The 60,948-nt window shown below is 38.0% G+C and overlaps 1 protein-coding gene across 1 annotated transcript; it reads right to left on the bottom strand.

Annotated features, from left to right (window-relative positions):
* Positions 1 to 35,708: 35,708 nt before the first annotated feature.
* Positions 35,709 to 59,757, bottom strand: Rpt4 (Regulatory particle triple-A ATPase 4). The gene is made up of 9 exons (XM_083111997.1): positions 59,577 to 59,757; positions 58,188 to 58,267; positions 56,002 to 56,041; positions 53,545 to 53,780; positions 51,556 to 51,705; positions 46,304 to 46,427; positions 45,779 to 45,879; positions 38,212 to 38,374; positions 35,709 to 36,158 (listed from the first exon to the last, which is right to left on the bottom strand). Exons 1-9 carry the CDS (start codon positions 59,710 to 59,712, stop codon positions 35,968 to 35,970), a joined length of 1,221 nt encoding a protein of 406 aa, XP_082968123.1. The 5' UTR covers positions 59,713 to 59,757; the 3' UTR covers positions 35,709 to 35,967.
* Positions 59,758 to 60,948: the final 1,191 nt, after the last annotated feature.

Consider the following 60,948-nt stretch of genomic DNA (forward strand, 5'->3'; position numbering starts at 1 on the left):
ATAGGAAAAAAATGGTATTAGAATTGAGATATAATAAAAGATAAAACTCATTATATACCTTTGTCTAGTTAAGGTCACTACAATCTGTATAAAAACCGCTGTCCTATGAAAGAAATTAATGCCAATTTTTTTTTTTAATGTATTATTTATTGAATTCCAAAATGGTTGTTGGGTTTGTTTAGCTGATGACAAGAGAAGTTCTTGATCATTATTTTTACGCGTGTTATTATTAGCATAGCACACAAATTTTCGCAGACACTGCCAACGGAAAGCTGTGTAATCACAATCTAATCCTTGCTTGTATTTAAGTTCTGAAGAAATATATCAACTTCATATGCTACAGCAGTAAACAAGTATTTTGCTTATTTAACTTTTTTCTTGGTAATTCTTTCGGGGGAGATCCGGACCCGCCCCCTAAATACGTCCATGATCAATATCAACTTCTCAGACATTACGTTAGGCATAATGTTAGTACTTAGCCTATCTAATGTATAAACAAAGCAGAGATTATGAAAAATACAGGAACAGAATATAGAGAGCTTAATAATAAGTGATTCGTGACAAATTTTTATAGGCGACTCTATAAAACAGAAAATTGCTCGTGACTGCTTTAAACTATATTGTTTTTAATAACTTGAATTACTTGACTGAATTCCTGTTACTACCTTTGGAGCATAGGGCATCTGTGAAACTACTCCATCTGGTCCTGTTGACCGCCATTCCCAAGGTTTCTTCTTCAATCGACTTTTTCCAGGCCTTCCATAGGTCCACCACATCCTTGGTTTCCTTCAGAGTTCCAATCTAATGCCGACTTCTTGAGTTTCCGAAAGGTATATCCGGTCCATCGCCACTTCCTTTCTTTAATCTGCACACCAATTGGTCGTTGGTTGGTGGCCAACTTATATTCCTCCATTTATTTTGTGCTCAACTCAGTTTCTACTTTCCCTCAAGGTTCTAACATTTCAGAAGGCAATTCTTGTTTTTCTTTTTACGCCAAAAGTTGTCAACTTATGATCACTCCGGTTGTAGCATTTAATTATTCTACAACACATAAATTTAAGGTGTGCGGGGCAACAGCACTCGTTGTTTTTAATTACGCTTAAGAAAAAATATAGTTACGCGTAAATTACACTTTGGACATGTCTATAGCCACTGGAACAGATCACATTATTGCAGTATCTAATTAGTAAACTTGCTTTCACATGTAATCAATTCATTAATTTCGTTATCGTTACTGAGGTGACAAATGGAGGTGCTGACCTGAACACAAGTGGTGTGCAAATACCCCCTCGCACAATCCCTACCGTCGTCCGTGCCTGATAGAACAAAAATGTCTAAAATCAAATCATCACCTAACAAGGCAGGGTGACGATTTTAGCTTTGAAAATAAATTTTAGTTGTATTATATCTCTTGTTCAATACCTGACAGGTATTCTCAAAATCGACAACTGTCGAAGGACCTGGTCGATTTTTTGGTCTCGGTAGCATCTCTAAGTTCGTTCTAAGTTCGCTATAGATTGGCTTGGGTTATTCTCACTCTACAGTAGACAAATAAATCATTCAAAATGAAACATCAAGGATGTTGTACTTTGCTGTTATGCCGTTAGTGGTCCCAAAGAGTGTGTTTGTTAACAGCATGGAAAACAATCCAACAAAATACACGAAACCAACAGGCATTAGGTCAAAGGGTCCACAAAAATATTATTAATGATACGAACAAAGAAAGACATCCATAAATTTCGGCTCCTTTTCACTCCTGAAAAGAAATTCAAAAAGGTTCTTCATTAAAGTTCTTCAAAGACCGTGCGCATTGCCATCAAGAAAGATGTATATTTCTTATATACTCCTTGGTCGTTGGAGCTTAAATACCAGTCGAGCAGGTCTCAAATGATGCAAGAATCCTGCTTTAAATATATTAGAGTTGCTCCGTCATGTACTTCAGCCAACCAGCAGCGCCCTCTTCCTTTGTTGCAGAGTAACCTTGGCCGCATGGAACTTGTACTACTACCATCATTCCTACGACCTTGATGGTCCTGGCACACGAGGGGGAGTGGGAGAAGCGGAAAAAAAGAAAAGAAACATTTTTACTCTCCCAGCTCTTTGTACGTCATAGCATCTATCAGTTCCGGTTTTGTGCCTCTCGCACAATTACGGATTACGTAAGAGCCATTTTTCCCTGTTTCATCTTCAAAATAGGTAGGTCTGAATGGTGGAAACTTGGCGAAAAAAATAGAAGGAAGTCAGGAAAACACAGAGTTTCTTTCGCTTTTCCTGTTTTGTTGATCAGGTTGTCCAATTTCAGAGCCGTGCACAGGAATGTCATATTTGTCAAAGTTTGTTTTGAGTCCACTTGATGCACAGGTGGGTTAATCGGAACTGGTCCTGCAGTTTATAGTGCGATCCGAACCACTATGTGCCAACGGCGGGTGTCGAACCAGGGACCCCCTCATTACAAGGCGACAGCGTTCTCACTGCACCATCGGGGAGGCGCATTATGTCTGTCATGTAGCGACATGTAAGAAGTAGGCAAAACGTGTACAGAACTTATTATCATGATTTATTTTAAAGTACAGGTAGAGTCGAATTACTTTCGGAACATCCCCAGCTGACTACGCGAGTCTGTCTAGCAAGCCTAGTGGGCGTGTAGAGCCTGAGCAGGTGGCTTAGCGATAGGTTCTGTGTTGAGATGACGTCAGTGGTTCGCTTCGTTGATTGGCTGCTTCGAGAGTTGTGACTCGTTCCGAAGCTTCAAATGCATAACAGCCAAAGATGTTATGGAAATAATATCCCTCTACCTAGATAAGAAAATGTTGTATGAGATACAAAATCGAATGTATGAATCAACTGAGGCCAAAAAAACGTGCAGATCTGGTGTAATAGTGAGCACAATAGTTCAGGTGATACATGTACCCAAATTATCCATGTATTTTCTTTTGTGAAATGTGAAAATAATAGAAACATAAATAGATTTCGCGCCCGGGTCCCACCAAAATGCGGTTACCCTCCTCCAGCAGAGTCACAATATATTGAATTCAACGACTTTGCTTCTTCTTTGGATCTCGTACCTTTTACAACTACTTTGTAAAAAATCTTCATTGTATCCAATTTAATTGTACTCATTGTGTTTAGTACAAAAGTAAATAACATATTATTGATATTGAAAGATCACCAAGGAACAGGTTTCACAATATTATTGCGTTTTTCTTCCAATTCAAAACACAATTTCTACACATTCTTATTCTTGAAGTTATATATTGATAAACATACATGCTGTAATGGTATTTATGTAGCCACCGACAATAAAAATAGGACACCTAGATGCTGAAATAATCTTCCATGTAAGGCGCTATGTGTGTTGCCTACCTCTACGGCGGTGGTAGAAGTTGTTATTGTAAATTTGCTATTAAAATCAACTCATCGCCGTAGAGTTAGGCAACACACATAACGCCTTGCAAGGAAGTTAGTATTTCAGGATCTACGTGTCCCATTTTTCTTGCAAGCGACTGTACAACTGAGCTTGTTCAGTTCGTATGCAAAAGTGTCCTTAGATTCGATTCCAGTCCAAAGGCTCAGATACTGAAATCTTGCTCCGGCGAATAACATAAACAGGTAGAAAAGTGACGTTAAGTAATCCTAACTAGAAATACAAAATGGTAACTAACTAACTCTCTAGCCTTTCTAACGCCGAAGGTTTATGGCTGCAGCAACACAAGCATTCCACCTGTCTCTATCCTGGGCAAGATCAATCCAATCTTTTCCATCCTTACCGATTTTCTTTAGGTCCATCTCAACGTTTTCCCTCCATCTTCTTGGCCTTACCATCAGGTTTCCAAACAAGAATCCTGTAAACTCTTCTTTCTTCTACCATTCGTGCCACATGGCCTGCCCACCTAAGTCTTCTAAAAATACAAAATGCAATAATATTAATAATAATAAGAAGAAGAATAGATGTTATAACAATAACAACAACAATGTACAGGAATTCCTAACCTGAGATTTAAAACGTGGGCCACCTTTGTTAGAATTTTTCTTTCAATTTTTAATCTTAAATCGAAGTGGAATATGTTATCAGGAGCAAGTTAGATTTATGGTCAAATAAATACCTACTCCAGTAAATAATGTTATTCATTTGTTGAAAGATAATATAAGTAACAGACATCAGAATAGAATACAGTTTACTACAATGGAAATCACTCAAAAGAGTTGTGTTTTATTAATGCGAGACTTGCGAATGGTGCTTAGAGCACAAATGTTGGATATCAGGCCGTACAGTTGACAACGAACACGCACATGTTATGTAGTCTATTTCTTGCTTTGGATTTTATTGTCGCCATAGCAGAGAAGGCTTGCTCGCACGCATGTGAAGTTGAAAAGGGCAAAGTACGTCCATTGCTTTCTTCACTAGGTTAGGATACTCCTTCTGCCACTCCAAGCCAAGAACCAGCCAAGAATGCCTCACTTTGAAGAACTTCGTCATAATGGGTTTTTTTTTCGTGTATTCCTAGAATATCTCGCGGCACCCCGTTTGGGAATCATTGCTCTAGGATATGGTTTTATATTGCTTAACCGAGTCTGTTTTTCCCTTGACCCCCCCCCCCCCCCCGCTCTGGTACAGTAGTAGAGATGATGGTACAGTGTCAAAGAAAAAGTGAATGAAGATTGTGATGGATGATTTTGCGTCCAAGGATCTTTGAACCTGACTGTACTGCAAATACTTACACGATGTACGTCACAGAACAATACATCCACAGTACGTAGCCCATTCAAGAGCGACAAGTTGGAAGTCGTAAATTTCAAGCACAAGCATTTAATGGTTTCGTAATTTTTTATTATTTTTTCATTTGCAATTTGTTTCCTTTGACGCTCTCATTGTAATTTATTTAGCATGTCCATTCAGTTCATACAGCATGTTTGTGTGTGTCAACTTTCCTACTTTCGCGCGGGTACATAAATCGCAGGGTGCCATGACCTTTTCCAGTGATGTCTCGTCTTCGGACCTCAGACGGCAAACACAAGATTAACGTGCTAATGGATATGTCCTTGGCTTCAGCATCCTGTTACATGCTATTAGCAATGCATGTGTGTATGAATGCACTGCAGACGTTTGCTTTCTATTAAAGTGAATGGTGTTTTCACGACATCGACTCCGCAGTACAATGGGGCACTCCAATGCGTTGCGCTGTGGAAGGTGTGAAGAAGCATTTACATCTCTGAAGTTTATAAATATTCTCTCCACGTACGTGTAAAGGTAAGCACAAAGGTTTATATGCATTGTCAAAGGTGCATGGTGTACTTTCTATGAGGTTCTCTGGCATTTAGGAATGCATTTATTACCATTGAGACTGTTTCGGACAGGGTGCAAAATCATTGAAAGTTTGGTGAGGGAAGAAGATCTTAATTTACACACATACACACACACACACAATTGATTGAGTTGGTGTTTTAAGTCCACTTCATGCACAGTAAGGCTAATCGGAACTGGACCTACAGTTTGAAGTGGGATCCGAAACACTATGTGCCTCCACCAGGACCCCTTGATTAAAAGGAGACGACGCTACCACTGCGCCATCGGGGAAGAATATATCGTATATACCTATATATGTATATGAATTATTATATGATATACATATTTATTATAGCACATGAATGTAAATGACTTAGTATTACTATGTATACAGTGGACTCTCTTTAATTCGAACTTGGATAATTCGAAGTACTCGGTAATTCGAACAGAATTTTTAATGATGTGATGTTTTTCTTAATTCGAACATTTTTTGCGTCCCCTTGGATCGAATTTAAAACAGTGTGCATACACACACACACACACACACACACACCCCCACACACACACACACACACACACACACATATATATATAAAATACATTGTTATATATTTATGTGAAGGAATTGATTTCTTTTAAAAAGTAGCAAACTACATAATTCCTTTGTCTACTGGTTAAAAAAATGTCAATGAATTACAAAATAGTTGAAATGGTTTTATTATGTATAAGTTTTTGTTCAGTTTTGCTTTCTATTAATATAAATTAATTAGATTTCATAATTATATTTGTCTTGCATTCTTGTTTTAATTTTACTCTGCATATATTGTTGTCGGTGTAGATCTGTTAATGATCCCGAGATAGAGAGAGAGAGAGAGAGAGAGAGAGAGAGAGAGAGAGAGATATGTATTATCCTTCGTCCTTTGTGGTGTGTTTTCGATATTATCCTTAGTAAAGTATATTTAAAGTCAAAACTAAATGCTTATATTTGTTGTTCTGACAAAACCTCTCTCCTCCCGGAACTTGTTGTTAGGGGGGTTAGGACAAGATTATTGGTGGGGAAAGTCCCTTCCCGTCCCCAACCCCCAGGATTTTGTGCGGTGCCCTGGTTCCGACTATTCTAAAGGTTTTAGTATTTAACAGGGATGGACCGATATGAAATTCGGGTTTCATTCTGGCGAAAGTACATTTCAGGTCCCTGAAACCATAGTTCCTACTCTCAAATGCATGGTTTCTGTGATGGAGAATTCAATTTTCTTTATAATATAAATTAGGCAAATCAACTTTATTCTACTTTGACCGCGTAAATATGAGCTTGAGGGGTATTTCTGATATTTTTTTATGGTTTCTTGGTCGAGTTGTGATAATACTGTACCCACTATAATTGAGAGGGGAACATGGCCAGGTAACAGAGTTTGTGTCTTTTGTTCATGTAAAGTGTAAGTGAATAAATATACACACGCTAAAATTACTTGTTTATCAGAAGAGGGGGAGGAGAGAGAGAGAGAGAGAGAGAGAGAGAGAGAGAGAGAGAGAGATTTGAAGACCCTTTGATTGTAGGGAAATGATGGAGGGGGAGGGAAAGAAACAGATCCGTAGAAATGGGAAAAATTAAAGACAGCGTGTGTGTGTGTGTGTGTGTGTGTGTGTGTGTGGGTGTGTGTGGGTGTGTGTGTGTGTGTGTGTGTGTGTGTGGGGGTGTGTGTGTGTGTGTGTGTGTGTGTGTGTGTGTGAGAGAGAGAGAGAGAGAGAGAGAGAGAGAGGAGAGAGAACGAAAGACAGCGAAAAAGAGAGAGGGGAAAGATAAAATGAAAAGAGAAAATTAAAAATTGAGAGAGAGAGAAATGAAGAGAGGAAACGAAAAGCATACTCTCACACACAAAGTTGAGTTGGTGTTTTAAGTCCACTGTATGCACAGTAAGGCTAATCTGGATTGGACCTACATTTTAAAGTGGGATCCGAACCACTATGTGCCTACACCGGGTATCGAAACCGGGACTCCTTCATTAGATTACAAGCGACGACGCTACAACTACACCATCGGGGAGGCACTCACACACAAAGGGAGGGCGATACACACAAACACACACACAGAAAGAGCGTGAGAGAGAATAGGAGGAAGAGGATATACATATAAAGAAATGGGAAGATAAACGCACACACACACACACACAGAAAGAGAGTGGAAAAGATAATTAATTAAAAAGACAAGATATTTTGTCTTCGACTAAATTCAACTCTCAATTTTTCAAACCGACCACGCCACCTTGGATTTTTTTGGTGTTATTTCTCAGTCACCTTTAGAAACAGGATCGTGTCTGTCCCATGAAATTATTACTGGACTTTGGTACCTCAAGTTATATTCCGACACTGCAAAATTACCAAATGTCAAAATTGGTCTCTTAACATTTGTCAGTTATCAAAGTACTTTCTACATCAACCTACAGGATACTATGAATAAGGCTAGGGACTTTGCGAGACATGTGATCGTCATGGGAGACTGGAATACCAGAATTAGAAAATTCGCAACGCTATCAAATCCATGACTATGACACAGCTGAAACTAAACAGGAATTTTCCAGAGTGGAATCTATATTTGTTTTAGGCATGCAGGATATTTTTACTAGAAAATGAAATGAAAAAACCTTTACACTACTCCGAGGATGTGTCACATATTGTTTTCCTTTTCTTCGCCTTGCCTATAATCTGTTCGGTATCTGGGCCTATATCATCCATCTTCAGCTGACACAATCACACTTACGTGATGCGAGAGAAAGGTTGGCAACAGTGGTATCTAAATCAGCGGACGGCAGAAAACGCCGTGCTTGCATAAATGGACCCATTAGCCTCCATGCATACTTAGAAAATGTTTTGCGATGTTTCCCGTTTGTGCGATCTCCTCGTCTCGCATAACGCTTGAGAATATAATTGTTTTATACATATAACAGCGAATTTGATACAGGATTCAAAAGAGCACAGCGCGCTACGCCTCCAGGAGTCCCGGGTTCGAATCCCGGTCTGGGTATGAGTGTTCTTTGTGAGTGTTCCTTCATAAATTTGATCATATCATCGCCCACGTCGTGATTAGCCAAAAATGTGGCAGAAAAGCGACGCTAAATAAACAAAAAGAAATCAAAATAGTTGAGAATTATTAGCGAGTTCTTCATCCACTTCAGCTTCCGTTGCTCACCTCACTTGGTTAACTTGTTTGGCCATCTTATAAGCAGTTTCTGCATTCGCGTAGTTATTGCAAAGCGTGCAATGAGATCATCCCGAAGTAGGACCATTTGAAAGAAGAACGGATGTTGGCATCCACCTCGAAGTTGTTTACATAACAATGTACTCCGTGCGTGAATACAAGAGCAGAAGCGACGACGCTCCGGGAGTGTTTGAAGAACTTTGGCATTGTGAGCAAGGTCATGACGATGTGTTACAAAGACTTGCCTGTTTCTCCTCGCTAGATTTTTTTTAAAACCACACGGGGAATGCTGAAAGTGAGGACTGAGAGAAGTGGAGGAGCGGAAGTGCGTAACAAGAATTTTGAACAAGTCATTCATGGACCTTCGAAGGTGTGGCTCACTCACGTGGACTTTCAGCTGACTCCCACGTGACTCCTACGTACAAGGGAAAAAGAATAAGCCATCAAGAAAATGAATGGGCAGCGCATGACAACAAGGTTGTGCATGAACACGCCAAACCAGAAAAATGCTAGGAGGAAAAGATTGCACCCTCATCTGCGTGTTTTCCTTGGGCAATAATATTTCACCAATGTGACAGCCATGTTGCTATTCCAACTTTGTATGGTGTCGGGAAAAATGCGCCCGGGAAAATTGCGCTCTCGCAATAAAAGTGGGAAAAATGCGCCCTCTCAAGAGTAACCACAATGAAAAGTGGGAAAAATGCGCCCAGCACACACAACCTTCACCAATATAATAATATATTGATTAAAAGAACCTTTACGCAGCTTCTCCTCACACTTAACACAGGTTTTGGACTGTCAGGAAAGATAATTTTGTTTTTAAAGCACAGTAAAAATATTCATTTTTCTGGCGTGTTTAGAAGCTGGAGATGATGTCCGTTGTCATAATTTTTTTAATTTTACTTTTGTAATTTTGATTTAATATGTTGTAATTTTTATTTTATTTCATTAAAGTTTTTATTTACATTTGTATTTCCATTTCTTGTGACCTCCGTTGACGATCTTTTACTCCATTTTTTGGATGTACGCCAGACTTCTCAGGCACTTGGTAAGGTCCTTGGGTGTGCTTGTTTTGTAAGTATGTAAAATTTTGCTAATCTGTTCATCCAGTTTTATGTACGTTCATTTCCTCTTCGTTCCTTCCAAACCGATGCTAGCCCTGTCATATTTGTATCCGCTGTATTCCACAGTGCCACACATCAATTGGTAGATTTGGATTTTGCAGCCATTGTTGCACAAAGTAGTCAAGAAACGCTGTCCGTTTCTTCTGCTGACTGGTCATGTGTGCTGGGCGCATTTTTCCCACTTTCTAATGTGGTTACTCTTGGGAGGGCGCATTTTTCCCACTTTTATTGCGAGAGCGCATTTTTCCCGGGCGCATTTTTCCCTGATTCCTTTGTATGCAGCAAGGAATCCCCCTTGTGACATACGGATAGCAATCTCTGATGAGTACAGATTCTGATTGAATGCATGTGCTTGAGTTCAGGTTTTGGAGATGATGGTTGAAAGAGTTTGTAGTGAAAGCATGTTGTTTCTATCCTCGAATCTTAAAATCAGCATAATATTGTCCTTGCATATTTTTTTATTATATATTTATTTATTTATTATTAATCCTTATTAGGTCTTCCATCTTGACTGATCTGAGTTCTAATTTTACCTTTATGCCTCCTTTGCAATTGAGGTGCCCACCCCGGTGGCGGAGTGGTTAGCATAACGACGCCAGGGATCACAGGTGACCTGGGCATGGATGTTCTTTGTGAAATGTCACTCATCTTCATCGTCGCGATCATCCTAAAGTGGAACAAAAGTGACCCTTAATAACAAAAATTAAAATTTAAAAAATCAAACCTTTGCAATTGAAACAACTATTTTCTCCTGTAGTTTTCCCTTCTTTTTTCTTTTTCCAACACTTCTTCATTTGTAACGCTAACATACATGTTGTTCTTAGCATAGTTCTCTAACACCATATCTACAATGCTTTAGCTTTCATCTTCCAATTGGCATATCCATAAAGTTCTACACTCCACATAAAAATGTCCACAAAATTTTTCGTACACATAATGGTTGTTTATTAAAATATTCCTTTTGTTATTATTTGGTAATACTTATTATTGTTTCAATTCTCCTTGTTACATCTTCATAGCCGCGATGGTCCACTCAGTAGGACGTCTGATAGTCACGCGGGAGACCCGTGTTCGATTCCCGTGGTTGAGTGTTTTCAGGTGGGAATTTCTCCGACAATATCCCAGCGGCTGTGAGGTTCACCCAGACCCTAATAAATGGGTACCTGGGGGCAACCCAGGAGGCTAAAGGAGGCAAGGGCGTAGTGATGATCCCATCACATTCACCAAATGGTCGACGTTGTGAACATGCGGGGTGCTACCTCCTCATCCCCCATATCACTTCACGTCATGTTGCAATGTGCATGTTACTTGTACCTTCTTCTATCTTCTGCTTCCTAAGAGAAATAATATTATTGTGCTTGTATTTTCATCTTCTTGCCGTAGTTCACTTATTTTCATTTTACTCGTGCTTATTCTCATATTTCAGTATTATAATGTGACCAACGTCCCGTATTACCCGGGACAGTACCTTTTTTTCGAGTCTGGCCCGATTTTTTTTTTAACATATTGCAACAATGCACCTTCTCTACTATTACTTTGAACTGTGGCATTGTTGGATAAATTAAATCACATTTCAATATCAACAATGTGCCCCATTCCAATTTTCTTAAAATATTGGAGTTTCCTCTCTGTTTACCTGGAACTGAACGAGTATTTTCGTTCATGAATGATTTGTGAACACGTGACAAGAACCCTCTTTCAGTACAAACTTTGAAAGCTATGTTGATTAATAAGGTAAACTTTAATCACACGTGTGTAAACTTTTACAAAATGTTATTTGAAGAGAGGGATGTGCTGAAGAAGATCTATTCATCGGTAAAATATCAATGAATGACTTCTAAAGGATGCTTGGTTGGAGTGCAGTGCATGTCACATAATTTATTTATTTAGCTTTCACACATAAGCATTTATGACGAAACAGTTTTTGTATTAAAATGTGTACATTTTTTCGTCCTTTTTTTTTTGCTTCAGGAAAATGAAAAATGTCCCGTTTTGTTGATTTAAAATCTGGTCACCTTACAATATTAATTCACTTGAAACGTTTGATTTTCTTGATTAATTTAATTCGAAATATGAAGAGATGAATATGGAGTATTGTATGCTTCTTTCCACCAACCTACTTCTTAATTCCTTCTGGCACCTGATTTTCAGTTTTCATGCGTAAGGGCGTAGGTTTCGTATCCATTCAACAACTTCTTACGTAAAGAGCTTTCAGGTAGCATCCGCTGGCAAAAACCTGTAAGACCAGATTGCAAGTTGTTTAGACTGAGTTCTGCTGCTGCAGTAGAGAATGGCCCCTTCAATTGTACAGAGTTGTACTTTACAGCTTCTTATACCACCTGTATCTCGGATATCTGGACAGAAGCTACCTGCAGAGTAATTCATCTGTTGATGTTACATTATAAACTTGATCCCTCCAGCGCTGGGATCGGCTCATAAAAATTCCAAGCGACGGTTGACAAACAACTTACGCCTAAGCGTGAACCCGGATCCATAGCAGGTGGATCTATCTGCAAGCTGTGAAAATCTCAACCTTCCTCGAAATGCAGCATCGTTGTAGAGGGTAACGTACGACACACCTACGAAATTTAATGCTGCATCACCACGTGTCTCATGTGGAACGTAACTTGGTATAGATCCACCACCCCGTTTGAAACTCTGACATGAACGCAGTGGCGCTAGTGTCGCTTAGTTTAAGTACAGATAAACGTAGCATAATAAGTTTATCTGTGGTAAAGGACCAATTTCCTACAGAAGTATTCATATATATGAATGGGGATACATTGACAAAAAGTGGTAATAATCAAATAATTCAGACAAAAAGATGACTTTTTCAACTCTAATTTTGGACGCCATTGAGGATGAATGGTTTTTTTCCGATTTCCAAAAAAAATGCCAGAAATTTGAATAATGAACTAGTACCTCGAACTTTGAAAACACTGTGCTTAGGCCTTACGATATGTAAGGTGGGACCGACTCCTGCTGTTCACGGTGGAATAGTGGCCATGATGGAAAGCTAGAAATTGATGTGTGTGACAATAGCAGTGCATGTAAATTTCCATGTGAACCATAATAAATTATTCTAAATACCTAAGATATTAAATTTAATGCGTATCAGTAGTAACCACATCGTCGTTTCTTGTTCATTGTTAACTTCAATCTTTCGGCAGTAGCAGTGCTTCGGCGCTAAAACTGGGGAAAGGGGGAGGGGGCAAGGAAAGATTACTTTCTCTTGGTAGACAAGGCTTAGCATTAAGAGACCACACAGTGCATGGACAAAAGTGGCAAGAAGTGGGGGCGACAACTGCCCCCCTTGCCCCCACTGTCTTTCGAGATTACAAATTTTTAACAATCGTCCGTCCACAGCAAGCATGGCGTGGATATATGCACATGGACAAGAGAAATTCTAATCATTATTTCAGATGGCAGCTGTTTCAAAGTACATATAAGAATGCAGAGCGTTTGACAACAGCAGTGCCATTTCCCTAAGCTTCTATACTGAAGGAGGGTGGGTTATTTCACGTAATTATCCAAAAATGAGCCGTCGGCATTATGGAATCAGGTTCAAAACTCACAAATGTTTACATTTGCACTGGATGGAGAATGTCATACACTGTAGTAATTTAAATATTTCCAAGTCGGGAGGGGATGTTCCAGTAAATTCTTTGGAAGCATAAACGTAGCACCCCCCCCCCCCCCCAAGGAATGGACAGTTGCAACCAGAAGGAAAATGCATTCTTTATCCCCTCCTCAAACAAGTACAACTCATACATAGGTACTCATACAGATTTACGAATGTAATGTATGAAAAGCTACCCAACAAATAATGCCACCCTGCTTTCACTGGCACCTGAAACTATGACTATGAACTATGAGGGTGGTTATATTGTATTTATATTTGCAACAACTGTAGTTTCCTGTTACTGGATGTCCTTGACCCAACTAGGTCGATATATAGGTAAATCTTGACACAAAGAAGAAGAGAGAAAAACAAAAGCTGAAGATGCAAACTTGAAATAAATGATTATACTAAATTACTTCCAATATATGCAAAAAATATGCACATTCAGCTCAAATATGCACTAAAACTCAAGTATGCATTTATATGCGCTCTAAAACTTTGCCAGATTGTTTCCAAATCAAGCGAAATGAATGAATCCGTTGAAAGCATATGAATTTTCCCCAAGGAAAGAAAAACATGCAAATATGCAAAAATCCGCCCCTTATAAGGTCCCACAACTTCAATATATCAGCTAATTTGAGTGATGTGGCTTTATCACATGCGCCGTATTCCTACGCGCAAGATTCCTGCACAGCTGCCACTCGAACAGCCAATAGAGTTTCTCAAAAGCCACGTGAATATCTTTACACTGACTTTGTTCTTTTATAACAGAAATAGCCTTCATCATGTTAGGGACACTGTTAGAAAACTGACGTTCCGTCACTTTAATCGAATTAACATCTAGTATTTATTAATTTGTTTTTCGTCTTTAGAGTTAAATGTAAGATAAGGGTATATTTGTTGACCTCCTAGGACCCGAGGAAGAAAGAAATAAGGAGTCATTTTTATGATTTCTCAAACGTATTTGAAATAATGATCAAGTTTCTAGATTCACGTGATTTTTGTAACCGGTATCAATTAACTATCTTTTGCTGCCATCTATGAACCAAAAATTCAAGCTCGATATTTTTAGAACTCAATTTCATTGTCAACCAAGAACGGAATAATGAAGACAAGATGTGCCTGAAACTTACGTGTGTTAGTTGGTACAATAAATAGTAATAAGTAGGCTGTTCGTATGGCATGGGTGTATAAGTGCATGCCTTTTTTTCGGCGCGCAGGGAGGCCGGGTGGGCCAATTTGTTAAATAGGCTATAATAATAATAGATGTTATCACTCGTTCGTTTATTTTTAGCAAAGCTCAGCCTAACAGCAACCTCCCTCCTCTCGATTCACTCATTCACTGAAACCTTTGATCGTTTGTTTACTGATTGTAGGATTACAAGTACAACCAGCAGATACTTGGTGGATCACAAAAAAACATTGTTTGCTCATTGACTTCCCAGTTATTTTTGCTATCAATCATAAATGACCGATAACAAATCCTGAGATCAAATACACCCACAGGAAGTTAAGTGACAGGTAGTACACTATGTAAATAAGAAAATGTGGTGAATCTAATATATAAAAATGGATGTATGGGTGTGTGTGTGTGCGTGGGTGGATGTGTATGTATGTTTGTTCCGGCATAACTCTTGACCCCTGGAGCGATTTCAACCAAACTTGGACACGTATCACTTGCAACCGGGAAGGAAATACTGTGGGGGTAAGACACCCCTGGCACCACTAGGGGTGGGGGTGGGAAGGGGGGTGACATGTAAAAATAATCGAAAACGACCGATATTAGTGTGGAATCCATAGTTTTCGGAGTCGCTAAGATGAATAGTGACACTCCCAATGCTGTTCAACTCCAAGCTCATCACCTATCGGGATGGGTGGTGAGAGGGGTTGAAAAATAAAATGTAAAAAATGACCTACATTAGTGTGAATCCATAGTTTTCGGGGTCGCTAAGCTAATTGGTGACGTTCACGATGACCAAACTTGGTACACATTTGACTTAAAATCTGAAAAGAAATGCTGTGGGGTAAGACACCCATGGCACCTCTGGTGGTGGGGTGGGAAGGGGATGACATGTAAAAATAATCTAAATCGACCGATATTAGTGTGGAATCCATAGTTTTCGGGGTCGTTAAGATGAATAGTGATACTCCCAATGTCGTTCAACTCCACGTTCATCACCTATCGGGATGGGGGCTGAGAGGGGGTGAAAAATAATATGTCAAAAATGACCTACATTAGTGTCGAATCCATACTTTCGGAGTCGCTAAGGTAATTGGTGACATTCACGATGACATTTACCTGTAAATAAAATTAGTTACATTGGCACCCCTAGGGGTGAGAGTGGGACGAGGGTGACATGTAAAAATAATTGATAACGACCGATATTAGTGTGGAATCCATAGTTTTCTGGGTCGCTAAGATGAATAGTGACACTCCGAATGCGATTTAACTCCAATACACCGATGGCACCCCTAGGGGTGGGGGTGGGATGGGGGTGATATTTAAGACGACCTATAATTGTGTGGAATCCATAGTTTTCGGGGTCGATAAGATGAATAGTGACACTCCCAATGCCGTTCAACCCCAAGTTCATTTTACACTATAGTTAGAATTCATTATTTTCCTATCTAACAGAAGATTAGGATAAATAAATACCCGGGCAACGCCGGGCAATGAACTAGTATCAAATAAATCACCTTGAGTAATGGTAACAGATTCAGTACAACTTATTCTCCATCCACTGCAAGATCGAAGTTCACATAAACAAAACCATGTGACATGTGAGAAATAGTTCCTTATGCTTTCGTTCTGGTGATATTTTGCCCATGAATATTTTGCTCGTTTCTGTACAACTCATAATATGAGGTCTCACAACTTCAATATAGCAGCTACCTTGAGTGGTGTAGCTTTTTCACATGCACTATATTCCTAGGCGCAAGGTTCCTCCACAATTGTCATTCGCACAACCAATAGAGTTTCTCAAAAGCCACGTGAATTTGTCCACGTTGACTTCGTTCTTATGGGGGTCATGGTTAGAGTCACTGCTTATCAGTAACGCCCACCTATTTTCCCCTCTCACATGGTCAATGATTGCTGCAATATAAGGTACCTGAACCCAATATGGCCTACCTAAGGTTTGCGATTGTTTCTGATGGTGTACAGAGCCAGAAAGGTAAAACTAATCGCAAGAATAAAAACAGGGAACATTTCCTGACGTTAACTGAAAATTGAAGCCAGTTCCAAATAATAACATGGGTGCAGTGAAGATTTTGTTAAAAGTAACATTTAGGCCATATGAAGTACATATGTACCCAATATGGCCTAGTAATATATTTTGTTATTTTATATAAAAAATGCAACAACAATTGTAAAGAAAGTACCACAATGTTATTTTTGTAGGTAAATAAGTATATTGGTACAGTTAGGTTTTATTTACATAACGGCATAATGAGATTACACAAAGAAATAACATCGTTTACAAACCAATAAACAAGGATGCGACGTCACCAGAAGACCATCACAGTCTGGGCAAATGAAAGGTTCTTCATCATCCTTACTGACTCCCAGACACTCTACGTGAACATACATTTGCACACGTCTTTTACGATATATTCCTATGTAGGCCATATTGAGTCTACCTTACATAGTGTTAGTTTTTCCCTCGTTTTTAACAGGACTTTAGATTAAAGTCTAAACTAAATACAGTACAAATTATAAACTAACATAATATGGACTAGAGACATATACACCTATCACTTAGAAGATATACCTAGTAAGTAATAACTTACATATGCAATATTAGGTCACATAGAACACAATCGCGAGGTCCAGCTATTTCGCTTCCTTACTAGGTAAAGCCAACAGGTACAATCACGTTATTCGGACACTCTAAATGACATACTAACGCCATCTGTTGAATTAACCTTGGAAACAGCAAATAGGGGATGTTGGGTACTAGGCCATATTGAGTTCAGGTACCTTACTAATGAGAGTTTGTGATAGGCGCGCAGTTTATCTCACGAGGAAAAGAAGAGATACGGGGTTGTTCAACGTGAATTTGCCCAATGGTGATTGCATGATCATATTTTTAAAGATTCTGATATTTTGTATAGTCAGACTACATTTACCTAAATGATTTACTAATCCAAATACAAGTTTCAAAAAAAATGTTTCTCCTGCCAGCCATGGCAATTTTTCGAAAACTGAATATTGATTGCAATGTCCAACGGAGCGCGAGTATTTCGTTGTAGCGGAGGGTGTCAAGCCCAATAGCACTCTAAATAGGCTGGCTACAAGTTGTCATTGTTTTACTGTTAGCAAACGAACCTAACCTACTTTAGCATTAATAACGCCAGAATCAAATGAGTGGGAGAGCAGAGTGGAAATATTCTTGGGAATAGTTACATTTAAAATTCCTCTAACGTGTAAAATAAATGTGTACTTGGTCTAAAAATGTATTTTTCTAGTTTTACTTGTTTGTGGGGACGGGTTGACCGGGGGCCCCTCTGGCGTCATCACTGCGTGAAAAACAAAACATAACGTAACAGCAACTTTCATACGATTAAGGCAACAATTACAGCACGTTTCAAGTTTTCATGGCACGACAAGAAGCCCTGCAACCACATTTCGAGAAGTTGTGAAACGCAATGAGCGTCGAGGCGATGTAAAAAAAAGATCATAACTACTGTAGATTTTATGCTCAATGCGGGGCACCCTTCCTCTCCATTTCAAGGCCGGCTTCGCTTTCGGATTGGTCGAACAGGATTCTTCAAGGTCAAAACGACTACAAACCACGCGAATCAACACGATGCGTTTATTGGTCATGACTTGCACACCCCACATTCACGCCAGGAAAGCTTTCGTCTACCCGAACACGTGGTACGACATGTGAGAAGAGTTTTTATTTTTCCTGAATAAACATCGCGGAAGGAGTCTTCTCTCCTATACCTTCATCCCACTCCCCTGTGGAGAATTGGAGAGTGGGAGAGGTGCACTAACAAAGGAGACATGCAATGGCTTACAAAATACTTGAAGCTGATTGCCGTCTACGAAAAACAGCTGAGTAACGATGCATCATGTGACTTGGGGAGATTGCTGGAGGGCAAGGTCACAAGTAAAATAATAATGGCTGACGTCACTGTTCAGCCTGAGGCTCTACATAACAATACCATCTGATGAATTCAGATTCGCTTGAAGCATCAGACCATGCATTAACAAAGTGATGAAAATAGCTGTCTGCTAATGTTTACCTCTACTACCATATAGGTGACAAAAATAGAAGCATAAGAAATGTACTGTAATTAGAAACACGAGACGACGAGACTGGTCGAGACTAGACCGAGACAAACGTTTGTAAAAATTTAAACGAGACCGAGAGATTAGTTTAGTTCGATACTTAAATTAGACTGTAATGTTACTATGTATGAGACATATCTAGACATACCAAAGGTGTGATTGCCTGAGTGTGGTCAATTCATATGAAGTGGTCCTGCTTGCTGGCCTCCTTGTGGAAGTGGTCAGCGTAACGTCGCTGCGAAAGTCAGAGGTCCCAGGTTTGGAACCCTAGCTAAGTCATAGATTTATCATCGTTTGCCCCATCATCCATTTCATTAGTTCATTCATTCTCCTTGTTACGACTAACTTAAGAGTTTAGAAGAGCGACGTAAATAACCGAATAGCTCAGCACCTGTCGCTCGACTCTTTTGGGGGAGGGAAAGGGGGAATCTTGTACATGTATTCCCCAGCCACCTCGGTGACCGAGCGCGTTAGGGAAAATTCACACCGAAGAGACACGCGACACGAGTGTTTCACACCGAAGAGACAAGATGCACACGACACTTGTTTCTTTGCTCAGTTTGCATGATATTTGTATTAATCAGTTTATTAGTCACCCGAAAAAAACGTAACAAGAGACATTGTTACATCTAAATTGCATTGTAAAATTTGTGCAAGTTATTGAAACTCGGGAGAGGCATGTTGTACATGAGAAAACTCTGTGGCGGAGTGGTTAGCACATTGCGCTACGACACCTAGTGTTCCGGGTTCGAATCCCGGCTTCGGCATGGATGTTTGTGAGCGTCCATTTATCAATTTCATCATATCATCTCATCACTCAAGTAGACTTGATAACCCTTAAGACCAAACAATAGAGCCTTTAATTATGATTAATGGCTTTTTTTTCATTTTCGAGGGGTGACGCTATTGTTATTTAATCTAGCGCCACGTGTCGTGGGTGGAGGAGGAGATGAGTCATCGATGACTCATGCACACGTGTGAGTTTGAAATTAATGGTTTTCCATTAGTGAATAATAAATATAGTAAATAATATTACAAGACACAAAACAAATAGATTCAGTAAACAAATAAAAACAAATAAGGAAATAAACAAAACAGCAATCAACAATAAAGTTAAAAAAGAATAGTCCTGAAGTCAAACAACCTAACACAGATAACAAGGAGCAACAAGGATAAACAGAAACCAACATGGAATTCAGAAAGGGACATCAATAGCCACAGCCATAGCAAAAATAATAGATAGTCAAACAAGCTACCTCAGATATGAACCAGCAACATACGTCAGATATCTAGCAGCAACAAGGCATAGAATAGAGTAAAACAGGACATGCTTATGGAGAAACTCAACAACATAGGAATAAAAGGGACAGCCAACACAAATACGCTACATCATACATAGCCCCTGCGAATAGAAAATTAACAACATCAGCAGTAACTACTTATACCTGCTAGAACAACTAAGCGACTATAGTTAATCAGAAAAATACGTATTTTCACGAACTAATTTACCTCTACGATAATAATACTGTACTAGCAGAATGCCAAGGCTTCAAAAGATAGCTCCCAGAACAAAGTACAACGTGGAGTATAGGGTCACATGCAAATGATTATTCAAAGGAGCTTCGTAGATCAATAAGACAGTAGCGATTATTCTAAGTACTGCAACTTGACAGAAAATAGGAAACCTACACAAGAACATCAACACAAAAAGGAAAGATACTTACTACCATTACAGCACCCACTCAATATCACAAAAGACCATGCAAAATATTCTACAACAATCTGCTTCATAACATAAAAACTGCTAAGTTCCCTACTGCAACTTGACCGAAAATAGGAAACCTACACGAGAACATCAACACAAGAAGGAAAGATACTTACTTCCGTTACAGCAGGCACTCAATATCACAAAAGACCATGCAAAATATTCTACAACAATCTGCTTCATAACATAAAAAACTGCTAAGTTCCCAAAAAGTATCCAATCAATGAAAGAAAACTGGTTGAAAAGGGAGAACTCTCTACAGTCTCACAGAATTATAGGAAAATAACAGCAAAACTTGGAAGCCTACACACTCAATAATGGTCAATATGCATACACTTCACATGCAATTCCCTGCAAAAGGCACATAGCAGCCTCTCATCTGAACTTGGACACCAAAAACACCACTTTGGGATTACTAATACTCATAAATACTACATTGCCTGCCCTTGTTTGAATAGCGTGGATGCAAACTTCATAGCAAAATATTGAAAAACGTCAGATGTATGTTCGTATAAGTGTGTAAATATGTGTGTGTGTGTGTGTGTGTGTGTGTGTGTGTGTGTGTGTGCGTGTGTGTGTGTGAGTGTGTGTGTGACGTGCGTGTGTATAAAAGAGAATATATGTGCATTTACCAGAGTGTGGTCTTACATAATTGATAAAAACAGCAATATAGAACCTGATAGAATAGGAAATAGTAAAAAATAAGGTTTTTAACATGCCAAAGTAATTAGTTTAGTTTGTTAATTATAAGAAACATAAGTTAATTACAAGAAATATAAATGAAATGCGCTAAATAAGTACAATTGTTTGGTTTGAAGGTAGTGAATATATCGAATTTGTGCAAAAGTTTGCATTATAACCAGTGAATTAAACAACGTTTGCGTTAGAATAGCACAAAATAGGATACTTATTAGATTAATAACAAACTTTCTGATGCAGTAAAATATTGACTAGGGCTGAATGATTCAATTACTGTAAAATATTAGTCTCAGATTGAAGTAAATAAAGTGTAAACAATACCCTTTGTTTGTAAAATAGGATTGTTAATTCCTTTGATAGCAGAAATATAAAGTTGTACACATTAATTTGAGAGTTTTAGCAATATTTGTCCTGAAATGGATATAAATGTAACTTGTTAAGCGTGCCAAATACGAAATATTTAAAAAACAGTACAGTATAACCTCAATTTTGAAAGCTAACAGTACTCTAGTGTTTCTACATAGGCGTCTGTAGTGGTAAAATACATCCAGTCCTTAAGATTTTTGGCCATCCATTCATCCTCAGCGTCACGATTAGTCCCAAAAGCAAAAAAAAGCGAAATCTTGTGGTTGTTATAATTTCTACTTTTCATGCAATCACATACACTATAGTACTAAGTTTAGTGAATTTTGGCGTCTTCCTGATTGGTCTGTTAAAGTTAGTAATCAATAAAAATATGCGTACATAGAAAAAATCCTGAAATAGTTGGATTCTCAAAAGTATGTACAATCAGTGTTCTTGCTACATTTAGCACCTAATAAAATATAAATTGAAGTCTAGTTAGTGTTGGGCTGTAAAATGTTTTGGTACATGTAGTTACTTGAAATAGCAAATATTGGCTGTGTAACTGGTAAAGCCCTCAAAAAAATCAACTTCGTTTCCTCGTAGTACTCCCTGAAAATGCTTCTTGCACGCTAATAAGGCTCTGGCGTGTGTTCCTATGCCTCCTACTAGCCTCTGTAAAATTCATATTGACCAGTGCTTAACCATTCAACATGCTGTAGAGCCTAAGCTTTAAGCTTCAGTCAGTGGAAATTTAGTTCTCAGGGACATATAGTGATTGTAGAATAAAAAAAGAAGCCTCAAATAATACAGCATAACAGATACAAATAACCCCTGGTGTTAATCAAACACTCAAAAAGTCAAGTAGTACTTGAAACGTACCCCGAATAAAAGACTATAAGGGTAAATAGCATGGTAAGAAAAGTTTGGCAGGTGGAGTTAAGAGCCACGTAGTCATCTGCTAACATCGTCTTGTCCTGTGATTTGTCATTATATTGTTAAGTAGTTATATTTAAGGGATGAAAGAAACAATATTAATAAACATTCAGTTATAGTACTCTTGGTAAAGGGGTTTCAGTGCTTAGAGAGATAATAATTTTAGTTACAGTAAAAGTTTGGCCTCTTATAAGTGCAAAAAAAAAGTACAAATATTAAACATTTCATACAGTTTATCTAGAAAGCAAAAGCAAAAATACAATAACTGCGCAACATACTTAAAAAATAAGCAAGCCATGATATTCTACTGCCCCATAATAAGTCTAAAATATACTCGAAAATACTCTGACATAAGGTTGACGGCTATCTGAGATAGAAATTTTCAAGCTTTCTCTCATGCATAAAGTGGCTCTAGGAATCACTAAGCCTCAATAAAAATGGAAACATGCAGTAAAAGCACTTGGAGAGTTGTTGTGATCACATCATATGAAAAACATGCAAGAACAAAAATATATGGAACCCTACTCATATATTTAGGAAACTTTACCTACCCTAACAGTAAGAAAATACCGAGGAAACTCTAAAATAAACAAACTTTCCTACGAAGCAAACCAAAAATAGCGTAGTGGAAGTCAATAAACCCTAACAACAACAAGATTCAACAACTACATCAAAACAAAAACAACAACAATAATAATAATAATACTAATAATAATAGTAATAATAAACTTTGTGGGTACAGTTTTACTTAAAAGTACTTCTTCCTTAGTGATTAGAGAAATTTTTTAAATAAAGAACAAAACTCAAAGTTAAGAATTAAAAATATAAGATACAAAAGGCAATAAATAGAAAAAATAATAAAAGAAGATGAAAAAATTATCTTTGCAAGTCAAAATTGCAATAAACACTTCTGCAAGAATAGATCAAATTGTGATATTAGAGTAAAAAATGGAAATAAACTTTTAAAATAACAAGTTAAAAGTTGAAAAATGTCTTTGTGAGTCTAAATTCCCATGCGAACTCTTGCTTGATTCGTTCAAATAGCGTTTTCTGAGTAAAAATACACAAAAAATGCGAAATATTGTCTCTAACAGTAAAAACATCTGGTCAATTTTACATGAATCCTGATGTTTATAACCCAATAATCAAATGGGCCGTGGTTCGCAACCCAGAAATAAGAGCAAATAGTGGATCGCATCCACTTTAACCTGTAGATACTGGAACTGAATGTTCCTAGTTCAGCCAAATTCGTTACGCCTTAGATTAAATAGTCTTTGCAATGTTACAAAAGGCGGCAGAAATACCGCGTAGATTACTTCCACCAAATAAAATTGGAACCTCAAAGAAAATCAATACTCGTGTGTAAAAATTTGGCGACACTTGACTTCCATTCAACTTCGGAAGAAGACCAAGCGATGGGGGCCGTAACAATAGAGAACCTTTTTTCCCCTCACGTGTCCATGAACGCGCGCGGTTTGGGGGTGCCGATGAATGCAACCACATAACAGGTTCTTCCGTAACAGGTTAATATTAATAACATGGATTCTGCTCGCATACTTCGTTTTCATATAGGATACATCGTTCAATTTCTTCGCCTTTAAAGCGAACATGTGTTATAATATCTTCTACCTCCGATCGAACACGTCGGCACCGGTTGAATACGGGTAAATCCGGATCCTTAATTATACCAAATATAACTCACCACCGACGCCAAAATGGCCGAAAATGTCTTTTGTACAATAATGGAAAAACCATTAATTCCAAGTTCCCACGTGTGCCTAAAGCACCCGTGACTCATATCCGACAGAAACGCATTAATAAAATACAACAATAGTGTTAGAATAGTCCGAAAACGAACTCCATAATAGTGTCTTTTGTACCTTAATGGAGAAACCATTAATTCCAAACTCCAACGTCAGTATAAATCATCTGTGACTCATATCCGGCAGAAACGCATTAATAAAATACAACAATAGTGTTAGCTTAGGTCAAAAACGGAATACATAATAGTGTTTTTTGTGCACTAATGGAAAACCATTAATTTCAAACTCACACGTGTGCATGAGTCATCGATGACTCATCTCCTCCTCCACCCACGACACGTGGCGCTAGATTAAATAACAATAGCGTCACCCCTCGAAAATGAAAAAAAAGCCATTAATCATAATTAAAGGCTCTATTGTTTGGTCTTAAGGGTTATCAAGTCTACTCACTCATCCCCATCTTCGCAAATTAGCAAAAAAGTGGCACAAAAAGCGAAGTAAAATAAATCAAAACAATCAATCAACCTTCGTGAAACCATGTCCCGGTATTTTTTTAAGTCAATGCCCTCAGCCCAAAAATTTTCCTCGTAAATCTTTACAGTATTTAAGATAGTATGCATGAATTAACATGTACCTATGTACAGGCCCGTAGCCAGGAATTCTTTGTAGGGGGCGAAGTCAATCCTAGAGGGGGCAAAATTTTAATATATTGTGTCGCATTGGCAGATATAGCAGGTTACACACTTGTCCCTCCCCCAAAAGAGATAAGGAACAGAAAAGGAATGATATCTTGAAACTCCAACGAACAAAAAAAACTTCGAGCAACATCAAAAAGCAATATTTCGATAATGACCTTTCCAGATTGCCAAAGAATATAAAGTTTAACATAAATAGGCTAACAGGGACTGTATCTACTTGATATTTACAGGTAGATAATGTTAATAGACGATTAATATGTACCAACAGCTTTGGGCCCCTCTGCAGAACTGATTAAGGGAGCCCTTTATAAATCATGCTTCATAATGATTTCCTCTAGTTTTCTGTATGAAGATTTTTATTCACAAAGGAATCTAACAAGAATTCAACACCATTGTGTTGTGTTATGCAAGAAAAATCAAATTACTTGAATAATAATGGTTACATATTATCTACACTTTGATGAATTGTGTAAAAATTTGTAATACATTTTTTGTAGGCCTACTTGCTAAAACATTAAAACATGGGTCCCTTACTCCACAATGGATTCTATTTGCTTCAAATGAAAGACTCTTGCATCATTACAGACAATGTTTGCCTACTGGTTACGTTAATCATTTTGCAAAATATTGTGTTGTTGAAATACGTGTGTTTGACACCCGAAAAACAAATAGGAATCCCTTGGTTGATCAATGACTTCTTGGATTACAGTGTCATCATTAATATTTTATATCAAGTTTTATAGAAGGAAATGTTGTATCCTCTTTACATTATGAAAAAACCTTCCTTAATGGCTATGGTACGAAACCGAACGATATAAGGGGTTTCCTTCACCTTACCCCATTTCCGCGGCACAAGGTCTCTGGGCCGCTTATCGCCATCACTTTTTGAGCAGAAGCGTACAAACCCCAAATATCAGGGTTTTTTTATGCTGATACTGATTTCTGCCAGTCACAGAATGGCTTAAGATATATGAATAAAATTAGGAGAGTCCACTCCATAGAAGAAGAGTTGACATAATTATTTGTCAAAAAATTAGGTTGTACCTGAGGTACCACAGGCACAATGAATTGTCATTTTCTTGATCCTATATTCATAGGGTGCCGCCTGATAGCACCGACAATTTTCACAGTCTGTAGAGGACATCAAGGCAAGCAAGTTTTCTCAGTCACTATTTCCTCATCTAATTCTTCTTTCGATGTTACAAGGAATCGAAATATGGCATCTTCTGTCCTTAATGTATGCAATCCCATTGATAGCTTCGCAGTTGCAAATGTCATTTATTTTTACTGCCGTTTAAAATTCTGAGAGCAATATATAAGATGCTATGGAAATGATATCATGGAAACAGTCAGGGTTAAGACTTAACTTTTCCTTTATAAAATGGATATCATAAGACACGCCTATGTTGCTTATCTTACTTGTGTATGCGAGCGAAGCGAGCAAGAAAATTTTACGAAATGTACTTTTATTTGTATAAAATTTGAAATCGAGGGGGCAATTGCCTCTCTGTGCCCCCTGCAAGTGCCCTTAGCCATCTGGAAGAAAAATGCAAGAAACACTTGAAAACTAATTCCATCTTGAGTATCCATTTGTCTTGCTATTCTTAGAGTCTGCTGGTCAGGTTTCTTTACTTCAATGTTTGCCCCCCCCCCTAGATTGGACTTCCTTCCAAGATGGGGGGGGGGACAATGCCCCTGCCCCCCTGTGGTTGCAGCACTCTTTGTAAGTGCCTCATCATAAATTTCACGTCAACACTCATTGTCACGATTAGCTAGATGTGGCAGAAAATCAACGCTAAGTAAAAAAATCAAATATGCACTCCCTCTCCTTATCACATGAATCGCTATTACCAAAAGGTAGACTTGGGAAACAAAAAATTATGCTGTTGAAACTTCATAGCAACACATCCAAGAAAACATCCAAATTCATTAGGCACTTTTAATACAAGACTACTCAAAATGTCACAACTGTTCTAGAAAATTGAACTTTGAAAATTGCGACATTATTTCACAAAGTCTGAATCTGGAAGGGAATTTTCCCCAAATCCTGATACGACATTATATGGAATCCCACACACCTTCATAAATCACAAAATCAATAAATGTCTTTGTTATGTTGCTAGACTAATACAGGATATAATTGTAAAGATTAGTGAGAATTCCAGGTAGAAATGTGTTCTGTATTTTTCACACGGGGGGGGGGGGGGCAAAGCAGGCTCTCAGGGGGGCAGCTACGGGCCTGCCTATGAAATTAAGTATTGATAAATAAATTCTAGCATAATCATAAAGAGTAATAATAGTTTGATTACGTGTGTAGTAGGATTGTTGACAAATATAATAATATGGATGACGAAGTGGTAACGTCGTCTCCTTGTAATTAAGTCATCCCGGGTTAGATAACCCGTGGAGGCACATAGTGGCACGGGTACCACTTTAAACTGAGGTCGAGTCCTGATAAGTATATTCGTGCATGATGTGAACTTAAAAATCGAAAACTCACATCTCGAATATGATATTGGAATTATGATAGTTGTCAAACACTTTCAGCAGAACATTTCGCAGATCAGTATAGTTTATACGAGGGCACGGTATCGGGTTGCGGCCCGGCAGTTGAGAAACAATGCACTAGAGTACTTTACCATGTTGACTGATCTATTTTGGACTAAAGTGCCTCCATATACTGACTTTTTCAAATAAAAGCAGTCACGTCGTAATTGGCGAAAACACAGCCTCTCTACACAACGTTGAAGGCAAATTACAGCCAATAACTGCATTAAAAGAACTTGATAAAGCGAAATGAACGTTGTGTTTAAATCTTTAAACATTGTTAAAACATTGTACATATCGATACTTTATTACATCAACAAATTTGAGCTTCAAACACGTTGTAAGGCTCTCTTCGGAGTGAAGCATTCACTGCGTGTACGCAAACAACAAACTGAGGCGACAAGATGCACGGTATTGAGAAAACGTCACAGTCCGAGACAGGGGTGCCCATCCACCCCCCCCCCCAAGGCCCATGACGCACTCCCCCCAAAAGGTAGAACATCCCCCCCCCGTTTTTGTCGAATTAATTACCCAAATTATTTTGTAAGACAAAATTTGCGGAAAAATATAAAACCAGAGGTGCAACCACGAATTTTTGTCTGGGGGGGGGCAAGTACCAGGATAAACGTACCAATAATAATAATAATAATAATAATAACATTAATAATGGCTTTACTACTACTATTACTACTACTACTACTACTACTGGTAGTAGTATCAAAAGACATTATTATCCTCATAAATTACGCCAAAAGGGGTAGAAGTCGATGCTAAAGCATTTGTTTGGAACAAACGATTTGAAATATTTTTTCAACACCGTCAATTTGACATTAGCTAATAATGGAAATCAAGCACACAGACTGTATTTTTGAATGACAGAAAATGAATGATAAATGCATTCCGAAGATAGGCATACATGTGTAACTTTCATGTACAACATATGTTTTTACACATATGCAACATGGAGCGACATAAAATAGAAAATACATATGCTACAAGCTAACACTAAATTGTGTACGTATTCAAAGCTTATTCAATACAAATATACAAGACATATTATTTAAATACATTACATTACAGAAAAGAAGGAGAATGCGAGCGAAGCGAGCAAGACAATTTTTAGATCCAATTTTTGCAATTTAAAACAATATTGATTTAGTAGGGCGCAAATAATTTAACTGCACGCCATGGCATTATCTCTTTTACAACTTTCTTTTAGATCATTCGGCGCCCATGGCCGACTCCCGCCGCCCCTAGCTACAGCTCTGAACTTGACGAAAAGGAGAAAAGAAGATAATGCGAGCAAAGCAAGCAAGAAAATTTTACAAAATGAATTTCTATTTGCATAAAATTTGAAATCGAAGGGGTAATTGCTCCTCTGTGTCCCCCCCTTGCAGGTGCCATTGGCCGTCAATGTTTGTCCCTCCTTGCTACCCTAAAATTGACTTCCGTCGAAGGTTGGGGGTGGCAATGACCCCCTGCTCCCTCTGTAGTTCCGTCACTGTATAATACAGACATATTTAAGCAACGTATGTTTACTTTAGATACTTTAGGTTCACTGCCGTTGTTAGTCAACCTTATCCTGCACAGTTTGTCTGCTCGACTAACCTTGTATTAATGCGAATACCACGCCCCCCCTCCATCCAAACCGATTCTAAAGGCATATGAGGTGGTGTTTCATTTCAACCCTATCGCCGCGATGACCCACAGATAGGTAGAGAAACTATACATAATAAACAAAACTAAAAATCAACAACAAGTCAATCAAACGATACGATCCCCCCATTTTTGTGTGAAGATATATAGAATTGGTATAAAATTTTGTTCCCCCCCCAAAAAAAAATTCCTTGACGCAGGCGCGTCATGAAACCCTCCAGTGGGCACCCCTGGTCCGAGCGACACGTAAGCACCATGCGGACACGTGCATCTTGTCGTGTCTCTTCTGTTCGAAAGGCTGCATTGATTACTGAGGGTTTGCTTCCAAGCGCCACGTGTCTCGTGCCGCATGTCGCGTTTCTCTTCGGTTTGAAGTCTCCCTTAAACCGTCAACTTTCTATAGCGTCACCGCCGACCTCTGTGTCGGAATGTTTGGGTGTTCTCTGTGAGTGTCTCTTCATCAATTTCATCATATCAGGAGCGACTGAAAGGCCGGGCGACTGCGCGAGGCGCCCTTCCTCGGGGGCACCACACCGGGGCGTCAGCCTTAAATAGCATCAAAACATTTCTGATTACATAAGTGTGGCTATTTGTTTTTCAAGGAGTTATATTTGTGCAGGCAAGAATTATTTTAAGTTATTGCTGCATAACATAATCAGTATATTGCAATATTTTGATGTTATTATGTAAGCATTAACTAACACATGCCTGCAATAAACGTATTCTTTAACAGTAACACTTGCACTACTTACAAAATAAGAATTATTTTTCGTAATTAAAACCGAAAATATATAACATAGTTATGCTTTTTTATTGGAGAAAGGTGGAAAGTGGGGGACGCAAAAAACCTACCTTTTATCTTGAGCAGCCTTTGCATATCATTACTCATCTTTATCGTCGCGGTTAGGCAAAAGTGGCAGACAAGCGACGAAAAATAACCTAATTTAATCAAGACAAATACAAATTTCGGGTGAAATGTGTGTGCTATAAAATTCGCCTTTGTGCCTGACGGGTTTGCGGAAAACTTCAGATACAGTAAAATTATTTTCATAACAACTCCAGCTGACCGTTCGACTCCGGTTAGTGAGCCTACCAACAGTCCAGAGCGCGAGCAACAGGGATAGCGATAGGTGCTGGGTAAAGATGACACCAGCGGCTCGTTTATTGATTGGCTGCTCCGGGACTTATGACTCGCTCCAAAGCTGTCAATTCAAAACAGCCAGAGTTGTTACGAAAGTAATCTCACTCTAAGACTTTTTTTTTTCTGGTAGTAAGAGACGTGGTTTTCACCACAAAACCGGTGCATATACAGATAAGCGATGCACATGCCTGTAACAGAATGCAAGCAGCAACAAATAATTGTGGTGAGTCGAGTGCCGGTCCTTGGCTTCAGTAGGGGGACCAAAACCTCTGAATGCTCAATGCTCATCAACCCCCCCCCCTCGAAATCATACAAGGCCTCCCCGATGACACAGTGGTAGCGTCGTCGCCTTGTAATCAAGGGATCCCGGGCTCGATTCTCGGTGGAGGCACAAAGTTGTTCGTATCCCACTTTCAACTGTAGGTACAGTCCCGATTAGCCTTGCTGTGCATTAAGTGGACTTAAAACACCAAATCAAACAAACATACAAACACAATCGCAATCATACAAATGTTTCGTTAGAAAGAGTGTATAGTGGTCATAGGCGTGCGCACACCCTCTGATTAAGGGGGCAAAAGCCTTGATGGAAGTTCAGTCGGAGAAAGAAAAACCTCATTCCATCGCAATGTTTTGGTGTGTCCAGAGTCCAGACCCAACGAAAATCGCACTATTAGAAGAATTTCAGCTTCCGTGGTACAAAAGTTCTCTGTTCCCCTCCTCCTTCATTTTCCTTCTCTGTGGTTCAGAGTAATTTACATTTAAACCTGATTCCGTGTATCAGATTCAAAACAACTACACATAATTTACTCATTTCCAATGTGTGACCCATTTATTCTGCAACCACATAGGTGTAGCACGACTAGGCTAACGAATAAAATGCGTGAGTCTTAATAACAAGTAATTTGCTGGAGAACTAAGTGATATAGTTCAATTACATAGGAAATAAACCCGCCGTAGTTGCTTGAAAATACTTTGTCTTTTAAGGTAATAAGATTTTTCTACACTAAATTTCTAAGTGAGAGTATTAGGAGTGGCAACCGCCCCCCCCCCCCCCTGCGGACGCCTATGATAGTGGTAATTAATTTTACTTCTTTAGCAGGATAAGTCGTAATATACTGAGAAATTAATCTTCAGGGCTTCTACCCCCACTTTTCTGCATTTAGATGGCGTCTGCTGATAAGGGATGAGCCCCCCCCCACCCAGAAATAAAATTCTGGCTACGTGCTTGCTATTGTGCATGATTATTGTATCATTAACATTATCTACATGTAATCAAGATGTCCTAGATTTCCGGTGGCGACAACTTTCAATCACAAGTTGGTCCGCTACCGATTAGCCTATGTATGTTATGTATACACCTTCCTGCACTATCCTTGCATATTAAACCAACTGCATCTGGTTCCCAGATTTAAAAATATGAAATTAGTTACCAAGGGTGGATTGAATTTCTTGTAATCTTTAAAAGAAGTTTCCCACCTTTACACATCTCCTACTTCCTACAACCCAGAATAGTTATCAACTATCATACTAACCTTGGCAATATTTTGGTTCAAAACATCTCCAATATAGCCTCCTCTAGTTTGCTGCACTTTCTGACTCTCTCTGCACTCACACATATAGTTGGCTACCCAGTGCAACACCGATTTGTCTACTTTGTAGATTTGCTGTCTGCACCATTTGCACTATGTTCTGGAGCCGTGTAATATGTGGTGTATGGTCACGAATAACATAGAATAACTAATCAAATGAATGTTTAAAGCAGCAGACAGGCAATTGTTGAATCTTCTGAACTTGGGCACTGCTATTCGTCTACTTGGTTGATCGTCATTTCCTTGCACCAGCCTGACACTGAAATACATCTGCACTACACCTAGTGTCAAAAGGTGTAGGGAACAAGACGGGGCTTACTGGTGATGTCTTTTATTTGGTTAAAACATCCACCCACTGTGAACTTCAGTACCAACTACCCTCCATACTGTGTTCTGACTAAATTGCCATTTTGTTGTGTACCCTCTAATCTGGCAACTTTGTAACCTGCAAATTCATTTTTTTCTTCTAAGTGATATGGCATATGCTATGAATGTTGAAAATTTCTTCTTGTATGAATATATTTTCTGTTTCACTCTCAGTATGTTGAACTATTGGCTTTTTTTTATATAACATTTAAAATAAATTCTCCATTTTCAGGTGGAGTGGCAATTGAAGCTATGGATGTTTGAAGTGGAAGTGTGCAGAAGAAATCCATTTGATAGATTACAGCAGTTGTGAAGAACGTGAATTTCTAAGGATTTTTACAATCTATGTAAACTCCAAGATGACAGATCAGTACTCATTGCTGGAGGTTTTCATCTTTAGTACAGTGTGTTTCAAAAATAATGTAACCGAAACTTTGTTCGCATATAACATTAAAACCTAAAGGAATATTTACACCGCGTTTTCTGCATTACAAAACCTCATCCACTGAGATATTTTTTCAATGTTTAACATTATCAGTTTAATCCATACAGGAATTTCTATAAATTAATCATTGGTTGAAGCCAATGTTAATGTTTTTTTCGAGAATGCACTTTTGGGTGAGAAACATTTGCAAGAAATTATCGAAGGGTCATAACTAGATGTCTGATCAGTGACGTGCAGTGATGTCTACCTACACTTGGGGAAGCAATCAGTGGCATGCCCAAGGGGTGTTGGTGTGGGTCATAACCCCCCCCCCTTTAGGGTCCAGTATTCCTAAAAAAAGAACATCAAAGACAGGAAAAGATTGCAAAATGAAGAATGACTTCTGAAAAAAAGTACACGTTAACTCCCACCCCCTTTCGAAAGTCGAAAATTATTTATTTGACTACTAAGCCCGAGATCAGGCATATGCCTGAATTTTCTAATATTTACCGCCCGTAATATTATACGGTTGTGAAACTCTCTCTCTTACTTTAAAATAACAACATAAATTGCCATTCTGCCTTGGAGTTGTTTCTTCCAGGCCTAAAGTCAGGAAACAGTTTTTGTAAGGTAAGTCGTTACTAAAATCCATTTGCATTTTGGCATGGTTCTGATTGCTGATCCACAGAACTTCACTTCTACACTGCCATGTAACAACTAAGAGTACAGCAGTTAAGAACTATTGTTTATTTCTGAATTCTGATGTCGTTTCTTAACTATTGTTAGAAACTTGCTGATCACCACGAGCCGTGGCAGATATCACAAATGCTTTGAAATCAAAACCTTACGGGACAACAGAAGACACAAAAGTGCAACATTTATTTTGTTGGAAGAAAAATTTCTTGCCTTTGCGCTTGCAACTGAGTGTGTCGTATTTCTTTACTTTGAAATTGAAGACTGGAATAATATTAACAATTATTATTAAATAACATTTTGTTACTAATCTTGAAGTTAATCAGTTGTCTTTATCCCAGAGAAGAGAACATTTTCCTACAAATCTGCCTGGACCATTTTTAGGACTCGAAAAATAGGATTAGTCTAGGTAAAACAGGAGGTCTGGTAACCCTAAACAACTTGTATCGCTGCACCGGTTACAGCGAGCCCACATATGTTTATACCCATCAATACAATGAAACTAAAACAGTGAGATAAAATTAAGTTTTTCTTTCCTGACTGAACTTTCATCAAAGCTTTTGCCCCTATGCTTGTGACTTGTTTTTGAAGATGTATTTCGAATCTGAGTATGTGGGTTGGCAAATGTAAAGTCTGCACCTTAAATTAAGTATTTCAATAGTTTATTAATATGCTAAAATTAGATTAGAAATTTTGGATACATTGGGATCACGCAGACCATTTATATTGTTAAGATATTTCTTTGTGTGTGTGGATGTTGAGAGGCTGTAATACGTAAAGTTGAAATAGAGAAAACATCTGCTTGTGCCCTTGAAAACTGGGAAATATAATAGAATTTTATCATGGTCACCCTGATTTTGTATAATAAACAATGCACAAAACATTTCCAGCTGATGAAATTTCATGCCCCACCCTGTATGTTTTAATATAACATCAAGCAAACGCAATCCAAAAATTACAACAAAATAGTGGTAACTGCTAATAGCCACTTACTGGAGTTAATTTCTACTTGAAAACACGACCCTTTTCCCTAGATTATTTAATATACAATTTCTGATGAAACTACCAGTAATACTCAGTACATCAAACTGAAGTATTGTTTGTCCATGACAAATTTAAAATGTCTTGCCTGCCCTTTTTTTCTTTGTTCAAAATTCAGCTTTTAGTGCACTACTACAAAACAATGTTGATTTCCCATAAAAACCGTAAATTTCCTTGACATTTCCATTATTTTCAGACTGGTAGACACCCTGTATAAGCTCAAATTTGGGTTATGCAACTTTTGAAACACTGTATTACATGCACTTTCTTGAATTCTGCATCCTTACTAAAATGCAGTGTCTTGTATGAAATAGTTATGAACAAAATAATGACTATAATTATACTTTGGAAATAGAAAGTGGGCTTTGTTTTCATTCACTTTAAATACTATTTTAGTTATTATTCTTAAAAAATTTGTGTATGCAACATTGTGCAAATGTTGGTCAGTTTTTAACTAAAATATGCTTAAAAATAAGTTCAATTTGATAAAAACTTAGTCTCAGGTAATAAATATAATGTAAGCAATCAGGAAATTCCTGTTCAAATAAAGTGTCAATGTCTGCAAGGGCATTCTGGCAATGATCAAGTGTGATGGTACATTTGAGGCAAATGGTCAAAATAAGAGACAAGCTGTATTTCAGATATTGCTTTGAAAGTACCACATCACTTGACCATTGCCACACTTGGATTTCAACCCTTGCAAAGATGTCCCTTTATTTGGTCACGATGTACAGTCACGGACACTGCTGGGTTGTAACAATTCCATTGAAAATCAATGCATTCATTACGACCCGTAAATGTACAAAATTCAAAATTCCACCATTCCAGTCTCTTGAGCCTGGGCATAGTTACAAAGTAGACAATGCACCATGCAGTCTAAGGCATCATACTTTGGGTTCTGGCTATGGAATACATGCAGGTTCGAGTCTACTGGGGGAAGCGTAACAACTTTTCTCCCAAGATTTCAGCCTATGTATGGGACTGGTGGCTACTCACCATTATGAGGAAATTTTGGATATGAATGAGTAGCATAACATTCCTTTTCTACCTCAGGAATAACCAATGTTGCTAACCCTCTTATTTTGGTGTTACTCAACTCTGCCAAACTCACCAATGAGCAGGTTATATTTCCAGCAGAAGCTGTCTCTACAATACAGAAATGGCAATAGGTAAAATGGTGTAATAAATGGTACCGAAACCATGGTGAAAATTGGACGTCGCACAACATGCAGTAAGTTTTTTTTTCTACATCACAATGAAATTTGGGCATAAATTACACACTAATACGAGTCCTGACCCTGTTGTTTTATTTCAACTTTCTTGCAGAAGCCAAGTGATTTGACAAGATGTTGGTTAGTGATCCATCGACCTCTTATTACATCAATATGTTGGCACATGGCATAATCTTTGGTTTATATGACATACTAAATTTAATAATGACAGAAGAGCACTACAGTTAAACAAATCCCCTTTCTTGGTACGTTGTAAGAAGTCTCAAAATAGACAAGATAATAATTCAACCACAATATTTTTCTCAATTTTTATTACGTAACTATTTCCATCATCATTCTAAAGTAACAAATGCTGAATGTTAAAAATCAACTCTTCACTCTGTAGTAACAAAAGTAAATTTCTAAAAAACATGGTGTTATTATAGCAGAATTACTAAAATAAATAAATATGGATCTTTGAAATTTGCCGAACTGGAAAAAGAATAACAAATTTTAAATCACACTTCCTTATTAGTAATTTCAAAACAACTTCGGTTGATGCCTATGTCTGTCCTTATACTGGTTTGTAATCCAATTTAGATTCCAATTTCTTGTTGTCTGCAACCTTCCTCACAGCCTTCATGAAATCCTCTTGAATTACATAATCTCGTTCAGCTCGAATTGCAAACAGTCCAGCCTCAGTACACACATTTCGGAGATCTGCTCCATTAAACCCATCTGACAATTTCACTATTGCTTCATAATCTGGAATAATCAGATGTTTACATTCAGTTGTAAAACAATACATCATAATTGTACAGTCGCAGACACATCTGGATTGTAATTTCCATTGGAAGTCAATAAGGTTGTTACAATCCAGAAATGTCAGTGACTGTATAACCTTACAGTATAGTATTAATACAGTAAATAGCCATGTAAGAACCACAATGGTTCACTCACTGGGATTGTGATTTTCAGGTAGATATTTTCCTGACAATGTGTCTATGTTAAATAGCTCTTTTGTAGTGGTAGGGTATTCTACAGGTATTGGTACGCCAAGGTACTAGACAGCCATTTCCAAGAAAAAGCGCTTCAAAGTCTAACATACATGTATGCCTTATTAGACGAAAATATTGTCCCACTGCCAAAGTGCCAAGTGGCCCGGCAGTAGCATATCAGTTTCACTTGCCAAAGGTTCTGGGTTTGGTTGCCCCTACTTCCCCCCCCCCCCCTTTCTATTAACTTGAGCAAATATTTATTGCAAATAAATAAAATTAGTTTTTATTTACTGTGCAAATTGTATAGGAATATTTTGTTTTCTATTTTACGTTATCACTCAGGATTGTGTACCAAAAAAAGTACATAAAAGCATTGCTTCTTGAATGTTTTCTAAAAAATAAAAAAAATACATTATCTTTCACTATACATAATATGTTGTTGAAAATCACACATGGATAATTTAATACCCAAATGTTGAAAAAATTGAAAAGGACTATTTCCTCCTCAAATTTAAATACATTTTTATATCAATAAGTTAATAAATCAATAAAATGAAAAACAGTTTCTAGTTCATAAAATTGGACAACTGAACAGTAATCGAACAAGAACTTTTGGCATGTGAAAGAGATATGCTACCACCAGGCCACTTGGCAGTCTGATAATATCTTCGCCTAATGATGCAAGCATGGAAAACTTCGAAACTTGGCACTTTTTCTCGGAAATGACTGACTAGAGCATACCAGAACCTTGGCATACAAATACCTACAGGGTACATGAAGCCTCGTTCCAAACTCAATTTCCCAAGCCATGCCCTTTCCTTGTCAATTAAATGAATACCTCGGGACGGTGGTGACTGGAACCTGGTGCTGATCACCTCCAGTTCCACCAAGATTAGGGCTACACTCTGAATGTGCCTAAGGAGTGATGCTTAGGGTATGACTTTTAACTAGGCATCAAGATTGATTGATTGACTTGATTTATTTTACTTTGCTTTTTGTGCCACTTTTGGGTAATTTGCGGAAATGGGGATGAGTGATGACATGATGAAATTGATGAATACACACTCGCAAACATTCATACCCAGGCTGGGATTCGAACCTGGGACCCCTGGCACTGTAGCACGATGTGCTAACCACTCCACCACGAGGGCCGGCAACTAGGCATCTAGAGTGTGTACACTTTGATAGCGTTAAATGAAAAAGTTTTGGGAAAGAGGAAGAATAAAGGCATTTTCAAAATATATTTTTTTGTATTATTTTGCAGTGCAATATACAATAATGGTCATGCCAGCCTTTGAATAACACTTGGAACTCTGAAATATCAGACTTCTGCTTAAAAATACAAAAGATTAATTTCTGTCATGATCAGATTATTTGATTGATTTATCTTACTTTGCATTTCTGCCACTTTTGACTAATTTTGAACATGATGATGACTGAACAATTACGAACATATTAACAACAGAAGACCTACAGAGGGTTATCCTAGCTGCTTTGTTAGTGAACAAATTATTAACACAGCTGAAATTTGATTATCAAATCCACTTCTGCCGCCCAATGAACAGAGTGAAACACACTGCATTATTCCATGATGTTACTCTGCAAAAGTAATGCTGAGGTGTCAGATCTATTATGAATGCATTAAAACACAAGGCAACAATATGCATACTTAGTATCTTCATAAAAAAAACCGTCAAAAAATTAGATAACTGTAGCCATGACTCTTGGGCTTGTTGAGGTTATGTAAAGCCCTTTGTAATATGTGTAGTGTGGTTAACGTGTATGATTGCCATGAACTATGAAATTAAACCTTGACTTACCCAGTTCCCCACTCTTGGTTATCAAGCATGCATGGATCTTGAGAATTTCAAGTCGTGCCTGTTCATTTGGCAAGGGGATTTCAATTTTCCTATCCAAACGCCCAGGACGAAGCAATGCTGGATCTAAAGTATCTGGTCTATTTGTAGCCATGATTATTTTCACCTAAAAAAAATGTACTATTACAAATCATGTTAACCTAGTTATTCACATCTTATACTATTACAATCACATGTAAAAATATGACTTTTGTGGGATGTATAAGTCTATTTCAAGGAATTTATTAAAATGAAATGTGAAGTTCACAACCCCATACATATACCGTGCGTCCATTTCGATCTTCAGCCGAGAGATCGGGAGAAGTGTGGCGGGCGGCGCTGACAGAGATGCCGACATTTGCGGCCTGTAATGTCCGCTTATTTTTATGGACATATGCAGACATTCATATAAATTTTGCAAAACGAACACTAACCTGTGTTATAATTCATCATCTGTAATTCATCCAAGTTCTGCCCTTATATACACAAAAAATACGCTTTATAAACGATGTTAAGAGCCACAGATAATGAAACAGTTTAATCATAGTTTTGACCAGTAACGTCCTGCTTAAGTTTATATCCTTGAAAAAGTTTTGTGTCGATGGGGATCGTTTGGAGGTTTCGAATGTGCAACACTGTATCAAGATTACGCTGTAGACGAAACCGTTAAAAGTCAATTGTGTTCGTGAGCTTCCTTGCAATCCGAAATCTCCGAGCTCGAGTTTTTTGTTCCTTCGCAACAGAGCTGTGAATATAGTGGCGGGCAGATGTAAACCAAGAGCGTGTTAATTTCGTACTGTGCGCAAGAGTGTTACTTGTCCTTACTTGTTTGTGTTATTGCAGTGTGTATGTGTGTTGTGTCAGTGAGACGATTGGAATGCCACCCGCAAGGTTCACGTTACGAGGGGGCTGATAAGTTCTCGGCCCGACCCAGAAGGACTTTAGCTACAGGCACGAAAGTTTCAGGCTATTCAACGTATTCTCCCTGAAGGTCTACACACTTGGCACTTTGTTGCTCCAACTTCTCTAACCCCTCAAAAAAAAAAAAAAAAAAAAAACCTCCTGGTTTGCAAAAACCTGTTCCGCAGCTGCTATAACCTCGTTATCACTTCTAAATTTCTGTTCTTTCAGAACTTTTTTCAGTCTAGGGAAGAGATAATAATTAGAGGGCGCAAGGTCTTGTGAGTAAGGTGAGTGGTCAATGCACTGAAACCCTAGGTCCTTCAAAAAATCCATTCTTCTTCCAGAGCCTTGTGAACGGGAGCGGGCATTACAGGCCGCAAATCTCGGCATCTCCGCGAGCGCCGCCCGCCACGCTTCTCCCAATCTCTCGGCTGAAGATCGAAATGAACGCACGGTATTAGAAAAAAATAAAACTAACTCATACTATTCAAACTGAATGCAGGTTGTACAGTGGGATCCATGAGTATCACCGTGCAAATTGTCCATCACCATGTTCGTGCACTTTACCTGACCCAGTAAGAGCTTCAAGAATTAAAAGAAAACTCATAACAAGCTGTTTACAACTTGTGCACCAGCATACATAAAAATCCATCGCTTAAAAACATTTACGATGTAAGAGAAAAATTAATGAAAATAGTCATGGACAATTTGTACGGTAATACTCATGGATCCCACTGTACACACATTTTTATGCGAAAACTTTTTCTGATAATTGGTCTCGTGAGTAAATTCTCAGGAAACCATGGTGTTATGGTGGTAGTATCTTATGAGAATTTAACACTTGTAGAGATGCCATGTAATAGGACAAGGGAAAGTCACTTATACCACACATTAGGTACATAACTCACCTTACCTCAGGGCAAATGGACTCTCCCTTCCCAAGTCACGTGCATGTGCAATGACGAGGAACAGAGCTCTGTGTTAGCTGGCATTCTAAGGTAGCATTATTGATGTTTCGAAGCTTACGTCTTACCGTTACATGGGCCAAATCATTCGAGTCACAACAGAAATGCCAATTGAACAAGTGGCATCATTACAGGACTTTACGAAAATCTGCAGCACATATTGAGAAAGAAGCAACACACTTTCTGCAGAACTCACCCATCATTTTGCAGGATAATGCTTGGGCACATGTGGCTGATTTCTTCAGAGTGCTGGGGCTCGGAAGTGCTTTATCATCATCCATACTCTCCAGACTGCTTTCTGTGACTTCCACTTTATTCCAAAGATGAACCACTTCATGGCCATCACTTGCAAACTGTAACATATATTTTGCAGGTAGTAGACCACTGCATTCGCACTATCAACTCTACAGGTGCTGCTACAAGTATCCTATGCCTTCCACGTCATTGGCAACGTGAAGCACACAACACTTGCGACTACATCGAGGTACAGTAAAACTTTGAAACATATATCCATTTTTGTATCACTTCCCCCTACTAAAGTTCCATCCCAGGCAATTTGTGTTCAAGGACTCAATTCCTCGACTCCTGTGATATAAATAAATGATGTGCTAGGACTTGTTTATTTACAAGTGAAATATCGAAACATCCTACACACACAAACTGAGGTAATTTACCCATGTAGCAACATTATACACAGAAATCTTGCTGGCTGTTGAACTACAGATAGTGAAGTAGTTGTCTACAGAGTGCAAGATGGAGGACTGTCAAAAACAGAAAAGTTGGTGGTTTTTAAGGCAAGGAGTGATAGTTTTGCACCAGGTATGAATTTATTTCAATATCGTCAGAATGGGCACTGCTACTAAAAAACACAAAACATAGCACAATAGAGTACGAATTTCTCCCTATGTTGCAAGTCGAAGTGGTTTTTTAAAGCTGATTATTAAGCTAGATACAATATGTAAAAAATATCATGAATAATTATTTTTAGACTCCCTTGTATTCCTTATGGTAAAACAACTTTAACTTCAAGTTACATCTAATCAAATGGAAGTTTATACTTTTCCTAACAGACAAAATCTTCAACCTGTCGTGTTCCTGTTCCTATTCCTGTGTTATTATACACCATCGGAAGTTTGATATTCCCAAGAGAACAAGCATAATAATTCTTCCATAAGAGTAATGATAAGTTTTTGTCTGGCTGGACAAGGAAACTGCTTCCCATGCCCTTAAATGTGGGATGGAAGTGTGTGACTAACTACTGTGAACATTTTGTACAACATGGGCTGTCTAAATTTTTACAGCAGCTCATACCTTAAGTGTCAGTGTTGGAAACTAAATACAGCATAATCCTTCTTTAAAGAAACAGTCAATATCAATCACTACTTGCAAATGCAGACCCAATGCCAGATGTAACACAGCATCATTGAGCTAATATGGTCCTTGATTTTCTGCATGAAACTTTCGATAAACAAGTGTTGTTACATTCCTCCTCTTATCACCATCACTGTAGCCACTTCATTGACATCAATCTATGATCATTTTCTGCGAGTTTCTTAAAAGCGAAACTGTTCAGTCAGAAACCTGGCACTAGAAATTAGAGCCCACATTGTGAAACTGTGCAGTTCAATTTTTGAAAATTTGTGTTGGCAAGTATTGCAGAATGTAAACTGCCATCCTGAAAAAGTAGTGTGGAAAAATGGTTATCACACTGAATATGTCCTCCTGTAAAAAAATAAATTCCATGTGTCTGTTCACAAACTACTAAAGTTTTCATACTTGTCTGTACAACATGCAGGGATGTTGGAACCAGGAGGGGAGGGGGGGGACTTACCACTCAAGGAGGAGTAGAATAGTTCTCCCCCACTCCCAATTACACCCTAAAAAAATTAGACCACATCTTTTCCAACTTTGGTTTTGAAGAAAATTTCATTTTTTTCCCCCTGTTAAATGAACCTAGACTCAAGTTTCCGCTAACAGCAACAACTACATGCCAAAGATCCATATGCATATGACAATTGCTCTGAAGTATAAAGTGTAGCATGGAATTATCTCCGTAGGTTCACTGCTTCTGTTCCATTTTCCCTCCAAGTGTATCAGCTTTGTATGACCAGGTATGCTTGTGTGTAACAAAAAAAACAATGTAGTTCCCCGGTGAGGAGAGAGGGGCAGAAAACAGCTTAACTTTAAATCCCTTCTTTCCAATTTCCAACTGCAATGCATGTAAGCAAGGGCAGGGCTCTGAACAGTGGAGACTGTTACCTTCAGCTCTCTTGAAAAAACTTCAAGGTGGGGTAAAAAAAAAAGTTGAAACCAATACCTTTTACATGACATTACAAGACCGTATCCTTCACAGCTTATTGAAATGAAACATCTTTCTGCAAAATCGAGGCTGAGAAGAAAATGACGTGATTTTTACATCAAAAAATGAATTTACAACTTGAGAGAAGAGTGGGCATGGTAAAGCAACTACAAGACACGATGACAGACTTCTAAGTACTGTCTCGATATCATCCCTACTCTGCTCTCCAGTCTTTTATGTTGGAACTTTGGACTGTATATATTTATTTTGTCCATTTTGAAACATTTAGCAATGAGAAACTGAAGATTTGTATAAGGGCAAATCGAAAAGTCTTTGCCCATATTTTTTTCAGTCGAAATCTTAGTGTGATTGAGAAACCGAGATATACATTCAATGCAATAGGTTTTTCTTGGAATGGCCCAGCATTAACTCTCGGCTGCTCCACAGCACGGCCCTGCTGTCAGTTTGCAAAGTTGGCTGTAGTACTCAACACGTCCACGTCGTATGAGCAGCGGTGTTATTCCTTTTCTATGGAGCGAGGGACGAAACGCTCATCAAGATCTATAGGGAAAAGCAGCCGACGTATGGGAACAAGTGTCTCACTTTGAGAAATGTGCGGTGGTGTTGAGAGTTCGAAAATGGCCGAGAACACCTTCATGACAATGAGCGGTAACAGCTATTTCTATGCTACTTTTACATGTAGTTACGCATGAGGGAATATAAAGCAATGATTGAAATGACAAAAAGAAAGGGAATGCTCTAACAATCACCTGTGTATATTTCATTTTTGAAAGGTGTGAGGCATGTTTTCCAATCTTGTTTTACCATGAAATGATGTGAAATAAAATATAAACACAAAATTTAGAGTTTACAGACACAATACTTTCTGATGTATGAACTATCATGCAAGTTATGCAAAATCATGGAAAATTGATTATTAATTCTGCTGAAAAAATCTGAGAAGCAAAAATGGACTTGTTTACACTGGAACAAACTTAATAATGAATTTGATTTTTGTTATTTAGTATTCCTTTTCTGCCACTTTTGGCTAATCGTGACAACAAGGATGAGTGATCATATGATGACAACAAGGATGAGTGATCATATGATGAAGGGACAGTCAAAAGAATACTCATGCTCTGGCCAGGATCTGAACCTGGGAACTCTGGCATTAAACTTACTACTCAATAAGCATTTTACTTTAATCAAATTTAGGATTATATTCACCATTTTAACACTGAAATACAATTTTATATACTGATTTTGATCCTGAAACGTGACCTTGATATTTTATTCACTGGATGTGGTCCTACATAAGGGGTAGACAGATGATATAAAGACCATAGTGCCACGGCTTAAAAATAAAATAAGGCAATGTAACGTAAACCTTCCTACACCGTGTGGTCACAATTATGACCACCGCTGCATGCAGTGAAAATAATTTGTTGATAATGTGTATGGCGAGAGGGTGCTGCTAGCCGATGTGTAGTGCAGAGATATGGTGTCGCTAGTTCAGTACGTAGTTTGGTTTGAAATGGGGAAACATAAAGACCTGACAGAGTTTGACAAAGGTCAGATCATCCGGGCTACAAGAGCAGGTGCATCTATTTCACAAACTGCTATGATGGTGGGCGTTCAAGATCGGCGGTGGTGAAAGTATTCAAAGAGTGGTGTGAACGTGGTGAAATGATGTCCCAGCGGCAGCACTGTACGGGGCAGCACAAAATTGATGCCAGAGGGGAGCAGATGATACAATGACTCACCCAAGCCAACAGACTCAGCTCAGAACAACAACTGCCAAACGAATACAAGAGAATAAGAGCAAAGAACGAATGTGGTGCAAAGAACACATTAATTGGTGTGTGGAAGATTGGATGTTGGTCCGACGAGTCTAGATTTTTAGCAAATTCAGCGGATGATCATGCGAGAGTTTGGCAGAAACAACACAACAGTGTTCTTCTATCTTGCACAATGTCAAGAGTGCAGGCTGGCAGTGGTGACTGTATTGTGTGGGGAATGTTCACATGGCAAGAACTTGGACACAGGGAGCACGTAGAGCACCGCTGCACTGGTCAGTCCTATTGTCGTCTCCTGACACACACAGTACATTCCAATATTTTGCATTTTTACCCTGATTGTTATCTTCCATGATTATAATTAGAGCCCGGATTTGTAAGCGAAATGCATATTCTTTTCCAGACTTCTAATGGTAAGTAGAAAGGTTATACTTTGTATTACATACCTTGATGCGCTATTTAACTAAGGTTGAAAGTGCTTATAAATGCTTATTTCTGTAGGAAATAGTTATGCTTGCTTATTTTATGATTTTGGTTTAAAATAGCATATTTTACCCAAATCTGTCATATTTCAATCACATGACTGCATTGGGATGACGAGATCAATGCTTCTAAATAGCCGTACGGGAGAAACAGCATCCAAAATCATTTTTCCAAATTACCTGATATTATAACACAGTTGAAAGCTCGAAATAATAAATTGCAACATTTTCATTTTCTCTCATTGATTAAATTTCAGTAACGTTGTCTTCAGAAACTCATGGTGTTGCTAAAATTGTGCCAGACAAGCTCAGTCAGGTATTTCTGAAAAATCCTGGTTAGAAAACACTGTCAAATTTATAAAAATATTTCTGGTGAAGAAACAGACATTGAAGAGGAATTCACCGAAGAAGAACTGTGGCATTTTTCACATGCACCTGTGATGTCATGCTACGTGGAAAGAACATTTTCACTGACCGACACAGGAGCTTCACACAAGAAAATCTCAGGATGACCTTTCTTACATACTGTAACAGCTTTGAATAAGATAAGAGATCTAAAAAACAAATGTTTTTCAGATTTTCCTGTATTTGTTTATGCTTATTTTGGTGCTTATTTATTTTTTTTCATTTTTTGTGCTTATTAACTTGCTTATTTTACTGTTTGATTGTGCTTATAAATCCGGGCCCGAATTATAATGTCACATGTCATTGGACACGTGTGGTTCAGGATTGGTTTGCTGAACACTCGCCTGACTTCGAATATAAGTTATTGCCTCCAAATTCACCAGATTTAAATCCGATAGAGCATACCTGGGATTATATGGAGTGACACATTAGGTGGCAGGATACATCAACCATATCAATACCAGCCCTGGAGGCTGTATTGGATTCAGCATGGTTATCAATACCTGTGGCCTACTCCAGATATCTTGTGGAATCCACGCCACAAAGGATACCTGCTCTAATAAAAGCTAAACGTGGTCCCACACACAAATAGGTGGGTGATCATAATTCAATGGCCACACAGTGACCGTACACTACATGGGCAGTCCATGTTTAGATTTATTTCCTAATTCTGAAAAGTACCTGTCCTAATGAATCAAATCCATCCATTTGATTTAGAAGCTCCATGAGAGTTCGCTGAATCTCACGATCAGCAGATGTACCTTCTGAGAATCTTCTCCCACCTGAAAACAAAATACACTTATTCAGAAAGTGCCAATCAACCATATATATGTATCTCTCTCTCTCTAACATTCAGCAAAATGTTACCAACTTTTATACAAAATTGTAAAACCTAGCTTAAAAGTTGTGAAAATCACTGTACAATTATCAATCATGTTTTAATGTAAATCTTCTTTGCCATTCTAAAGAATATATTAATATGCTAGAGTGCAATGTGGCTTTTTGGAAACAGTCTGCCTGCAAACATTCATGTTGTAGCAATTTTTCTAAAGCCACATGTCGTGGCAATATTTTCTGCTCATTCAGCCTAACAAACATTGAAATGCTATCAATCATTTCCTTATTACATCTTTTATGTGTTGTTGGAATAAAAAATTATAACACTTTCAGTTGGAAACACTAAGAAACTTATCACCTATTACTGACCTATTGCATCAATTTCATCCATGAATATAATACAAGGCTGATGGTCTCGAGCATAGTTGAACATCTCTCTAATTAACCGTGCACTCTCACCAATATATTTATCAACTATAGCACTTGATACAACCTGAAAAAAAAATATACAAATTTCTATGTTAGTCTAAAAATAAAATAAAACTTAATATCAATATTTATACAATATTGTTGACTTGTAGGTAAAAATTAGAAGGTGTATTTGAAAACGAAACATTACGGAGACAGGATGTTCTCGTCGGTTTGGAATGCAGACCTTACAAATTCCATTACTTGCCTCATCCGTGGAAAGGTACCAGCCTGACAAACGGATCTGAATCGACAGGTATTGGAATTTGTATAGCGAAGCAACCGAATCGATCTGAGAAGATCGGAAGGAAATTTCGAGATCAGTTTTGGTTTTGGTGTGTAAACATCGAGGAAGACAGAGCGCAGGTATGTACCTGGAGGACGGAGGCGTCACTCCGAACATATAATGGTCTGAGCCTTGTTACACGACCTCTCGCTAGTACTTTTTCTTACTTACATCCGAGTACTAAAATAATAAAATAAGGGAAGGGGGAAACATGGTTGGAGGCACCGATCTTTTTTGTAACTTTTAGTTGTAGGCGCGAGTTCCTTATAGGAAATATGTGCTTCAGAACGCGGGTTAGGAATGCTAAGGAAAAATGAACATGAATTAGACTTATCTTTAACGAGGATTCAACAGCTGGCGGAACAAACGGTTCCAATTTCACCGTCCCGTCCCGTCACCAGGGCAAGGTCGCGATATATACAGCAGTTTTCCACCAACACTGCACATTCCACGGACTGCGTTGCCATTATTCCTTCCACCGTTGTCAACAATACTGAAGTCATGGCATTGAACATACCAAATTTTATTCAACCTGAAAAGTTTTCAGGGGCAAAACCCTTAGAAGTTGATAAATTTTTCACAACTTTTGAAAATATGGCAGATGCATTAACTTGGACCCCTGCAAAAAGAAAAGATTTCTTGCCTTTATTCCTCACTGGAATCGCTTTAGATCTAATAACGGGAATAAAATCTCAACCAGATTATGCAAATAAGGAGTATCAAACGCTAAAAACAGAAATTACCAACACTTTTAGGGACATTGGTTAACCTCTCCTGGTTGAGGATTTCTTAAAGGAACAAGTCCAACAAATTCAGGAAACCCCGCAGGCTTACATCTTGCATAAGCATGCCTTGATCCAGAAATATCTCCCCCAAGCATCAATAGAGCATGTAATTTATTACATTGTGAGGGGACTACGTACGCAGTACCTTCAAGTAGCTTCCGACAAGAATTTTAATTCGATGGATGAACTTCTACGGTTCAACAACAACTTCCAAAGAAAACAAACCCTTTTGGAAGAGCAAGCGTACAGAGAAGCTAGGGAATTAGCGGCGCTTAATTATACCCAAGGTCTAGTTGCATCAACAAATCAGATAGGATTGCAAAACATAGTAACCCAACCTCCCATAAAAGAACCTCAAGCTAGCTCAAATAATCAACAGGAAATAAACAGTCAACTGCAAACAGAAAAAAAACTTTGTAAAACAAGATCAATTAAAAGATTTGGAAATTAAAATGAATGAACTCCAAATTAATCATTTTCAGAATAGTGCACAAACGTTCATAAATAGATCACAGCCTACTAGAACTAATAATAGATTTCCTACACGCCAAAGATATAATGGTAGGAATAGTTCACATTCCCAAAGAAGTAACAATTTTTATAGATCAAATAATTCAAACAATGGTTACCAACGTGGGAACAGGGGTCGTTCCAATTGCCATAGAGGAGGTTATAGGCCATTCCAGAGACAACCCTCAACAAGCTCAGAGATGGCAACCATGTCAAAACTGTTGCCCTCAAAGTGAACAAAATACAGCGACAGCGATATCTTTAATAGTTGTAGGGACTATCTTATTTTTATTAATTACGGCATGTTTTGTTCGTAAAATTAAATCCTGTTTTTGTTGTCGTCCCCTTGCACAACAAACAACCAGTCGACAGAAACCTACCCCACAAGCTCGCAGTATAAATGTCACAAATGAAGAACAAATAATTCCTGTAAGAATAGCACAAAATAGACATATCAGACCATCAACGGCACCACCCCCTATTCCTTCTTCTTCCAAAGCGCTGGCTAAACAATCTTGTATGGATATCCCATCACATCACTTTGACAGTATCTGTTAAGACACATCACCACCGACTTGCACTTAGCCAATGGATCAGACACCCTGTCCAGCAGGCAGACAGTGAACTTCTAAAGCTGCCCTACATTTGGCTGAGTACATATCGATTGGTGTATGTCCAATCTCTACTACATTCATATCCTTATTTTCTCTTTCTCCTTCCTTTCAATGGCTCAGACCACCTCTAACAGGTACCTACAAAACCAGAGCATCGTCGAAGATCGACAGAGGAAAACTCGAGGACCAACGCCGCCAAATTGTCTTCCACCTTCTACAGAATAAAACTCCACATTTAAATCGAATTTCGGAGCAAACCCCTCCCTCCCCCCTAGATTTTGATGGACGATGGACTTGCTGTATTGGACAATAGAAAGATGAAAGCCAAGTCAAGAAGAATGTTCGCGGAGGCTACACTTTGTTTGGACAAAACAAAGAAGGAACAGCATTGATTGAATGTGTGTCTATTACATTCAAATTGATACTGCTAAGACAGGACAATGCATCCAAGAAGAACCTTCTGTCCCAGTTGCGGAAGTTGGAGAAGAAGCGTAAGAGGTTTCTCACCGAGGACAACATGTGATTCTTCCACTGAGATCCGAATCCCAACTTACAACACCTTGGTATAGCAGGCAAGTATTTCACGAACTTGGAAATCCTTCCCAGCAGGACCAATTAGTAACATTACATGTTCTAAATGCCAATTCACCAGAGCATCCCAGCTGCTCAGGATGTCATCAATCATTACAAGTTCCAACAAGGTGCGAAAATGAAGAAGTTCGAAGAACTGGAAACTCCAACGTTCACCACTTCAATCCCTATTGAAGTCCCAACAGACTACATAAAGTACAGGAACTAGGTTCGTCTCAATTGTGCTACGAAGTGAGTTACATTTCTATGCATGGACAAACGTGAACAGTTCAGGACATGGGTAATCGAAATGATACTGATCTGCAATCATTGCGTGAATTATTTTAGAAGAAACTGGTACTTTCAAAATGATAAAACAAAGTGATTAAGTGAAAATATACACAATGATACGAAATAATGTCGTATTGAACCCTTAAGGGTTGAACACAATGTGTTTAAACAGTGAATATTCTCTATGTGATTACATAGTGTAATTATGGCATGCAGTGTAAACTATGCCTTATCAAAAGTGAATATTATTTCGTTCAGATTTGTAAATAATTATAAACTTTGGTTCAAGGATTTGACTATTTGGATATTATAGTGTATAGTGCATCATGATTTAAGTTTTCATTGTCGATGCAAAGAACACCAGTGATAACGTAATATTAAAATAATCAATTTAAGGGACAAAAACATCGTAAAAAAAAACAAACTATTGTGCTGGTAATGGTTGTGGTTATGTATTATAATGAGCTATACTAATTTCATATTCATATGTTTAGTTAATCAACTTACTGCTCTTTGGTTAATGGGTATTTATTGTTTATGCATTATTTATGCATAATAATAAGTATTATGGATCGGTACTGGTAAAACTTTTCTGCTTACCAGGCTTGATCGTTTCTTGATGTACTACTATAACATTTCAAAGGAATTTTTGACATGTATGAACCAACAAATGATACACTCAGACAAGCGACCATCGGAGATGATGCTTCTTGACAGGGGGATATGTTGACTTGTAGGTAAAAATTAGAAGGTATACTTGAAAACGAAACATTACGGAGACAGGATGTTCTAGTCGGTTTGGAATGCAGACCTTACAAATTCCATTACTTGCCTCATCCGTGGAAAGGTACCAGCCTGACAAACGGATCTGAATCGACAGGTATTGGAATTTGTATAGCGAAGCAACCGAATCGATCTGAGAAGATCGGAAGAAAATTTCGAGATCAGTTTTGGTTTTGGTGTGTAAACATCGAGGAAGACAGAGTGCAGGTATGTACCTGGAGGACGGAGGCGTCACTCCGAACATATAATGGTCTGAGCCTTGTTACACGACCTCTCGCTAGTACCTTTTCTTACTTACATCCCAGTACTAAAATAATAAAATAAGGGAAGGGGGAAACAATATACTAATGTCATTCAAGGTGGACAGAGATATTTATTTCTACAGAAATGGAAAGCCTGGCAAGCACTAAATTATGTCCGTTTTTCAAAGTATTTCCTGTTGTGTCCAGGTGCTGCTGTCATCGTCACTACAAGGAATCTTTCTTCAGTGCTTCATCAGCGTTGAATCTTTTCCTGCAGACATGTTTTTTTAAGGTACCTAAACAAATTGTAATAATCACAGGGACCTAAGTCCGGACTGTAAGGGGCATGAAGCAAAACCTCCCTGTCATTTCAGCTAGAGTAAATTGTTACTGCCAAATTGGCTGTAGGAGGCCAGGAATAACTCAGATTGCTATGATGATGATAATATGCAAGATCATATACACGTATACTATTTCTTTTGTTAACATGAATTATGTTTAATTTTAATTTTCACAATGATGTAAGTGTTGGTACAGCATGTCATTACATTGTTCTTTCTTTTCTCGCTATTTCACGTCACTTTTTTGCCACTTTTGGCTAATCACAATAATGACGATCACAAAGAGCACACATGCCCAGCCTGGGATTCAAACCCAGGACACCTGGCATCATTTCATGTGGTGCTAACCACTCTGCCTCGGACACTGGCAACATGCCATTAGAAAAATGCACTACAATTTCTGAACAAACAACGTAAGATTATTGCTAAATAAAGGACAAAATTATTGAATTTCTGTTGGGAAAACCCTTGCAGCTCTTTAATAGTGTAAATGAAAAATAACACTTTCAAGGGGGTTCACCTTATTTTGTTTCTCAGGTAGCAGATATTAAAAGTGCTGGAACATTAAAACACACAAATTTATTCTAATGCAACACCCATATTACCAAAACAATACTAAAAAAACATGAAATATGGCAGATAGACAGGCTCCTCCCCGTTCAGTGCAAAATGAGCCATTTATGCCAACCTCTGAAATGACAATAACACTTAGACTCCATGCTATTTCCTACCTTAAGAAAATTGGCATCCAGCTGGCTAGCAACAGCTCTAGCCAACAGGGTCTTTCCTGTACCAGGAGGTCCGTACAGTAAACAACCTTTGGGTGGAGTTATACCAACTCTCTGGAACAACTCAGGGTTCAGCAACGGCAACTCAATTACCTACAAGCAAGCAGAAATTATCAATTAACAAATAAATACCAAATGAAGACTACATGGAACACCTTACAAACGGTAATTGCATTAAGACCACCTGCATTAAAAAAAAAAACTATGTAAAGAACAAATAACTTGAATAGTTAGAGTTATAGTCCCCTCAACATCTAAAATTTTACAAGCACCCTTCCCAAGGTCTAAATTTTACGTGATCGCCAATTAAAGGTGAGGTAAAGAAACAAGGTGATAACCCCCCTCCTCCACCACACACACACAATGCAGAAACGTAACACTACATCATCAATTAAAATGAATATACTGCCATCACCCCTCTTCACGCTAACTGCCTCCTACTCAGATAAGGCTGTTAATTTATGATGTTATATGTAGGAAAGATATAAATCGTTATTAGAAATTAAGTATAGTACTGAGTTTCACAATCAATACCAGAACATTAAGTTTCTATGAAAAAGAAGCAAAACAAATCCAGAATTGAAACCTATGATCCCTAACTTGCAGGCTTGTTACAAAGGCTAATAGATCATGGGTGCTGGAGCTGCAATAGAGAAGTAGTGGTATGATAAGTCAAGCTAACGGGCTGGTATGTACCAGATTGGCATAGCTAAAATATCAACAGAAAAACAAAGGAAGGATTAGTAATCACCAACTATTCATCAGAATCAAGTGTAGAGTTTGTTTTTTAAGTCCACTTTATGCACGGAACAGCTAATCGAGAATGGACCTACAGTTTAAGGAGGAATCCGAGCCACTATGTGCCTCCATCAGGTTGAAGTGGAGAGCTATGATATTTTTATTGTACTACAATACAAGTCTTGCTATCAAATACAGTGGAACATCAATTTTACGTTTTTTCAGGGGACCAAGCTGAAAAAACTTAAAATGCGGGAAAATGTAAAATCTAGGAAAATTTTATAACATTTTGCTACGTTGGGGACCATGAAAACTGAATGTATAATGTGGGAAAATGTAAAATCTGGGAACATAAAATCGGGGGTCCACTGTATATATTTTAAATCTCTTGCAACCGTTTTGAATAATTGGAACTAATAACAATTGGAAAAAAAAAAACCTGCAAAGACACACATATACTAGACTAATGTGGAAATTTTGCTGATAATGATAAATCACTAATACAAATCCCAACATATGCTTATATGCTGTTTCCAGAAGTAAACCGAAATTAAATAAATTTATAAAAATATTCCCATGAAGAACCTGGACAGCATTCAACTACTTAGTATGGAACAGTTCATTGTAGACAAAACAAACTACATACTTAGACATTCAGTTAATAAAACCAGAGTAAGTGGATTATATCTACAAAAACAACAAAGTGGGAACATTTTGCACTAATTAATGGCATATTTACTGAAATCTCAAAACTATGAATTTATTGGTAATTTTTCCAACACGCTGATATGTCTACACCAACTACTATAGTGGAACCTCAGGCAAAAGAGGTTGTGCAGACAAGCAACTCCTGTGAATCATACTCCTGCTGGAGGGGAGGGACAGAGTGGAGCATGCTTCCTTATGGTCTTGATTTGAACCGATAGAGGGTAAGGAGCATGGAGACTTTTGGTCAAAGTTTCTTGTGGTCAATCTTATAATTAATCTGTTCCATTCTTACTCAGAATTCGTAGTTTCACACAATAATATCCTAACAACCACATCACAGAGATGAGCACTATAAACACTACAATTTTACAATATTTTATTGTAATATAATAAAATATGTTGTTATTTTACAATAACAATATATTGCATTTCAAACACATACAACGAAATGAAAAAAAAAAAAAACCTAATTTACTTAAAACTCACCTCTCGCAGCTCTCTAATCTGTTCACTCAAACCACCAATAGCTGAATACGTAACATCACCTGGATCTTCATGAGACATGTTGTATACAAGGGGATCAACTTCTCGTGGCAGGTATCTCATTATGGTCAGTGTTGTCATGTCCAGTGCAACTCTGGTCCCAGATTTCAACTTTGCTTTGTCCAACTGTCTTCGGCAACCAACAACATATCGAGGGCCATTTGTTGCTTTCACAATAACTGGAAGGTAAAACATTCCCATAATAATCACGGTTGGAGATTGTTGAAACAAATATGACAGTAAATCTATATGTGAATAAACAACATTAGATGTTATCGACAGTCTAAACTTAGAATTATTGAACATTCTCAGTTCCATCACAGAACCAGAAAGCTCATTGGTTATTTACAGAATTCAAGCAAAAATGCACTGACCAAACCATTTTGAAACAATGGTATGATTCTATCTAATTACAAACAAAACAATAAACAATTTTAAATTGCAAACATTACAGTTTAAAATATTTCTAACTTGTTTAACTTGTAATTACACTAAATTACAGTGGGGTTAACTCACAAAAAGAATTAACGACCCAAGTTCAGTCTGTTTAATTGTGATTTTATCATGCCAAGTATGTATTTTTTGCATGGTTCGATTTTGATTTTTATGTCTGTTAACACATGCTGCGGAGTTTTAGCAATTACTTACATGTTCCCTTGACACTGATTTTTCACTAACGCATAATTCTGTACTTGCCAACAGCCATTCATTTACTGTTGTCTTGCAATCAGTTCAATGAATCTTTTCGTTTACTGTGCAGTGTACAGATGTGTACTTTCTTCTTGCTGCCCAAAATGTTTGAAGATTTTGTTCAATACATTCTTTCATAGTTAGGTTAGGCAGGTCAGGTCAGGTTTAGTTCCCTTAGCATTATAAATAACCCTAAATGCTTGCATGGTTAGGTTAGGTGGGTAAGATTTTGTTCTTTTAGCATTAAAATAATATCCCTAAATGCTTTCTAAAAAAAGGTTCTAAATTACTTCTACATTCATTCCCACTGGTCTACGATACTGTCGCTTCTATCAATGGAGAATGCCTTGTCCATGGGGAGTGTGCACGTGTGTGTAAGGTTAGTGCTCATTACTTTAAGTAAGGTTCAAATTTTGTGTGACAGTGATTGCCAAAATTCTACAATAATTAGATTGCCAAAATTCTACAATAATTAGTCTTTCAGCCCAATTTCCTTCTGTTTTATTGAGATTTCATCATGCTACATTTGCAATTTTTACATGGTTCAATTTCAATTTACGTCTGTTAAAACATACTGCATGTTTCCTCGACACTGTTTTATTCACTTCCATATATTCCCATATAATCCTACACTTGGCAACCGCCATTTGCTTACTATCAACTTGGGTTACGAAATACTTCTGTCTTCTTCACATGTGTGAGGTACGAAGGGGTTTCCGGTATTGGTTCACAAATTCTAGTCATTTGAGTTTTCACTTATCGCACAACACTATGGCAACTTTGGGTTCAGACGTCAGACGAGGATTACCTACGTGGGGATGCTGCTTTCGTGGTTAGGTTTGGTTTCCATAGCATTCCTTCATAATCCTATTTGCAAAATTACTATTAACTTGATATGTTCAGTTGTAGTACCTCAGATGCCGATACTGCTGTTCTCAAACACGAAACTCCTTCGAGCCTCCTGTGAACACTCAAGAAGAGGAAAACAGCTACCAGTTGTACTTGTGTTATGCATCACGTTTGCGAAAGGTAATTCCAACATCTCATTTCACCTATATTTTGGGCTTTATCAAAATGAAAACTGTGATAATTACTTTCAGTATGGTTCCAAATTACATTCACATTCATTCCCAGCACTTTCCGTTACTTACTGACCTTTTATAAACAGAAAAAAACCTACCCCATCGGAAGAAAACATGCTTGCGTAAGGTATTTAAGTTTTTTTTCACAATTAATAGCTACTTTTTTGGAATCCAAACATTGCTCATTACCTTAAGGAAGGTTCAAATTTTGTGTGACATTCACTGTCAACATTCTACGATAATTCAACTTTTTTCCAGGAAATTTTGAAAAAATCATAAAACAATCGGAACCATTGCCAGTCTTGCTGCTACCAGAATTTGGAAAAAAACAAAAAACAGAACATTTACCAAATTAATTTTCGAACAATAGCACATACATAGGCAAAACATATTGCATTCAGTGCTCAAAGTGGAAATTCCTAGCTCAGTTTGATGATATGTTGGGAGATGCCTATGCAAAGTATACTAGGTGTGGACGTTTTGTGAAAATTATCTTAACTAGTGGGATAATATCCCAACTTCGAGCACTGATTTTATTTAACAAAAAATTGAAAAAAATATGTAATTGATTATTTCCAATTTCACTGCAAAAAAAATTAAAATCTAGTTGCGTTCAATCACTACTTACATTTTTCTTCCGTAAGCTGCTTCAACACCTCCCCAACAATCTAAAAAGAACATAAAATATAATGTTACAATAAAATAATTCACTCTTACTTAATACACTACAAATACATACAAAATGTATCATGCAGTGTTTTATGCACTGCATGCACATTTGTCATGATATATATACAGGAATAGGATGAGAAAAGGTGTCAGGAGGGCGGATAAACACAAATGAAGAAGGAGACAGTAAACACTTACCACACAAAGAAAAATATTGATATTTCATGACCCAGGTCGCATTTTCAACGGAGTACAAGATCTTTCTTCTCCGTTGAAAATGCGACCTGGGTCGCGAAATATCAAACTTTTTTCTTTTTGTGTGGTAAGTGTTTACTGTCTCCTTCATTTGTGTGTGTATGTATGTATATATATATATCACCAATAAAAAAGGTAAAATAAGTTGAGTGAATGATCACAAGGAATAAACAAGGTGGTCACAGACATAAATGATGATGAAAAACTGCAAACAAAGGTAGCCATGGAAATGTAAAAGAACAACTTAAGGTTTGTCATGCTGACCACAGGTCATCCTATAACTGGTTGGATGACCTCCTACCCGAGGCTGGCAGTCAGTAGGTAGGCCTTTATGCCATCAGGGACTGTTGCAGCATGGGTCTAGCAGAGGTGGGAGACCATCCAACCAGTTTAGGGGTGACAAGTGGTCGGCACAACGGACCCCAGTCTTTGTTGTAGGTTTCAATGACCCCATTACACTACTCCTTCATAGCTCCCCAATTTCCTCACGATGGTGGGTGGCCACCATCTCAGGAGAAAAGTTGTTAAGCTTGCCCCCAGGAGACTAAAAATGCATCCCGTAGGTCCAGCCCAAAAACTGACACCTTAGTCCGCACAGCCATGGTGCAGGACAATATAAAAATATAGATTGGTCTAATATGACAATTTACCAATATAAATAAACTACAGATAAGAAATAAAAAAAAAATTGCAAATCTCCCAAGAACATATACATTAAACTCTTCCTTTAATGTATGTGACCATGTGGCTACAATAGCCCCATCTAGTTCGCTGCACTTTTTGACTCTTTGCACTGACCAGTCTAGTTGGTTACACGGTGCAACATCCACTCGTCTACTTCGCCAATTTGGTGTCTGCACTGCTTGCACTATGTTCTGGAGTGGTGTAGCATGTGGTGTGTGCTAACTAATCAAATGAACGTTTAAAGCAACAGACAGGCATTTGTTGAATTTTCTGAACTTTAACACCGCTATTCCTCTAGTTGGTCCAACATCATTTCCTTACACCGGCATACACCTGCACCACACAGAGTGCAGTGAAGGTCTAGTAATATTTGCCATATAATCTGTCCCATTTCTAACAATTTGGCATGGTCTCTAGTAACCAACCATTGCTGCCATTCACTGGCTGGAAGCCAAAATAGTTCTATGTAGTACATTAGTGTGAACTAATTTCTTTTAAATCCAGCAATGACCAGTTGTTATGTGAGCATGATTGTGGTTATAATTTGATGTGAAGGTTATTTTTGGTCAATGTAAAAATGTGGGATTCTTCTTCTTCCCCTTTCAACTTCAATTATAATAAAAAAAGAAAGTTGAAGAACTGACAACATGGCTCGGCAACCATTTGTTGCATTTATGCACTTTCATTATGAGTGGTAGTTCTTTCCAGGTATATGTGTACTGATGGCTGGTAACACACTTGAAAAACTCACGCTAAGCCACTGCTGATTCTAATCTAAAATGTTCATTATCTGATATGTGAATATTCAAGTGTGTCAGCAAGGACATTGAAATTTAATTGGTTGAACCTGCTTGGGAAGCACACATCAATTACCAATTGGGCCATAATTTTTCAAGGTTGAGGCAGATCATTTAAGGTTATGTTGGAGACTGGGTCTCATTTAGCCACAAGTTTCTACAAATAGTTTGTTGTGTTAAGGAATAATTTATCATCTAAAATTATGAATACCGTGTATATAAAAATCACTCCACAGCACTCGGAAAATTTTCTTGTGGATATCACTTAGTACTGGCTATGTGTCTATCAGAAAATTTTCTATTGTACAGATTTAGATACTAGAAACTTTTGAAAATAATATCCACCTAAAGATACTCCTAAATATATACAAAATTCCAATATATCCATTTATTAATGCTGTTAACAAACCTGTCCAACACTCTGCAGGGCCTTCAAGTCATTTTCAGATTTCTCATACTGCTTTGTTAATTCCCTTAGTTGTTCTCTCACTGAAAGAAAAAAAGAGGGTAAATTAAATTTATATAACAAAGGCTATAATGTTAACAAACAAAATAATACTAGCCTTCAGTAGTGTTCTCTATGGTGTAAAATTCCAAAATGACTTTATATTATTATTCTTTATGAACATAAAATATTACATGCTCTCGTTTCCATAAAATAAATGGTTAACGGTTCAGATTGTTTTTTTTTCAAATTCTTCTAGAAGAAACACTAATTATCATAGAATTTTGGCAATGACTGTCATACAAAATTTCAACCTGGTAAATTTCTCGTAACGGACAAACAGATTTCTTCAAATTTACAGGAGAAATTACTTACCGAATGCAGTTTCTTTATACTTGTGGAAGTTCGGGGAAGTGTTTTCTCGCATCGTTCATTGAATTTTGCCAGTAAATCATCTATTTTTCGATATAAATGTGTGACCGATGCACGAAAGCTCTTGCTTCCATTTACTTCCAGATGGGTGTAGCCTGTGTGCGATGACGTAATCCCGGTCAGTGTTTCCAAACATGTGTCTTTGTAACTGAAGAAGGTACGTTTCCGCAAATGGTTTGTGTGGCTGTGTGTTAGTGGTTCGTGGGGCTATGCGAGAATGGTGTGTGGGGCTATGCATATTTATGTTGGGAGTAAAAAACTTAAAAAGCATGCATGCTTCCCATGGACAAGGCATTCATTCACCATTGATAGAAGCGACAGTAAGTATCTTAGATTAGTGGAACTCAATCTAGGAGTAAATTGGAACCTTCCTGAAACTAATCAGTGCAGTTTTCATTTCGAAAAAAATCAATGCATGCTGCAGTAGAAAGCATTTAGGGATCTTATTTCAATGCTAAGAGAACTAAACCTGACCAGTCTAACCTAACCAAAAAAGAACCTAGCATTATTAAAATGCTAAGCGAACTAAACCTGGCCCGACTAACCTAACTACGAAAGCATGTTGGGTAGAAAGCATTTAGGGATATTATTTTAATGCTTAGAGAACTAAACCTGACCCGCCTAAATTATTACTTTGTGTGGCATACTGTCACGAGATAGAAGATCATCATTCAATTGATCACAGAGATTAACACAAAGTATCCAATTACAATGATCCCTCATTAAGATAATTTTGCTAGAATTTAACGAAACCTTACAACCATTACGTGATGCTGATATTAACGTCAATTTTGTTCCCCGAACATGTACCCAACATTATCTTCCGACAACCAAGACGTCAAATAGGCAAACTCATGCATGACATGACATTCACGCGCCGTAACCAAATTGGCAACTTACGATTAATTCTGTGATACTTACTATCCTTTAGCCGGCTTTCCACTTCTTTATGTTCCAAAAGTTTCTTCCTATAATCCTGCAACGCTTTTTCCCTCCCAGTATCAGGCCCAGGTTGATTAACAGGCGTTATAGCAGGAGCTACAGCTGCGGCAGCCATTTTTTTCGTGTTTCTTTTCAACTTGAACAACAGAATAATAACGAGTTGAACACAGAGACAGATCACAGATTACAACCAGAACAGAATCCGAAAATAGTGTAATGGCGTTGAGCCATAAAGGCCTTACGCCATTGCTTTACAACTTTACATCCTTTACACAGTGGGTGCGTTCCGAAAGTCTTAACGAAACGAACGCATTCAACGAAAACAACTGGGCTCGTGAATCTGGTGAAACCAGTTATTTTACGGACTTATGGGACACTCTAGGCGAAAGCGCAGGCGCAGCGTTTTGTTTAGAGAAAGTTTCCGCATGGCGTCAGCGGAAGGAATGTCCTTATGGCAAAAATAAACTCTATTATGGCCACTGTTACTCATTTTAATCACATTCTAAGAACGGTCAAGGCATACTCATCTTGTGCATGTTGCTTCATATCGCTATCTGTTAAAATTATAATACATTTTCCGAACTAGTGCAGTTTGAATCCATCAGCACGCGCTTTGTCTGCAAGGAGCAGACGATTTTCACGGAACAAACCAGCATCCTGGCCCGTGCGTTTGGTGAATCTCGTTCTTGCACGAAACGCACGGAATGCGACTTTTGGGACAGCATAATGAAACTCACGAAACGCACGGAAGCACTTATGGAACGCTCAGTTACCATAACTCGTTTAACGCGTTAAACTCGTGCGACTTTCGGAACGGGCCCAGTATTTACACACCATGGAGAAAATGAACAATTCACCAAATGAAGACATTACAAAATTACACGTTGCATAATAGTACATTCAAATTTACTGGGAAGTTGAATGCTTTTAAAGGTGAGATGGGACCATTCTATGGTGGGACCTTGTCCCCGCCTCCCAAGCAAGCACGACGAAATTGATAAATAAATGTAATTTTAAGACAAAATATGCATTTATGGTATTTTAAATATTACTTCCCTCAGAAAATATTCCCGCTGCCCACCCCCTCTTCACCCTTTGCCTCATCCACGTGTTTCCTGGCGTTGTGTCACCACTGTACGTACCACAAAGATTCTTTGATGTAAGCTTCAATGGACATTTCCACTTTGACATGAAAAACGTTTTAAATCCATTCATTTTACAGATAATGACACAAACATGAGACGTGCAAAATATCTCGCCGACATTTGTTTCGGTTCTTGAGAAACACGCGTTCAAACACCGCAGGAATTCACCTACTACGTCACGTCCTCTGACGTCATCACTTAGAAAT

Source organism: Lepisma saccharinum, chromosome 25 (genome assembly GCF_977018435.1).
Source record: "Lepisma saccharinum chromosome 25, izLepSacc3.1, whole genome shotgun sequence".
Lineage (NCBI taxonomy): Eukaryota > Metazoa > Arthropoda > Insecta > Zygentoma > Lepismatidae > Lepisma > Lepisma saccharinum.

Bases quoted from the DNA above. Each gene is read 5' to 3' on its own strand.
- Rpt4 (XM_083111997.1), bottom strand. From the start codon at position 59,712: ATGGCTGCCGCAGCTGTAGCTCCTGCTATAACGCCTGTTAATCAACCT. The intron at 51,706-53,544 runs GTGAGTTTTAAG...GCTTGCTTGTAG, and splicing joins AGATTAGAGAGCTGCGAGAG to GTAATTGAGTTGCCGTTGCT. The intron at 45,880-46,303 runs GTCAGTAATAGG...TTTTGTTTTCAG, and splicing joins GGATGAAATTGATGCAATAG to GTGGGAGAAGATTCTCAGAA.